Raw genomic sequence first — 71,530 nt, forward strand, 5'->3', positions numbered from 1 at the left:
AACATTCTGGAAATGAGGTGTTTGTTATTTGCACATTAGATTCCTGATGTTTATGTTGCAAAAGCTCAGACACACTGGATAAGAGATTTAATAAATAAAATGATTTAAAAATTAAGAAGCCTATTTTATAGGCCTCTTCCTAATCAGCTTGTATCAAAACATAGAACCTGTGGAACTCAGAGCAAGTGCAGCAAGCCAGAGGTGTGTTCTCAGCAGCACTAACATGCCACCAAGTTCTCTGTTCACTGTGAGTCAGCAATATTTTTCAGAGACAGAGGTTGCACTTAATGCTTTTGTCAATGGAAAAGAAGACAAAGTGTGTGAAATAATTCAAGGAGGTCTATTCTGAGGCAAATTTGAGGACCATGGGCCAGAGCCACACCCAAGAAGCCTTCAGCAAGTGGACTCGCTGTGGTTGGGTTTCAGTTTGGTTTTATACATTTTGGGGAGACAGGAATTACAGGTAAAACCATAAATCAATACAGTGAAGGCATACATTGGTTTGGCCCAAAAGGCGGGCCATCTCAAAGTCGGGGATCACAAGTCATAGATGGATTTAGGGATTGTTTAGTTGACAATTGGATGAAAGAGTTAGGCTTTGTCCAAAGACCAGGAATCAGCAGAAAGGAACACTTGAGTTAAGATAAGTTTCTTCTATCTTTTATGTGATGCTATACCAGAATCCCGTTGGGAAGTAAACCATATGATAAAAACCCGTTTACTCAGACTGCATCATTTGTTGGCATGACGCACCACGCCCCCTTAGAAAGAAATTTTGGGAGCAAAGAAAAAGATCAGAGTTTGGTCCTCGCTATTGAGACATTTTTAGATGATCTCACGTGGTGAGTGTAAATGCTTTAATGCAGTGTGGAGTAGGGAGGACATGTCTGACACCTGACAAATGATGGACCTGTCCTACCCTTGACCCCAAACCAACCTTCTGAAACTCATCTTCTCCCATTTAACCCTGAGGCAAATAGCCACTGCCTTCTATAGGAAACATTTTCAACTTACTACTCTATCTACAATCAAACGTAACAGTGTTTAAAGCACAGGTGGTCTACAACTTTCTGGGCCCTTCCTATATTTATGAATAAGTTTACATTAATTATGTATTCTAAATACAATCCCTGCGCTAATGAGAAAACATAATGAGGAAAATAGTAGACTAGAGGACAAGGGCTGTCCTCTCCTGATGACTTACCTTGCATTTCAATGTTGGGTTACTTTTTAATGTCAACCAGAAACACCTTGGCATTTCCTATGGGGAATGTTTAGAAAAATCAAATTCATAGCCCAGACTAACAGATTAAACAAGCAAACAAAGACACACCAGATCTTTGTTTTCCGTTTGTCTTCAGAAATCCATCCAGAAGGGAAACACTGCATTCCCAAAACGAGATAGCGGTCAGCTGCCAGGCTCTTCAGAATTAAGTGTTTAGTTATGTGAACAGTCAAGACAATTGGTAAACGCAGAGCTGACATATTAAGTTTCCCACTAGAACAGTGTTTCCCACTACAACAAGCAGGAGAAGGAAGTGAAACACAGAGTCTGGGAATCCCCTCCTTGGACAAGTGATTCCTCATTCGGTCCTTAAAGCTGGTCCCAAGAAAATTCCTTTTGAGAAAAAGCACAGGGAAAATTCTTTATCACTAAACTCTTACAAATGAGTCTAGTGGGAAACAAATTATCCTGCTGAAGCTGGGAAATGGCTAGAAGTTTTTGTAGATATTTCAAGTTTAGATATAGAGTGTAATTTATTTGACTAATCCCAGTGAGATGCTGAAGTTGGGATCCCAACAGGATATGTCTCATAATTGCCAAGAGATTTAAATTTTATGACTGCTCAAAGTGGATTTCTTGTTGTTGTTGTTAATGTCACCATGCAGCCAAATAATTCTGTGCGTGACTGTTTGGAACAGGAATCTGCAGCTAACCCAAAGGCAGCCCCCCTTGGCTGGGCAATGGCAGAGAAGGTCAGGAAGGAGATCTTTCCCTAAAATGGTGCTGTGTACAGCACAGTGACAACTCAATCGCACCATTTTTCTTAGAGAGTCTGAACATGAGATACATGCAAAGACACACTGACAAAAAAGTGTCAAAAACAGAAAGCAGAATAAGAAGCCACAAGACAGTTTGGGAAATGAGACAGTGAAAGCCCTGAATGAGAGAAGACAGGAGGATTGCACTATCCCTAACAGGAAAAGACAAATGTGACATAAAGCAGGAATCAAGAAAAGCGGGACCATGGACATGGCAAAATTGCTAGAGGAGCATCACAGTTCATTCTCTGCTGCTATAGCAGAACCCCTGAGACCGGGACATTTACAAAGAACAGAGGTTTGTTTTTTACAGCTCTGGAAGCTGAGAAGTCCAAGGTCATGGGGCCTGCATCTAGTGAGGGCTTTCTTGCTGCATCACCCATGGCTGAGTGCAGGAGGGTGAGAGAGCATGTGAGAGACAGAGGGAGGAAGGGGCCAAACTCATTCTGTCATCAGAGTCCCACTCCCTAGATAACTATCCTCCTGATATCCCACTCCTGTGATAATGGCATAATAGCATCAAGCCACTCATGAGGGTGCAGCTTTATGACGGAGTTACCTTGTAAAGGTTCCACCTCTCAACACCATTGCTTTGGAGATTAAGCTTCTAGCACATGAACTTTGGGGCCACATTCAAGCCATAGCAAGTAGGTAAGAAGGGATTTTAATTTCCAAAGACACAACTACCAGTGTTGTTGCTGTGATTTGAGAACCACTGTTGCACTATATCACCCAATTGTGTTTTACGTGTTTGCTGCAGTAGAAACAGGCTCTAATGCAAGTGAAAGGGACCTTCTTAGAGGGACACTGGGTGACTCAAGGGATAAACAAAGGTGGAACAACCAGGGTGTAGGATGCTCCAAGAGTAGGGCTGTTCAGGACATCTCAGCCCCAGCAACCTATGACTCCTCCTTCTCTCTAGATCCTTCTCTGACTCCCCCTTTCTGCAATCTTCTTTTTGGACCTCAAATTCCCATGAGAGAAACTCTGATGGAGAATCAGGTGTCCACTATGAAAGAATTCTTCATGACATTTGTTAAAGCTTTGTGAACTAAAATAAAATCCTAAGCCCCCCAGCTGACTGAACCCCTCTTTGGCCAATGGAACCCCAGAAAAACCTTAAAATGAGTTGTCATCCATGAGGAGAAGGGAGGGCAGACACGCTGCCTCATTATGCCCCCTCCTCTGTGGAGTTGCTCTTTGTGACAATGAGATACTAAATCAGGAAAGGGACCTATGCCCAGGTGACACAGCAGTTAAACCTCACCTTCAGGTCATCAATTTCCTTAATAGATTACTTGAGTTCAGTATACATACCTTGGTTTATCTCTGATTAACTGACTTCCTTCAACACTCTAAGGTTTTAGACAAGTCTTCATGTCTTTAACCAATTACAAATCAAAGAATCTTTGAACCCACCTATAACCTGTAGGGCCCTGCTTCGAGATGTCCTGCTTTTCGGGCCAAGCCAATGTACACCTTCTAGGTATTGACCTAGGATCTCTTACCTGCAATTCCTTTGTCCATGAATTTATGAAACCAAACTGTAACCTGGACACCTCAGCACATTTTCTCAGGATCTCTTGAGGCCATATGCTCTGGGCTATAGTCATACATATTTGGCTCAGAATAAACCTCTTTAAATTATTTTACAGAGTTTTGGCTTTTTCTGTTAAAAGCCTGGTGAGAAAGACTCTACTCAGTGGGGATCATGGCATTAGCTACAGGGACAACCAGAGTGGGGTCTCCCAGTAGGGGAGAGACATTGAGCTCAAATCTGACTCCACTTAGTACCAGTGGGGGTTTATAATCAAGAAGCATGGGAGAGGGCTGGGTGAGTGGATGGAAAATTACTAAGAGGATGTGTCAGAGGTAAGGGAGGCATTTTTGATGGAAATGAGGCAGAAATTCTGGAACACTAAAGCACCATGATGGCAAAGTGTTCACTTTGCTCACATCTCCCAGTACTAACAAAGCATGTCCATGCTCTGCTCAGGGCCCTCCATGGGGCGCTAGGGCTTTTCTGGTCTCCAGGTGGTTCTGGGACCAGGACTGAAGTTGCTCCCTCTGTGACAGAGGGCGGGAAGGAAAGATGGGGGTCCACGTGCTCAGTTCAGGGGGTGTAACTGGACTGCCCCAAAGAGGAGTCTGCACAGGGGAGGGTAATTCTGTGTCCTTTTTGATGAAACAAAAGGTAAAAATTATGGAACCATGAAGCCATCCAATCACAGCTATCTTTTACTGTATTTGGGAAACTGACAGTCAAGTTCCTCCTCCTTTATATTGTGGGAAATAGTCAAAAATGAATTCTCCTGTCAACCCAGAAAACTCATTCACACAAATGTAGAAAAGGCAGAAAATGGTTTTCTTAGTGAAAAAGCATTCAATCAGGCTGCAATGAGCATCACAAGTAATCTGCTAATGACAGGAGGAGATCTCACCCTTAACAGAGCAAAGCAGAGACAATCCTTCCAGGTTCTCAAGACAAATAATAACTGGTCCTCTTGTAATGACTTAACACTACCGTTTTCTATATAGTCCTGCAGGGCTGAGTCCTAAATTCAGCGGGTAATTGGGGTGGCCATCTGTGCCAATCACCTTCAACCCAAGCAGGAAAAAAAAACTTACCTGTGGCAGGAGGCAGTTAGAGCTTGGAGTAGGGCACCCACGGAGATGGACTGTCTGCCTTGGTGTTTATATTTCAAAGAGTCAACTCATTCCCTTAAGAAAACAAACCTGGGTCCTAATTCTGGCAAGAGGCTAGGTCAGCTTTTGAAAATATTTAGATGCATATGAAAGGTACTGAGGAGAATTTACAAATACAAGTTTTTCTCAAGGAAATGCTCTAAGAAAGGGTGGGGGAGAAAAGGTCTCTATCCCCTTTGGCAACAGAGAAAACTCAACTACTTAAACTTTCTCTTACCTTTGTCTAGAAAGGGGAAGATCAAGTAAGCATGATTGCAAAACAGAAAGGCTTTAACGAGCAGAATTGCAGTTAAAGTTCTCCTCCCTGAAGCAAACACTTGGCTGATATTTTATTTTCTTTTTCTTTATTTTTTACTTTTTAATTTTTCCCCCACAGGGAACATGGAGAACTGATGTTTTAATTATCAAGTTTAAGTGTTTATTTTGACTTACCAGAGAGTTTGGTAAGTGATTTAATCACATTTTTAAGCCCCAAAAGATTAGCTTGCCACTCAGTAGCACTACAACCCGGAGGTAAGCGTGGTGTTGCTCTGCTGCTTCTCAGCAGCCTGGAGCCATGAACTCATGACAGCCAGAATCAAGTTCTGGGATTGCTGGAGTCAGAGGTGCACAAATCAGGAAGCTAGTTAATACAGTGAGAACAGGCATTATCAGTAAGATACTATATCAGTAGGTTCAGTATGAGCTCAACTGAACTGAGCCAGGATCTGCACACAGTGACTCAGCCTTTCAAAGGGAGAATGAGGGACAGGGCCAGTGAGCAGAGACTTGGTGGAGCCAGGGAAGGGAAAAATTACAAAACGCCTCAAGGGGGTGGCTGTTCCCTGTGATTAGTCCACTGGGTTTGCTCCTGGGAGATTATGGAAGTTGGGCTCCTGGCCTCCCACAGAGGCTATGACACAGGGGCCCTGTCTTCAGGGGTTGAATTTTTATCACTGTTCTTAGGGTAGTTTTTGCCTTATTCAGTGAGACTTGGGAAAAATTTGTCAAAGGTGTCTCCACCACTGCCTGATGTGCTTCTAGAATATCTTTGTCACAATTGATTTGGGCCTCACACTCTTTGACCTTTACTATCATTATCTAGAGAGGGAATGCACAGAGGCTGTGAGAGAGGGCCTGGTCTCTGCCTACTGCCCTCTCTTCTTTCTTCCCCTCTCACTCCTGCTCCCTTGCCCTCCCACCTTCTGCCCTGGGATGACAATGCACAAAGGCCGTCACCAGATGTAGATGCCATGGTCTTGGACTTCCCAGCCTCCAGAACTGTGAGTGAAATACACTTCTGTTGCGCATGACTCTCCCTGTCTCACATAGGCTTTCATAGCAACAGAGAAAGGACTCAGACTCACCCACATAATCCTCCCTGGAATCCACTGTGAAGCAACAAAGAGAAACCCTGGCACACCAGCTGGAATGACCCATTTCATTCCTACTTCACCATGTCACACAAGCAGAGCAGGCAAAAAGATCATCTTTCAGGGTTCTTAAGATGCCCCCTTGAAAAGTCTGGTTAAGTCCTTGCCTCCTTTTCACTAGGAGTCTTAGTCCATTCACTCTGCCATAACAAATTACCATAGGCTGGGTGTCTTGCAAACAATAGACATTGATTTCTCAAAGTTTAGGAGGCTGGGAAGTCCAAGATCAAGGCACCAATAGATTTCTGTCTGGAGAGGGCCCACTTCCTGGATCATGGACAGCTGTATTCTCACTGTGTCCTCACAGGGCAGAAGGACTGAGTGATCTCTCTAGAGCCTCTTTTATCAGGGCACTAATCCCATTCATGAGACTCCATCCTCATGACCTGGCCACCTCCAAAAGCCTACATTTTAATATTATTACCTTGGGGGCCAGGATTTCAATATATGAACTTGGGAGGGGGACATAAACATTCCATCCATTGCACTTGAAAGAGGCAGGCCATGGGAGCAGGGCCATCCTAAACAACCAGTCAGTGTTCTGGGGCTGCTCGCTGCCCCTCACTCTTGGGCCTTGCCTGCACCCCAACCAGGACCCTCATGCTACTCCAGGCTACTTCTCCCAAATCTTGCATCCTGAGCAGAGGCTCTGGCTCCAAATGGGATCTCCTGAGATACACTCCTTTCTCCTATAAGATATGACTATGCTCTTGTTAGGTCCTGAAAACATTACTGTAAACTATGATAGCAACATTGCACACTATACTTAGTGATGAGAACAAATAATACTCATTTTGGCATGGTCTGACTGGCTGTGAAAATTCTGCCTATAAAATTGGAGGTTTTGGTTGGTTTTATTCATTATTTGGGTTCCTGTGTATCTGAGAGAGTGGTTAAAAGGAGGTGGGGTGAAAGCTACTTTCTACTTGTTCCCCGAAACCTAAGTCTGTTGTCTTCTAAAAGCTGACATATGTGCACAGCAGTAAGGGTTTCTCAGTCAAGTATGAATGGATCTGTCTTTGGAGAAAATTTCACCCTAATGTTTGTAATTGATTGACTAGGATCATTGTACCATGAGAGTAAAATTTTGCAATTTTCCATGATTTCATTATTTTCCCTAATGGAAAGTTCAGGGATCTTTATCAAGGTCTGACAGCCTCATTCCTTCTTAACCTGGAAGCCACACATTCACCTCTCTATGTGAACTATATTTTAAATTTCTGTAAATTGATGCTGAAGCAACTACAAAGTGGCCAAGTAAACCCTGTTCCCAAGTAAACTCTGGTTTACCTAAAACATCTGGAGACTTTATATTGCCCCCCATCATACCCAGTAGGCATCAGAGTGAACATGAATTTTGCAGGGGTGCCCCCTTCAAGCATGGCTAGCCAATCCTCAACCCGCTTAGCCTGCCTCCCATTCCTTCCTGAGGAGGATGAAGGCATCCGCAGTCCACTTTCTCCCTCTGCCTCATTTGTTCAGATCTTATTTTAAGCCTTCAAGAATCTTTTATAGTTCTTCGCTGTGGAAACTGTCATGCTTAAGTTTGTTCCTTGTATTTTGAAGTTGTTATCATGGGAAGGAATGCAATATTTTCCCCATTTTCATTTCTAGGTGCTTTTGCTCAAGTTTTGTGTATTTGTTTTGTATCCACCTACAAAAATCTCTAGTTTATTCAAATAATTGTTTTTCACTAAAACCTCTTGGGTTTTCTAGTTGTGCAATCATATTCAATAACTCAGCAGTTATTTTCCTTGTTATTCTCTGTTGCAGCTTCTGAGACAGTTTTACTATAGTCAGTTCTAAAGTATGTATTTTTTCATAGTTTAACATCGCTAATTGATAGCATCTTTATAATTAGCATCATTTTTTTCTTTCATATACAAAAGAATGCTCTAATTTTCAATTAATAGTGTCTTGGGCTTGAAGAAAAACTCATAGAAATTTTAAAATGGAGAAGAGATCTCTTTATTATCAGATTTTAACTAAACATTTTGTAATGGGAAAAATTACTGTTTTTGGTAAATTATCTTTCTTTCCATTTAAATTTTTTTAAAATTTATATTTCACTTAGTTTTATTTGTATAAAATATCATTGAATACCTATATATGATTTTTTGTTTTCATTCTTTTTTAAATGTATTGGTATAATGGATTGTGTTGCTATTTAATAGATATCCTGATATTAAATGATGATTATGTCATTAACAAAAAAACTTACATTATTAGCATACTATATTATTTGATATAGTTCTGGATTCTATTAGGTAATGTTTTTATTTGGAATTATACATCTGGGTTTATCAATGTAATTGAGCTATTGTTTTCTTCTCTCTTTTTCTGGTCTCATTTATCAGGTCTTCTTATCAGTTATGCTGGCTTCATAAAATGAATTGAGAGCTTTCCCTGTTTCCTCACAGCCTGGAGTACCTTAAATAAGTTTAAAACCATCTTTTCATTAAAATAAAATGCTCTCAAAATTTTTGGCTTTAGGATCCATTGATACTCTTAAAGATTACCAACAGTCCCCCCTAAAAGCTTGTGTTTATATGTTCTATATCTATTGATATATACCACATTAAAAATTTAAGCTGAGAAAATTTAAAATATTTATGTATCAATTCATTTAAAAATAATAAACCTATTACATTTTGACATAAAATGTTTTATAAAAATCACAATCTTTTCCAAAACAAAAATCATTTAGGGAGAAAAATCATATTGTTTTATATTTTTAAAAGTCTAGTAAGTAGCTTAATAGAAGCCCGCTAGAATCTCAGATCTACTTCTGTATTCAATCTGTTGTGATGCAGTTTCTTAGTATTATCATACAAGTCCTCTTTATCTCATGGCCCCCAAATGATCTCAGGGACCTTTCAAGTCCCTGGACTGCACTTTGAGAACACTGCTTTACAGTTTAAATAAGATGAACTCCCTATGGTACTTGGTCACTAGGGAACCCGGCTCTTTAATATTTGAAGTTAGACAGATGTGCTGTAGTGAATATAAGTGCTCCAAGAAAAGAAAAGTGGTAGGCAAAAGCAGCACAAAACCTGCTTTCAATTCCTGTGAGGAAAAGAAAGTCCCCCCCCCCCCCCCCCCCCCCCCCCCCGAGTGATACAGGTAAGAGTTCATGAAGGAAGCCTGGTTTTGACACAGTATGGGGCTGAGATCGAACCAGTCACCCTGGCAAGATGCTCTGCCTTAAGAGTCTGTGATTAAGAATTCAAGTGTGAATTAAGATACTTGTACCCTTGGATATGTGCGGAATATGCAGGGACTAAGCGGAAACATACCAAGGAATACTGGCCCAACTTTGTAAAACCCCTATTCTTGAATCAATTATTTTAACCATTAGGTAAAGTATATAACTCGTTTTTACTGAGTCAGTTGTGCAATTCTTTACCCACAGTGGTGTCTACAAAGGTAGCTCTTTAAGATGGCAGGCACATTTGGAGCCCCTGATGACAGAAGAGGTAATATTTCTCTTACAGAGTCTGTACATACAGGAATTATCTTACTTTCTGAACATGTTTTCTTGCTATAGGAAAACTAGAAGGACGTGCTAAAAGGAATGAGAAACAGAATGTAAGCAAGCGGAACCTCAGGCCTGGGGAGGAGTGTGCAAGTGCCAATGGTGGTGAAATGGGCTGGGCCATCCCTTGCCCCCGAACTGAGTGGGGAGGGGCGAAGCCAAGCCCAGAGGTCCCTGATGGTGTGCACAAGGGCTGGCCCAGGAGCGCAGGGGCGGGGCGATCCCCAGGAGGCCAGTGGAATGCTGCCTGTGGCTGGCGCTGCAGTCTGGCTGCTGGCTTCTTAAGGCAGCCTGGGCCCCTGGTGCATAGTGTCTCCTGTGGTCCCTGAGGTCACTGTCCCTAGCCCCTCTGGCAGCAGCCCCTCCTTCTCTTGGCTGCAGCCAAGTCCCCGGGGGTTCCAGGCCACTGTGTAGTCTGGGGCGGGGCTCCAGGATGACAACTTGCCTCAGCTGCTTATAGCTCAGGGAGTGCCAGGGACTCAGCTCCCTTCCCTTGGAAGTGCCATCCTGCAACCTCCTGTATCAGGTACAGAATTTCTCATGGGGATGACAAAAATGTTTTGAGTATAGAAGTGGTGATGGTTAGACAGCATTGTGAATGTATTTAATGCCACTGGATTATATGCTTATGAATCGTTAAAATGAGAAATATGATATGACATATATTTTACCACAATTTAAAAAATAGTAATTTATAGAAAGATAATTATAGCCCTAATAAAAATGTCTACTAATTATATAGAGTTATGGCCCCCAAGCCTAGAACACTACCTATGTTTCTGTATAGCCCATGAGCTAAATATGGTTTATATGTTTTTGTTTTTATGTCAGACAGGTAATGTGCCCACATCGTAACAAGGACTGAGGGAGGCACATCTCATGCATGTGCGTGAAAACCCAATCATCGTGCTTATGAACTACAAAATGATCTATATGCATTTTTTAATGGTTGAAAAAACGTAACCTCAACATTTGTGGTTTTAATTTGCATTTCCCTGGTGATTAGTGATGTTGAGTATTTTTTCATCTGTTTATTGGCTATTTGTCTATCTTCTTTTGAAAAGCTTCTGTTCATGTCCTTTGCCTATTTTTTAATGGGGTTGTTTGTTTTCTTTTCTTACTGATTTGCTTGAGTTCTTTATATAATAGATTCTGGTTATTAGCCCTTTATCAGATGTATAGTTTATGAATATTTTCTCCTATTCCATGGATTGCCTGTTTGCTCTGTTGATTATTTCCTTAGCTGTGCAGAAGCTTTTTAATTTAATCAAGTCCCATATTTATTTATTTGTATTGCTGCTGTGATTGCCATTGGGATTTTCTTCATAAATTCTTTGCCTGGACAGATATCTAGAAGAGTTTTTCCAATGTTTTCTTCTAGAATTCTTATGGCTTCATGGCTTACATTTAAGTCTTTTAATTAATTTTTGTGAGTGGTGAGAGACATGAATCCTGTTTCATTCTGCATGTGGCTATCTAATTTTCCCAGCATCATTTATTGAGTAGGGATTCTTTTCCCCAGTGTATATTGTTGTCTGCTTTGGCAAAGACCAGTTTTCTGTATGGACCAAAGTTTTTTAGACTATTGAAATTAACTTAGTATTAATCTAAACTAGATTGTGTTAAGACACCAGGAAGACCACTAAGAAAATACCTCAAAATTATAGTAAAACTAACTATAAGATAATTAAAATAGTATACTAGAAAATACCTATTGTTATGTAAATGACCCCAGAATAGTCTCTGTATGTTGGCATCTAGGTTGTTTATTTCTTCACTGCAGGCTGAGCCATGTTAGCTCCAAAGTCTATTGGCACCAAACTCAAATTTTGGCCCATTAACAAAATTTTAAGAGAGTCTAGACAAGCACAAAATCTCACCCCACATCTTCTGGCCATTGATAGATAGTGACTCATGGGTGTAAGACCCCAACCTGCCATGGTCTTTTGGAGCTCTCTAACTCCGAGACTTCCCACCGTGCTGCTGGGTGACATCACCTAGACACATGAGTTCCTTCTCTGATTCTCCTTTCTCTTTGGAGTCCTTTGACCTATCCCCCTTCTGAGCAGTGACTGCCCATGCTCTAGTCTCTGGACTCACTCTTGCTGTGAGGAACTTTTACCTACATGCAAACCTGTCCGAGTGTTACCCAATAAGTCTCATATATTCTTCTGCCTCCTTACACGCACTGCTTTTTCCTAGATTAGCCACAAAATCCCTCAAACCCCTGAACTTACTTAACAGAAAAGGAAGCAGTGATGGAGACAGGGGCAAAAAAGACAAAAGACATAAAAGGCAAACAGCAAAGTGGCAGATATATATCCTACATTGTCAGCCATGTAAATGTAAGTTGATGAAAAAATCAATCAAAAACCAGAGTTTCTAAAATGGATATTTAAAACAAAACAAAATATGATCCAGTTGTATGCTGTCTACTGGCAGCCCCCAACCTTTTTGGCACTAGGAACCAGTTTCATGGAAGACAATTTTTCCAACAACAGGTGTAGGGGCAATTGTTTCAGGATGATTCAAGCACATTGCATTTATTGTGTACTTTATTTCTATTATTATTTCATTGTAATATAAAATTAAATAGTTATACAACTCACCATAATGCAGAATCTAATGCTGCTGCTAATCTGACCAGGCGGTGCTCAGGTGGTGATGCAAGCGACACTGTCAACCAGCGAGACCTAACAGTCATCTGCAGAACAGTCCACCCTGCAACAGAACACACATTATTCTCGAGTGCACATGGAACCTTCTCCAGTATAGGTCACACATTAAGCAATAAAACAAGACTGAATGCATTTGAAAAGATTAAAATCATACAAAATAAGTTTTTTGACTAGAATGTAATGAAATTAGAAGTCATCAACAGAAGATAACCTGAGAAATTCACATATATGTGGAAATTAAATAGCACGTGACTTTGATCTAGAAAAAAATTAGAGAAAATGCATATTCTTAAAATCAAGAATGACAAAGGGAACATTGCAATTCCTCTTAAAGATAACTTAGTTGGAATGATAAATTCTTAGAAAAATACAAAATACTAAAACTGGCTCAAGAAATGTTAGATAATCTGAATGGACCTATAACAAGTAAAGAGATTTAAATAGTAATATATATTTTTTAAGCTCATGAAGAAAAGACCAGACCCAAGTGGCTTCATTGCTGAGTTCTATGAAACATTTAAGGAAGAATTAACACTAATCTTTCTCAAACTCTTCCAAAAATAGAAGAGGAGGGAACATTTCTTAGAGACCAATATTCTTAGATACCAAAACCAGACAAACATCCCAAGGAAAAGAAGACCAAAGAACAAAATCCTTTATGAATGTAGCTATGAAAAATAATCAACAAAATACTGGCAAACTTAATCCAGCAGCACATAAAAGGATTTTTTACCATGACAAAGAGAAACTTATCCCAGGAATGCAAGATTTGTTTAACATCAAAAAATCAATTATTATATTATACTTTAAAGTGGTGATTTTATAGTCTGTGAATTATATCTCATTGAAGCTGTTATTTAAAAATATAGCCATTGTGCTATTTTCTTCCTGCTACAGGTTTCTCTTAACAAAGAAGCAAAGCAGTGTCTGTTTCATAGGAAGAGTGAAAGAAGATGAATTATAACGTACCCCTTTCTGTAAAACTGAATGATGGACACTTCATGCCTACACTGGGGTTGGGCACCTCTGCTCCTATTAAGGTAGCCATGTGGTGTTGGGCATGGAATGGCACTGGGTAGCAGACATGGTTTCTGACCAGAACCAGTCACTGTGTGAGTTTAGGAAATTCATACGGGTCTTACTTTCCTCATTTGTAAAACACTTCTCTTCAGGTCAGGTTACTTTGTGCATTAAGTCAGTGCTTTTCAAATTTTAGTAGAGATATAAACACTTGAGGATCTTCCTAAAAATGCAGATTTGCCCAGATAGTGCACCTGGCACTCACCATGTAGTTATACCTCCATCTGAAGCTCTGACTCAGGGGGATGGGCGGGACATGAGCAATATATACAACCTGAACTTTTGTACCCCCATAATAAGCTGAAATAAAAAAAAATGGAGATTTGGAGGCCCTGACCCCAAAGTTTCTGACTGAGTAGGTCTGGGGTAAGGCTCTAAAATTCACATTTCTAATGAGCCTCCAAGTCACTCTGATGCTGCTTGCCCAGGACTGCACTTGGAGCAGCACTGTATCAGGGCCACCTTTCAGAATTCAGGCGTGAGTAAGTCTGTTTTTGCTACTCTCATTGGCTGTCTAGTTGTAACCATTTCACAGTATATTAGGGTAAATGAAACCCAGTTGCCATGATTACCATATGTCAGAAACTTCACAGCAAACTTGCTTGTGAGGAAGTTGCTCTGTGATTTTTAATGTCCACCACTAATCATAGACTATCTAGAGAAAGCTTTGTGGCCAAGAGACTTGGAGTCAGAGGGACAGGATTAGAGGGAATGTGGTGGTCTGGGGTGAAAACACTCTCCTAGAGGCCTGGTTGTTAAGACCGTGCCATGGGGAAAGCCAAGTGGCACTTGGGAATTTTCCCTCTCTGGAAGACTGAACTCCATGCACATTTCTGGATCAAACGCTGCAAACTTACAAGGGCACATCTCAGTGGTTCTTGGTGAAGAAGTTTATAATTGTTTAGAAAAGTTGTAGGATTGATTTACCAACATTAAAGGCACATGGGGTATAATATTGAGGCTGGAAGCAAGAAGGCTGGCAGGAAGTTCTGCTTTTGCCTTGACTTGGCTCTAACCTGTGGACAGTCAGTGAATCTTCATGAAACTCAGTTGACTCATCAGGAGTTGGAAATGAAAAATAAAAGATACCCAAGAGGCATTTTAATTTCTGAGTGAGGTACAGGAGGTGGTAATACAAAGAGAACAATTGTGTATGACTTCAAGAGTCCAGACTGGTGGGCCAGAGAACAGTAGGCACCTAAGAAAGATAACAAAGTTTTAAAGGAGAAAGTGTCACCTAAGAACCAACTTAGCAACCAAAAAAAGAATTATGAGATATTTTTGAGTAAAAAAAAGTGTTTATGTTCTTTACATTTTTGTCCTTCCTCAAATGTTCTTTGAGGAGTTTTTCCAAGTTTAGGTAAGTAAATCACTAATTTATTGTGTGTAATGTTACATCTTTGCATTGATAGATAATTATCATCATTGGATATCTGGTTTGAAACCAATTTAGTAATCTCTTATAGAATGAATTAATTTAAGAATGTAAATCAATAGATTGTGTAAATCCATAGATCATGTAGATATTACAAATACACAGAGTGTTAAAACCAGTGACATGCTGGGTCTAGCTCACAAAGACTCACAAGAATCTTACAAACATCTTTTCCTAATTTTGGAAGGTTAAAATTAGGAAATATGGGGAATATATACACCACAGAAATTGGAAAATACTACAGACTAGGACTTCTTTTCTTCAGATAGTCAGTTGTTGAATATTCACCACTGGTTATAACTCAACATTTAGCTTTGCCACCTCTAGTTCTTAGCCTTTAGAAAAACAATAGGTTCTGTTGAATAGCTCTGCTTATGGAATTGATCATCTGTTCCTGAGTTGAGTAAGTCTTTATCTTTTTATACTCTTCTAGGTTGCTAAAAGCAAGGTAGAGGAGGCCATCCAGATAGCAGTTGATGTGCGCTACCGCCATATTGACTCAGCTTACATGTATCTAAATGAAGAGGAGATTGGGCGGGCCATCCGGAAGAAGATCGCCAATGGCACTGTGAGGAGAGAAGACATATTCTATACATCGAAGGTGCTGCATACAGTTATATCTGTACCTGTGGGAAGCTCACTCTTAGCTGTATTGTTTCTTGGCAAATTTCTCTTCTTACTGGTTTGATCTTCATCCACTCAGACCTTGCACCTAAAAAGGCTGGTTAGCAATGTGGATTCTGTAATCAGACTTTTACAGTTAGATCCAGGCTCTGCCACCTCCTAAATGTGTGGCCTTGGATAAACTACCTAAACTCTGTCCCTCTGTTTCCCAAGCTGTAAAATGAAGGTATTATTAAATATCATTTACCTCACAAGAGTTCCATGAGTGTTAGGTTAAAAAATACACATAAAGCTTGTAGAAAAGTTTGATACATTTTAAATGCTTGAAAATGCTGGCTGTTATTATTATCATCATATTTTTTAAAACTCTGGAATGACTTGGCTTTTCCAACTCTGTTCTACTTGCGTTGCGACAATGTAACTTGATCTTTAGCCATAGTTTGAGGTATTGTGATTTGATTTAGAGAGTGTAGGCTTTGGAATCAGACGAAACTAGGATCAAATTTTAGTTCTTTAATATTCTGTTTGACTTTGTGCAATTTCTTAACCCAAGTAGTTTTTTAACCTCTCTGACCCTTAGTCTTCACATCTCAAGCTATTTTGTGGTCAATGCATATTTATTTCTTATCTTTGTGAAGTAGGAATAATAATTCCTCAGAAATGATATAAGGATGATATTAATGTTTGTGAAAGTACTTATGTAGTACTTCTTAAAAAAATTCTTGAGTCATTTTCTCCTAATATCTTTCATATTCATTCACATCACATCTAAAACAAGAAGAAGAACTTAGATATTTAAGACAGATTGAAAAAGAGGCCCCCAAGGATTTTTTCCCCCAGTGTTCATTGAACTGACTGCTGCTATGAAGGAAATAAAAAACACACTTAAATTTGAGGCGAAGGAAAGATTGAGTTGAGGCCCATGCACGTGAATCCCATGCATGCCTACAAAGGGACATTCCTTCTAGACCATGAATGTGACATATGACTGTTTTCAGATGTGGTGTAGCTACAGCACCAGCCTTCTCACACTCATCTTTTAATTCTCCTTTAATTTGTTTCCTTCATTTTAGTTATTTTGATTAATTTTCACCTAGATTATTCTTAAAATGAGGTGACTAAATTACTCTCAAAAAAGTTCCTCACGGGCCTTTCTTTGGAAAACCACTTGGGGTTCTTGTCTAGCAGGCAATTCCCAGTCTGGTTTCCAGATACTGTGTTTGGGCTAGAACCCGGGAATATGTTTTTTACAAATAAATCCGATAATTCTTTTACATTCTAAAGTTTGAGAACCTCTGCTGTAAAATCATATTTCTATTTTCTACATTTATTGCCCGAATTTAGTATGAAAATGTGCTATGATGTTAAAGAACTCAGGAGCTTCACTGGGTAACATGCCGCTTCTCCTCCACTATAAGAGGGATTTTGGTTGCTGATGTGGTTTATTTGCCATTTCATTATTCTGTCCTAAGGACTTTTGAAGAAATAATCCCACACGGCTTCTCTTTCAACTCTTTCAGGTGTGGAGCACCTTTTCTCGTCCAGAATTGGTCCAAACGTGCCTGGAAAGATCACTGAAGAAACTTCAGCTGAGCTATGTGGATCTCTACCTTATTCATTGCCCAATGTCTTTCAAGGTTAGCACCAATTGTTTTACTTTGGTGATACAGGTAAAAAGCAGTTGCTGAATGCAAGAGAACATGCAGTCTGTGAGGAGGAGGAGAAGAACAGAATACTTTAAGACTGTCTCTCTCTCTCTCTTTTTTCAAAACTGTTTCCACCTCAGTTCACTACTTCAGCTCCAGAGTGACAGGGGTCACTGGTGCCAACACCTCTGCTTCAATCTTGTGGATGTGCCACCTATATTTTCAAGTTTTAAGTTCTTGTGCTCTGGAATCTCAACCTCATGCTCACTGATGTCTGTTGAGGAAGAGAAAGTTTAATGCGGATGAGACTCTGCATGGAGATGCTGAAAAGTCACTGACAAGGCAGAGAGTTCTTGGCAAGGGCCCAGGACCAAAGGGCCCACTGGGCATAGTGCCACCCTGAGCTCTGTCCTGGGTGTCTCAAACTTTTAGCACTTTGAAGCATTTCTAAGAAATGTGTTTCCTCAATGTAATTCCTTTGCCTTTAGACTAACTTTACAAATCCTTTCAAGAATTAAGGACAAATTGTTCCGTTGGTCTCAAGGTCTCTAGGCTCCAAACGGCTTGGCTGAGGCCAGACAGAGCTCTGTACAAGCTCCCCTTCTCTCCTGTGTTCCAGCCTGGGGAGGAGATTTTTCCAAAGGACACACATGGAAAAATTATTTTTGACACCGTGGATCTCTGTAGCACATGGGAGGTGAGTGAAGCTCCAGAGAGGCCATGTCTCTGCAACTTGGGGGATTCAGATAAAGGGTAAAGGGGGATCTGGCCCAATTCTGCCCGCTGTTCAAACTCAGGAGAGCCCCTGAATGTCCTTCTGTTTCTCTTGTCGCATATCATTCACTTAATCATTGAACAAGTATTTATTGAGTGTCTAGGTCTATCACGTTCTACTCTATGCACTCAGGCTACATCAGTGAACAGAACCAAGGCCTTGGCCCATGAGGTAGGTATCATGGGAGCAGCGGGTAGAGCTGAGTGAAGGACAGAGAGTGCCAGAGTGGGTTTGGGGCACAGAGAGGCAATTAAAAACAGAGTGGCAGGGAAGGCCTCTTTGAAAGGGTGACGTTTGAGCAAAGACTTGCAGTAGACGGAGGAGCTGACTGTATGGGGAAAGAGTGATATGGGCAGGATGAGAGCCAAGGCAAAGTTTTTAAGAGGGGAGAGACACTGCCATGTTCAAGGAACAGCAAGGGGCCAGAGGAGACTGGGACAGAGTGAGTGAGGTGGATGGCAGGAGGACCTGAGGTCAGATGGAACAGGGAGCGGAGGACTGGCAGGTGGTCTTCCTGCCTTCCATGCTGTACTTGGCTGCGCCCCGCCCCATTCTTCGGGCACTTGTTCTATGGGTCCTCAATGGCATTTTCCTAGGCATTCACTGGAGAGTGTGCTGGGTCCTTGAGCTCTGTCTCTGTCTATTGAGGAAGAGAGTTTAATGTGGATGAGACTCTGCATTGAGATGCTGACAAGTCACTGACAAGGGAGAGAGTTTCTTTTCTTACTCTATCTTCTTACCGATTTTTTCCCTATTACTTCCAGTTTTTTCTTACTCAGTCAATCCCTATCTTATTGGTTGACATCTGCACCTTGAAAGACTATGCCTCTCCTACTGTCTCAGGCTCCCACCCCCCGTCCCACCCTTAGCATATTAACATTTATTTCTCTTCTCTAGTCTGTGACACAGGCTACTCCTCATAAAACCTTCCTCCCCAGGCCATGGAGAAGTGTAAGGATGCAGGATTGGCCAAGTCCATTGGGGTGTCCAACTTTAACCGCAGGCAGCTGGAAAAGATCCTGAACAAGCCAGGGCTCAAGTACAAGCCTGTCTGCAACCAGGTGAGCACCACCAATCTGCCCCACCAACTTCTTCTTGCTCTGCTATTCAGCTTTCTCTTTCCTCAATTTGACAAGGCCACTGATGACATTCCCCTCTCATGTATTTTACTGTGGAACATCAGATGCTTCACGAGAACAGAACACATTTCAAATTACTGAAGGCAGGGCCCAAGGCTATGTCACTTTATAAAAATCATCTAAGAGTTTTTTGTACTTAGAGTATAATCTACTAGGTATTGTGGTGGTTAGTCTTTGAAGTTGGAGCTAGCAAAGGACTGACAGCCACTTCCCATCACATGAAAGGTCAATAATTTTGGAACACTTGTGTGTAAAAGGGGTGATTCAAGTCTGACAACTCCTTTAAATGATGTGCCATAAGATGACCACTGAACCTCTCGATACCTCAAAAATATCTCCCGAACTTATGAAAAGCTACTGTTTTTAAAAGACTACTCTGAAAATGGGTAACGTTGATGGTTGTAGGACCATGTGAATGTGCTTAATGCCACTGAAATGTCCACTTAAAAATGGTTAAAATGGTAAAATGTATGTTGTGTGTATTTTACTAGAATAAAAAATTAAAATATTTTTAAAGTCTACTTATTAAGGTAAACCCACTTAAATGGGCAGCACATAAACTGCCCTATCTTGGAGGATTATGAGAGAAGTCCTGTGAGTATGGGAACGATGGACAGTACTTCTGAGCTGCGGGAGGCTCACACTTCCCACAGATGACCACTCCTCATTTGAACATCTTACATGCAGATGGAGTGAGGACAAGTCAATCCATGTAGTAAATATTAGTAAGGCTGATTTTTAATTTTTTGGATGAAAAATACAAGTAGGAATTCTAAAAAGTTTTCTTTTGTGTCTCCTTGGAGGTTTACCTCTTTAGGCATCATCAGTATAGAGAAAGAAAAAAAAATGGTTTTGACTGCAGTACTTGGTGAAGAACCAAAAGGCCAGCTACACCCTACCCTACCCTCTCAAGGGTGAAAAGAATTTGGCCAAATGGAGGCTGACTGGTTGTGAGGAAGATGGCATAGAAAGCTTGAACTAAAGTAGGGTTCGTTACCATCTGGGCAGCAATCTTGGCATAGTAAGAAATTAGCTCAGGTGAGGTGTTACACGGTCCAGGATTGGTTTTAATCCCGGAATCCCATAAATTACTCTATCTCCTCTTTAGTGTTCATGACTAGTAAAGACTAGCAATTTATTTCCACCTAATGATGAAAAAGCCAAAAGTGTTTCCAAATCCCTTTCCACATGGGACAAGATTGAAGCTTGGGGAAGAGTATGGGTGCAATAATTCAGGGTAGGGACATTTTGGGGGGGCTTTAAAGATCAAAGACATCACAACATGATGTGGTATGAAGGAGGAAAATATTCCAGTTCCTGGAGCTCAAGGATGACCTGAGGAAAAAGTGACTCAGATTTGAGGGATGATTTCTTTGGAGAAATGTCTATACAAGTTCTTTTCCCATTTTCCAATTGAGTAATTTGTTTATTTATTTTTGCTACTGAGTTGTAGAAGATTCTTATATATTTTGGATATTAACCCTTTGTACCTATGGTTAATGGTATGTGTACTTTAAAATATGTTGAGGATAGAGCTCATGTTAAGCATTCTTATTGTTTAAAAAGTCCCCCAAAACACAAAACAAAACCAAAACCATAAGCACAGAAGAATACAAGGGAATTTTTGGAGGTGACGGATGTGTTTAGTGCATTGATGGGGGTGATGGTATCACAGGTGTATGCACATGCCTGAACTCATCAAGATGTATACATTAAATGTGTGCATTTTTTAGTATAACAATTATACCTCAATAAAGTTAAAAAAATTTTGAGGGATAATTTCTTTGGATCCTAGGGGTAGCAGCATTGAAGAGAAGAGATAAAAATAAGGAATACTGAGATTAAAGAACTAAGAAAGGCACAAATTACTTCTCATTGTATACAGACAATAAACGAACAAGAATCAAAGACATCACCATGGTTTTCCAGTCTGAGGGACTGAAAGTATGTTTGTTTTCTCAACCTGTCCTCCAAGAACACTGAGATAATTATTTAATCCACGTTGCCATGCTCTCCCTGGGCTGTAATCCAAAATAAAGCCTTTGGGAGCTCTGTGGGTAGAGCGGGTGGATGATGATCATGAGTTGGCCAATGATGCTAGTATTCTTGAATATTTTTGATATCATGCAATACAGTACTCCATGTTCCTGGTATATTTGGCTTTGTTGGTCCTGTAATCTAATGCTCCTGCTTGGTATTCTGCAGGTGGAATGTCATCTTTACCACAACCAAAGCAAACTACTGGAGTTCTGCAAGTCCAAGGACATTGTCTTGAGTGCATATGCTGCCTTGGGCTCTGACCCAGCCAAGGAATGGTAATAATCATCATAAAGTTATTTTAAGCGTAGATACTATAACTTCTGAAGTCATCTCTCAACTGTCTGGGGAAATTAAAAGTAGATAGCAGGAATAATTTATCTTTGTAAACCTTTTATGTAACCCAGACTTACATTATTAATACACAGACTGAGTAAAACATTATTAAATAATAAAATTATTGAAAGCTTTTTTTTCTCTTATAAAATTTTAGAATATTACAGGGGTACAAACATTTTGGTTACATAAATTACCTTTGTACCATTTGAGTCAACATTTATAAGTGTTCCCATTCCCCAGGTAGTGTACATTGTACTCGTTAGGTGTGAATTTACCTATCCCCTCCTCCCCATCCCACATGCTTGATTTCCCATGAATGCTATTTCCATATGTGCATATAAGTGTTGGTCGATTAGTTCCAATTTAATGGTTAGTACATGTGGTGTTTGCTTTTCCATTCTTGTGATATTTCACTTAGAAGAATGGTCTCCAGTTCCATCCAGGTTAATGAAAGAGGTATTCGTTCACCATTTACTTTTATGGCTGAGTAGTACTCCATGGCATACATATACCACATTTTATTAATCCACTCATGTATTGATGGGCACTTGGGTTGTTTCCACATCTTTGCAATTGTAAGTTGCTCTGCTATAAATATTTGAGTGCAGGTATCTTTTTTACAGAATGTCTTTTTTTTTTTTTTTTTTTTTTGCCTTTGGGTAAATACGCAGTAGTGGGATTGCTGGATCAAATGGTAGGTCTACTTTTAGTTCTTTGAAATATCTCCATACTATTTTCCATAGAGGTTTTACTAGTTTGCAGTCCCACAAACAGTGTATGAGTGTTCCTATTTCTCTGCATAAACACCAGCATTTGTTGTTTTGGGAGTTTTAATAAAAGCCATTCTCAGGGAAGTTAAGTGGTATATCACTGTGGTTTTCATTTGCATTTCCCTGGTGATTAGAGATGTTGAGCATTTTTTTCATATGTTTGTTGGCCATTAGTCTATCTTCTTTTGAAAAGTTTCTGTTCGTCTTTTTCCCATTTTTTTTATAATGGGGTTGATTTGTTCTTGCTTATTTGTTTAAGTTCTTTATAGATCCTAGTTATTAGCCCTTTATCGGATATGTAGAAAGCAAATACTGTCTCCCATTCTGTAGGTTGCCTATTCACTCTAATGGTTGTTTCCTTGGCTGTGCAGAAGCTTTTTAGTTTCATCAGGTCCCATTTATTTATTTTTGTTGTTGCTGTGATTGCTTTTGGGGTCTTCTTCATAAATTCTTTGCCTAGGCTGATGTCTATAAGAGTTTTTCCAACATTTTCTTCTAGAATTCTTATACTTTCATGACTTAGGTTTAAGTCTGTTATCCATTTGAGTTGATTTTTGTGAGTGGTGTGGATCTTGTTTCAATCTTCTGCACATGGCTATCCAATTTTTCCAGCATCACTTATTGAGTAGAGATTCTTTAGCCCAATGTATGTTTTTGTCTGCTTTGTCAAAGATCACATGGCAATATGAGGATGGTTTTATATCTGTGTTCGCTGTTCTGGTCTATTGGTCTATGTCTCTGTTCCTGTGGCATTACCACGCTGTTTTGGTTAGGATAGCCTTGTAGTATAGCTTAAAGACCTTAAGCAAACAGAACAAACTGGGAGGCATCAATTTAGCAGACTTTAAGCTATACTGAAAGCATTTTTGAAATAGCAAATTCTTATACAGTAGTTTGTTATTTATTATGATGGGGGAAATTGGGTCTTACTTTGGACAATTGTGTTTTCTTCATTTATTCAATCTTTTACTAAACTTCTCAGAAATACTTTTAAAAAAAATCTAAAAAAAAAAAAAAAAAAAAGGACCTGAGTTTCCTTGCCACCTTACTTTCCTTTTTCCTTCTTCTTTGGATATAACAAAAGAAACAAAACAGATATTGAAACAGCCAGAGGGGAGTAAGGAAGGTTCTAGAGGATTAGCTATCCCTGGCTTGAAGAAGCAGTCTCCAAGTAAAGTGGATATTCAGCCTCAAACGTGTAGCATCTCTGCTTTTCCCCTCAGGAGGAACAAGAACAGCCCAGTTATCCTGGAGGATCCAGTACTCAATGTGGTTGCTGAAAAGCATGGGCAAACTCCTGCCCAGGTGGCCCTGCGCTATCAGCTGCAGCGGGGAGTGGTGGTCCTGGCCAAGAGCTTCAGGGAGAAGAGAATCAAAGAGAACTTCCAGGTACAGAGCAGGGCGCTGGCAGCAGCGGACTGACAGAGGCACATCCTTTGCCATAGATGTGGGTATTTGTGAGGCTGTCAAGGTATGTTTGGGCAAAGCTTGTCTCCTTAGACACTCTCTGCATATCAGCACTGTATTTAAGCATTTTAGCCTCCACCTGCTGCAAGGGAGAGTGCAATGTCTGAAAAGAACACTAAAAAAAGTCAAGACTGCGCTTCAATTCTGATTTTGCTCGTATCTTAGGGCCCTGGGTAAATCACACCTTGACTTCTACAGCTGTAAAGTAAAGGAATTAGATCACATGAGATTTGGGCTCAAAAATCTCTAGGATTCTTTTGCTACAAGGACAGCTATCCAATAAAAGTCTCTGAGGGCAGATTAGAGATGCGAGTCTCAACTGTTTGAATGGACAGATTTTCATGACTTTTGCCACTGAATGAATCCCAGGTACGTGATAATTGTCTCATAAAACCTACACAAATTCCTACATGAATTTGTGTGTTTGTGGAGAGGGGAGAAGAGGAACAGAAATTGCCTCAGGGAAACTGAATTGGTCCTCTCACATTTCGGATAGGCTTTTGACTTCCATTTGACACCAGAGGATATGAAAACTCTAGATGGCCTGAACAGGAATATGCGCTATTTTGAAGATGCTGAGTAAGTAGCTTGTTGTTCTGTAGACACTGGGGAATAGGAGAGTGGAAGAAATTGGCTTATTCCAATCTACAGAAGGCAGAGTCTGTTGCTTAGAAAAGTTGTTGGAAAACATTTTTTTCTTCAGAAATTTACTCTAAGGCTCAGGGCTCTTCCTAGACAAGACTGTGAGCAGGACTCAGTGTAAGATGGAGCCCTCTGAACTCCGCACTGCCGCCTGGGGTGTAGAGCCTCAGCCCTGGGCTTCACTCCAGTCTATATGCTAGTAATTCCCCAGTTTCTGTCTCTAATGCAGGCCTATCTCCTGGTCTCTAGCAGCCTACTGGACAATTCTACTTACTCTGACAGTTCTAACTTACTATATCTAAACTTAAAACCTTCAGCTTCTCTCTCCATATACTCATTGTGTTAATACTATAAACATCAATTTTATGGCACAAATCTCACCCCTACATTTAAGTGACCACTTGGCCCTGCTAATTCTATAGCTCAATATTTCTCATGTTTCCCTAATTTCCATCACAAAGCCCACCTTCTCTAATTCAGGTTTGGAAGCTGAGTTGGCTCCCTTGCAAAACTGGCCACGGGGGTGAATCTTTAACTCTGGTTTCAGAACATTGTTCAGAACTTTCCTCAAGTCTGTGAGTTTCTTCAAGTTTTTAACTGTAAGTTTTTTCACTAGTGAACACTAAGAGGGTTTAGAAAATCAGGAAGAAAGAAGGGGAGATGCCAGATATCAATAGAATGGAGGTGACAATGGCAAGAAAAATCCTTTCCAAAGATATACTTTTAATGACCCTTCAAACTTTAGATTCTGTGATTTTTGGAAGGCTGTACAAATGGGAGAAATCTGCAAGTTATTTTTTTCTGTTCAGTGACATTTAATACATGTATGTAAATATCACAGAAGCTGGGAAATGCAAGTCTCTCCCTCAAGGCCTTCTTCAGCAGGAATCCGGGGAACCTCACAAATCTGTCAGCCCCAGGGAAGACTCCAACCAGCTGCCACTCCTTACCTGCCTTGGGGCTATCATGGTGTTTGTCACTGTTAGTCACCACAGGAACCTAAAATCCCTGGTGCCCAAATAGCTGTGTCCATCACCTTGGCACGTTCCCAGGGTGCCATCTGAAACTCATAGTCAGCCATCAGCAAAACCGTTTTACTCTTGATGTCTATAAATGTTCTTGCTGCTCCCTCTAGCTGCAGTCCTGTTCTTCCTAGCAGCACTGTTTCCTCTCAGTCCTCTGCGGGGTGGTGCAGGGGGGCTGTTCTCTCCCCTAAGCTGTTTATAGAGCTAAGCTGGAATATTGAGTAGGAAGCCTCTTACCCCTCAGTAATCTTCCCAGACCATTCCCTCTCCCCTTTCCTAAGAACACTCCACTCTGGATCTCACGTCATCAGACTACCGCACCACTTCCCCCCCTTGTTTCAGTCATCAGGACTGCATTTCTGGGTCAGTGTGTCTCATCCATGCGAGATTTTAGTACCTGACTACTTGTCACTCTCTCCAGCAGTAGATCTGTCATCGTTTCTTATGATTTCCACAGAGATGACCTTTCAGTGTTTTGACCTCCTCTCTTCCAATGAGCCTAATCTCCAGTCTAACTCAGTCCCTCAACCCCCGGTCTCATCCTAGACCTTGTCATTATTAGTTACTATAACCACTCCACAATCTCAATTTTAAATTCTCACACTGCAATTTTAAATCATCACCTCCTACATGTCCAGCTCATTTGCTATATTGTGCAATATTCCAATAATGTTTCGATTGCCAGAGACCTGCAGCACATTGATTGTACCACGTTTACACGTCGACCCTCTACTGTGCCCACTGTCCTTCTTACCTGTTTAGATTCCAGGATCTATCAATATAAGAATGTCCTTGCACCCTTCACTCTTGCCATTTCTTTTCGTGTTCTTTGCTGGTTTCTCTTCATCAGCTTGAGCTCTCAGCTGTCGAGTGTCCTACAGCTCAACCTGAGAACTCTTCTCTTTTCTCTCTGTGCTCACATTCTTGGTGACTTCATCTAGTCTCATGCTTTAAACACCATCTCGATATAGACTCCCCATATTATATCCAGCCCTGATTGAGGTTCTAGACTAAGATTGGTGTATCTGTCTACTCAACTGCACTTGGGTGTCTACTACGCATCTCAAACATACCATGTCTCTAATTGGGCTTATGATGATATCTGCAATCCCTAGCCCCCACACGTACACAGATACACACATGCTCACACAGACACACACAGAGAGATACACATAGTGACATGCACACACAGATAGACAAACACAGTGATATGCACACAGACATAGACACACACACAAACACAGAGATATGCACAGAGATACAGAGTGACACACAGAGAAACACACAGACACACACAGAGACACATACACACACACACCCTGAATGTGCTCATGTCAAAGTCTTCCTGATCAAGTGGGTGCCCCTGATTGTTCTCCCTGCTTCTGCACTCTCCCTCCTGCACGGTAGTCAGAGTGAACGGTTTAAAAAGTAGGCGTAATCAGGTGATCATCTTCTCAATATCTGGCAGCCTGCATCTCACACAGACCTACCAGGACCAACAGGCACTCCCTCCCCCACCTCTGTGTCCATGCCCTACTACTCTCCCCTCCTGACTCCAGCTCAGCCCCACTGACCTTGCTGTTCCTCACATCTGCCAGGCCTGGCTCAGGGCCTTTGCACGGGCTATTCTCTCTGCCTTCAGAGCTCCTTCTCCAGATAGCTGGATGGGTCATTCCTTTACATCCTTCAGGTATTAACTCATGTCATGCTGGTGATGCCATCTGTTACTGAATTAAAAATGCAGCTCTTCCCAGAACATCCTTTCCCCCTAACTCTGCTTTATTTTCCTCCTTGCCACATATCCCTGTCTAACATACTACATAGTACACTGATTTATTTTAATTTTTTGTTTACCACATTAGAGTGCTGGATTCTGAGGGCAGGCTTTTTGTTTTGTTTTGGTTCTTCACCTACTATCTCCCTGGGGGCTCAATCAATACTGGTTGAATAAATAACATAATAAAATGATAAAGAGGTAAGGGAGTATGGAGATGCAGGAAGTAACTCATCACAATAAATATCAATAATATTAATCAATAATAATTATTCAATGAGTTAGCATTTTCTATCTCAAAATTATTACTTAATAGAATTTACCTTGCTAAAAGGGAAGCTCCCCATTGAAGTGACTTCATCTTACAATCACCGTGCCTAAGTCTGACATATAATTTTCCCCTAGAAAAGTCATAGATAAATTATTTCTGAGTGCTTAAAAGGAATTGAACAGTGCTGTTTTTGTTACCTTTCTCATCATCACCTTAAAATATTTATTAACTGTTAATATTAAATCAGACTGGGCATTGTTTTAAAAGAGATAGAATTTGTTTTTGCCCTCCTGGCCGTTCAAAGTATAAACACAAATAGTTTATATTCTTAATTTGTAGAATAACTTACCTGTAAAATCTGAATATATTGGTATATTTGTTTGTGTGTAGGTATATTTATTTTCCACAATATATTCATGACAGTGTGATGCAACAGTACATGGTTATTGTAAAACTAGTTGGGTTTGTACTTATCTCAAAAAGAAAACTATGTTAATTTTCATGCTTATGCCTAAATTTAACAGAAATCTCTTTTCACTTAGTCTAAAAGCAGTTAATTGACCAAGACTCTCCCTTTATGTTTTAGATTTGCTAATCACCCAGAATATCCATTTCTTGATGAATATTAACAAAGAGTCTACAGTTGCTCCAGAGTTCTTTGATTTTGGTTGACGAATAGAGAACATCTCAAGAATGAGACGTTACCTGGTTTATTCCGTATTGCTTAGCTTGCTGAGTCACAAGTTGGCCCAAGTTCCCAAATTAGGTAGTAAAAGTCTCTAAACCTACTTTTTATTTCTCTAAAGAAAATAAGGATGTACTTTAAACAACCTAACCTACTGCAGCTTTGACATTTATTTGCTTTTTTGTTTTTTTACCTGTTTCACTGAGGTTGAAGCGCTGACATCCCTGGAAGTGATCACAGGGGATGTGAATCTCTCAGAACACGTGAATCATTTGTTATAACTTCACATTTTCAAAGTCTAGCTTTTCACTTCTTTGTAGTTCTTATTTTTTTTCCATTTTCTTCTGTGAATTTTCCACACCATATAATTTTGTTAGAAGTTATAAATGGATTTAAAATTTAATCAATACATAATACCCAAAATGTCCCGATTTTAATAAAGGACACTTATCATACCAAGAACAAGGACGGTCTCAAACTGAATTAAAAAAGATAAGCATAAGATGCATACAATAAAATCTGATCAACATATTATCTGACCAAGATTTTAAAGCAACCATCATAAAAATGTTTCAACAGCAATTATAAACACAATTGCAATAAAAATAAAGTTTTAGTAAAGAAATAGTCTCAGCAAACAAGTATAAGATATAAAGAATAACCAAATGGAAACTTTAGAACTGAAAAATACAATAATCAAAATAAAAATTCAGTGAATCCAATCATAGCATAAGGTAACAATTAAATTAAATAATCAGTAAACTGGAAGATAATATAAATCACCCAGTAGGAACAACAGAGAGAAAATACACAGACGAAAAAAAGGAACAGCGCCTCAAAGACCTGTGGAACTATAACAAAAAGCCTAACATTTATGTCCTCAAAGCCCTGAGAGGAAAGGAAACAAAGGATGGATTTGGAAAAGTACGTGAAGAAGCAGTGGCTGAAAACTTTCCAAATTTAGAAATATACATAAACCTGCAGAGTCAAGAAGATAAATGATCCCCAAGCAATATAAATGAAAAGAAATACACATCAAGATACATCATAATTAAATTTATGAAAACTAAAGAAAAAGAGAAGATCTTGAAAGCAGCGAGAGAGAAATGAAACCTTACTTACAGGCGAAAAAAATCTAAACGACAGTGGATTTTTCATCTAAAACCATGAAGGCCAGAAGGAAGTGACAATAATTTCCAAGTCTGAAAGAAAATAACTGTTAATCCAGAATCTTATATCCAACAAAAATAGCTTTCAAGAATACCAGGGATATCAAGACATTCCCAGATGAAGTAAAAATAAAAGAATTTTTGCAAGAACACCTATCCTAAAAGAATGGCTAAAGTAAATTTTCTAAACATAAAGAAAACGGTAAATGATGAAACCTTGTAACATCAGGAAGGAAAAAACATATGGTAAGCAAAAATATGGGCAAATACAATAGATTTTCTTTATCCTCTTGAGTTTTCTAATGTTTGGCAGTTGAAGCAAATCCAAGTTCCAAAGCTGTGCACCATGTCACCCTGGGGCACCACAGTGAACTCACAGGAATGCCACAGGCCTTTCACCAGAGAGGATATACAAATGGCTGATAAGCACATGAAAAGATGCTCAACATTAGTCATTAAGAATAGCTATAATATTAATAACAAAGACTAATGATGTTGAGAGTGTGGAGAAATGGAAATCCTCACACATTTCTACACTACAATTTCCAGTGTGTAAGGGAATGGAAACTTGTGCAATTTGAAAAACAGTTGTCAGTTTCTCACAACAGTTAAACATAAAACTGCCACACAACCAGCAATCCCCTGTCGTCCTCCCTAAGGTCCTTCTACAGCCCACCATTATCCCCTGAACAAATGATCCCTGACTCTGTTTCCTGCTTTTTATGCTTTTGATTGCCACTTACCCTTGGATTTTCCATTCAAATGAAAAGCGCAAGTGCCCAGTGAAGACAGTATCTATTCAGATAGGATCCCCTAGTCCTAAAGTCATCAGAAATGCATACAAGCCACTTGACACAGTGCGTCCCTCAAAGAGCACACATTCATACCTTTAGTCTGTGGAGCTTGCTCTGCAGTCCCCAGTGTGCAGAAGAACTTAAACACAGAAGCCACATTCCCTATAGAAAAGCAGAGGTGCCACGGAAGAGGGAAGAGGGCTTTGTGAGCTCCACTCTTAGAATTAAAAGGCAAGATGCACAGAGCTGTCAAATACCACCTGAAAGGGAATTAGGAAATACTGATCAAGAATGCGATTGCATACGCTCTGTGAAACTTCTCCAGCTTTACAATTTCCCACCATTTGCTTCTTTTTGCTATCCACTGTTTCTTTCTTCACAGTGGTTTTACAAAGGGTAAGAAACCCTAAAATCAAATAGGCAGTGCAAATATTGCCATCTCCTGCCAGAACCACAAATGAGCTTGAACATTAAGTGTTCCCCAAGTGCCACTTGGTGGCAGCCTTAATTGACAGTTTTCATGTGGCCTTGGGAAATAGTCCATAAAATGCAATACTATAGTCAATCCTCATTATGCAGCTGTTTTGAAATACACAATATGTTATTAACTATAGCTGTCCTAGTCTGCAATGGAACACCAGAACTTATTCCCCCTCCAACTGCAGCTTTGTACCCGCTGACCAACTTCCCCTCCCTGCCCCAGCATCGAGTAACCACTGTCCTACCCTCTACTTCTGGTTTAGGTGTAAGTGACGAGTGACATATGCAAAATAGTATGGCTAGATCTGTGACTCTGGGAGATAAAGAAAATAAAAAATACATACAGGCACACACACACATGCATGTGCACACAGACTACGAGGTGCTGACTGTGTACCTGCTTTCTGTACACCACTTAATCCTGATGCCCTTAGGTAGGCAGTGATGACAAATGTAAGGCTTAAGAGACTATCTGCACAAAGTCACACAGCTAACAAGTGACAGGGAGTCAGAAACATGGAAATGTTAAGTCCATGGGGGTGAAGCTGGGAGGAGTCAGAAACTGCCTGGTGACATGGGGGTGGCAGGAAACCCTCTAAGTACCCTCCTATTTCTGGTCCTTTATCAACAGCCTTACTAAACCTCTCTCCTTGCAGACTGGCCAAACCATGGCACCTCACCCTCACATCTACCTCCACTAGAATGAGCCTCACTCAAGGTTCTCTTATGAACAATAAACATCTTTTCATTTTGTGATGGCTGCAGCAATCCTCTCTCTCTTGGAGCCTAGAGCCAGGATATTCCTACATGCTCAGGTACATCTGGAAGGTTGGGCAGGGAGGTAGACATGAGGAATTGAGGAACAAGACGATGGTGATAAAAATGGCCAGAGTAACAACCCATCTTCACTGAGACTTTTCAACAACATTGTGAGGTGCTATAATTACTCTCACTGAACAGATGAGGAAACTGAGGCCTCGGAAGATAAAGCAGTATGCTTAGCATCAGAGAGCCTACATGCCTGAGTAGCAGCCCTGCCTGTGGTGAGATGGAATTGGGAAGTGACACGGAGGGAACCGTGTTCAAACCAGGCCCCTCTGGCCCCCGGGCAACCCTTGTCTGCCTTCAGATGGGGCAGGAACTCTGAGAGGCTGGCATGGAGATGGACAGGGGTGGGGTGGAGGGGAGGGCAGGGGGCAGACACAGGAAAAGGGGAGTGTGACCATCGGGGACACTGTGGGGCAGACATCAGATTTTCTTTCTGCTGAACTCCCTCTGGATAGGAGCCAAGGAGTCAAATAGAAGTGACGTCCCTGGAGAATCAGCGTGAAACTGAGGGCACAGAACGAGGCCAGATGCGCTGAGAGGCAAGGGGCAGTGACCATGGCCTCCGGATAGCACTATGTCCATGAAACCCACCGTGCACCAAGCCAGTCTGGTGTGAGCACCCCTCTGCCACGGCCTCTTCCCGATATGCTGAGTCTCAAAAGGATAAACAAGCAGATGCAGAGAAGGGAGCCATCTGATTTCCTTCATCTCTGATTTGGGGTTTCAACAGGTATAATTTGACTTACCAGAAGACCTTGTTAAAAATAGTATTTAAAAAGTAAAATTTAGATTTTAAATCAGAAAAAAGAAGCCTCTCTTTTAAACTGAAACTGTCCCAGATTTACCCCGTTTCCCTCTCCACATATGGAGGGAAGGATTTTGCTTTAAATCACCTGAGGGGCACTGGCAGGGCACAGGAGGTCAGACAAGAGGGGCCTGGCTGACAGCCGTTGGAGCTGAGTAGTGGGACAAGGATTCATTACTCTGTTTCCTCAACTCTGTATGTGGTTTAAATATTGCCATAAAACGATATTTTCTTAAAATGTGAAGGTAAGTTTTATTCATGAGTCATCAATATCTTCTTTCAGAGAGTGGAGGCCACACAAGCTGTCACACAGAAATCCCATTTCTGTCACTGAGAACACACTCAACTCTGTGGATTTCTCAGAGAAGTCGGCTTCTGTTCCAGGTGGGAATGCACCCAAACCTACCTCTGCGGGGCCCATCTGCGTTGTGGCCCTAGAGCCCCTGCAGAGGTGGTCAACATCGCCACCAGCATCCATGTGTCTGGGCCAAGCAGAAATGATGGAGAGGGAGGCTGTCCTCAGTATTCTATGCAGAAAGGATAGTCTTTGTGATCTTCAGTTCTGAAAAACAAATCAAAAATAGAAGCAAAGAATGATTAGTTTTAAGAGGAACATTTAAATGATATAGTTATGTATTTTTAAACTCTCTACTGTGTAAACTTAGTCTTTGGCTTCACTCTGTGGCCCATCTTCAAACAGAAGGGATTATGATAAAAGGTTTAGTTAATCTAAAATGTACATAACAACTACCTATTCAGGAACCAGTCACCCAATTTGTATATTGCTTTCTCAATTTTAAGAAGGAGACATATTTACATGGGGAATGTGGTCAATCGGAGATTCCTGTCTAGGCTGACCATGGCCTTCATATCTTCTTCTGTTTATTCAAAATCAAAGACCTAGAACCAGAATAAAATGTTCATGGAAAATTTAGTTCAATTCACATTTAGTGGACCATACATGACCTACAAAACATTGTAGGTGCTTACCTGCAAGCGACACACAGAAGTAAAAGAAACACTTCCTTAGACACATGGAGTTTACCTGAATCACAGCCTAGGTTCCCAAAATGCCCTTTGATTTTGATCATTTGACTGGTGCTGCCTCAGCTGGGGCTACCCTTAGGAAACCTTGGAATATAAACTGCATTCATTTTATGGGAGTAAAGGACACCCGGGAAGATTTACAAGGTATAGATAGCAAAGAATTTTTCCCATTGACCCTTCCCCGAAAACCAAATCATTTGTTCTGCATACCCCACCAACAAGGGAGCCACATGGGCCGTGGGACTATTAATGTTATCCACATCACGGTATAATGTTTCTGAGTAACCACTTTTCTTCCCTCTAAAATGGTATTTTGACCCCTCCACCCTTTCATTGTCTCAACACGCTGAGGAACACGGCCCCTTCCACAACGCCAGCTTCCTGCACAATGCCGGCCCCAACCCAGCTGTGGGGCTGGATAAGAGGAAAGGGAAGGGTAGGTCACGGAGTGATCCCAATGTGCCAGCAGGGTGAGGGGTCAGTGGGACCCCAACCTCTACCCCCACAGGAGTAGAGGAGAGCCCGAAGCCAGGAGAAATCGGCCACACAGTGCCAGCAGGGATTCTGACTGAGGGAGAGCTGGGGCATGCAGTGGCTGGGATGAGGGGGAAGAGGGGATGAGGGAAAGAGTGAGCAGTTCTCCAGACCTCCTACCAACCAAGGGCTGCTTTATGCAGCAGGACTGAAGGGCGCTCTGGGGCCTGGCACACTGCCCTGGTGGCTCTAAGGGACCCCAGCACTCCTGCCTGGCTTGGCACCCTCCATCCCTCTCCCAGGCTGACCCTGTGGACCTGGCTCCTGACTTCTCCCAACAGGACAGGCACCTGTTCCCAGCCATCAGCTCACATCTGCTTTGCCCCTTGAGTCACACATCTGCTGCAAGCAGTCTAACTGTCTGGGAATGGCTCTGCCCCACGGTATGCACAGACCTAGTGCAAAGCAACTTGTGCACAACAACTTGGCTATGCCCTGAGGCCCTAGTGGAGCGGAGGCCCTGAGATGGAAGGAGCCTGGGTCCCTGGATCACTGGTGTAAGGTCGACTGCCAACTCCTATGGTGCAGAGGACTAGGCCTCTGCTGTGTGAAGCCACAGAGATCCTGGGGCTGTTTATACGGGAGTCAGGCTGCCTCAACTAACACACAGTCCAAAGCCCTCTAACATAAAAGAAGGAAACTACCTACCTAGATATTCTCTTTAATCCGCTCTGGGGTGACAGATTTGGGAATCACTATCACATCCCTCTGGATCTGAAATCGGATCATAATCTGCAAGGAAGGAAAAGTCTAATGTCACACAAAAGAAAATACCATGAAGTCAAACCTAAGTTAATTCCTAAGAGTGAGTTTTATTGTGCAGTAAAAGTCCTACAGTCAAACACAGCAGGAGCTGTTATTACAAATTCTTTCGTATCAAAACGTCTTCCAAGCAGTCTGTCACACAGCAGTAAGGACGGCAACCAGCCCAAGGAGGTCAGAGGACCGCCCAACCCTTCATGGGAATTCCTTAACCTGTGTCTAATCCCCCAAACAAAATGGAGCTTAGAACCAAGAAGACTATAATAAATGACTTCTCTGGTCCATTTCATGCTCGCTGTGTGTGCAGTCAGTGGGGTGGAGGAAGAAGGCCTGGGAACTCATCCTCTGTGTCTAGAACGCCAGGTGGCGAGAGCGCATGGCTGGAATGAATGGGAGAATGGCTGCAACCAATGAGCTGCCCGAGGTCTTGATAAGTCATCAACTCCTCCAGGAGTGCTAATCCCTTCCCAGGAACTGCCACACCCCAGGACTCTGGGAGGACGTGGAGTGGCGAATTTCCCTTTGGGACAGCCCTCCCGAGTACCTGAGCTGAAGACTTGTTGTGCTTCATTGCGATCCTCTGAATCACAGGGTCCTCCATCATGTCAACCCCCTCACTAGAGAGACACAGCACAGGGTGGTGAGCCAGAAGATCCAACGTGGACGTTCTTCTCTTTAAAAAAATAAAACCTTTCTCCAAAATGAAAGGTTTATTATCTTCTGATTGCAAACATGCTCACTATAGGAAATTTAAACAATGCAGAAAAGCACATCACCCCAAATTCACTGTCTGACGATGCACAGTGCCTATAGCACCATTAACCAACATCGTTGATGGCGATGATAATCTCAGGAAAGTTCACGCCAAATACTATGAAGAAGTTAACATTGTGAACATGTGGAACACTTACTGTAAGAGATTTTGAAGATTACCACAGAGTCTCTGCCCTTAACATCTGCCCAAGCAGGGACAGGCTCTAATAACAGCTCTGGGAGTCATGTTTCCAACAAACAGTTATTCCTATGGAACAGCTTTTCAAGCTTTGGGCTAGTCACAGTCCTCAAGTATCCTGAAGGAACCCAACAGGGCAGGTTTTCTTCTCCTCTCCCTCTGATGGCCGCCCACTCACTCCACCATGGGCTCCTCTGTCCCAAAGCCCAGCTGTGGAGTGTGACCAGCCTTGAAGGGACACCCCAGCTGTTACCAAGTTCACGCCCCATTTCACATGGAAAACACACAGGTGATAAAATCCAAATAATTTTAGACTTTCTGGGACTTCTAATGAGTCCCAGGCACTGAGCCAAGGGCTGGGAATAGAATGAGTAAGATACCGTCCCTGCCACAGGTAGCTTTGACTAGTGAAAGAGACTGAGAAGAAAATTATGACAAAATGGGATAATGAAGGCTGTGCACAAAACATGAATGAAAAGGGGCCAAGAAGACTCCCTGGAAGAGGTGCTGCTGGTCTGAACATTTGATCAGAAACCAAAGTTAGCCATATTTTTAAAAGATAAGATTTCTGAGTAAACAGAGAGTGTATGCAAAGGTAGAGACTAGAAAGAATATGTTCTGTCCAAGGAATCACAACTTTATATGGCTGATCCACAGAATGGTTGCAGGGAGGGGGAGAAACGAGGCCAGAGGCCAGCAGAGGCCAGGTCAGCTGCACCTCACAGGTCATTCCAAGACTGGGAGAATTTTTTAAGCAGGAAAGTGACACAGTCATACGGAGACAGCTCCCTTCAACTACGGTGTGAATAATGGGTTGGAATGGGGTAGATTGGGTGGGGTGGGTTCAGGGCTCCTCTGATAACCTTAGGGAATTGTCACTCAACCAAGGCAGTACCGGTGACAACAGAGATCAAGTGACAGAGTCCAAGTTCTCTTGCCAGAATCATCAACAGATCCTGGTGCTGGCTGGACTGGAGGCACGCAAAAGGACGGTTTCCAAGTTTCTGGCTTGGGTGGCTGAGTGGGTGGTGGCCCCTTAGCTGATCGAGGGAGCACAGCACAAATTGCAGGTCCTGGGGCATTTGTATAACCTGATGACAGCGACAGTGAGGTCAGGGGACGTCCTCACAGACGTCAGCAACTAACAGATGTGCTGGTAGGGTGCTCAGACAGGGGTCCCCTCAGACTGGCTACATCTCTGAAGAGGTCCCACCCCCACCAGGGTAGCCCCCCCAGAGCCACTCTCTGGCTGCCAGAAACAGCTCCCTGCCTGCAGCCCAGAGGCATGAGAGCTATGGACAGCCCCTGAGGCCCCTCCGTACCCTGCCCACACGTTCACTACACCTGTCTCCAAGTCGCCCAATGAAATGACAGGGACGCGTCTATTTCCCACTAGGACCCCGACTTACACAACCACTGATCATCCTTACCATGAGCCACCAAGAGGACGGTAAGCGGTCACAGACACATTTCTGGACTGGCAAAAATCAATCAGATCCTTCTGATTAAGATATGGGTGGCACTCAACCTACAAAAAGAATCACAGTTTACAAACAATGCCAACCACTAGGTATGCTAGAAAAGCTCTAAAAGGGAAGACCTATGTCTACGTCTTGGCTGTTACTGACTAGCTACGAGGCCCATCTCGAGGCCTGAGTGCTTTTGTCTGAGAGAAGGCTAGACTAAGCAATCTCCAAGACTGCAGGTGCTGTCAAGGTCTCTGCGTCTGCGGCCTTGTGGACACCTACCTTATCTGAAGGCTCCAATATCACCTGTTCAGCAAGGACGCCCCTGAGCATTGAGGCAAAATCTGCAATACTCCATAGCTCCCATGTCCTTCCTGTCCTGTATTTCCTCTACAGCACCCATCATTATCTGACATCTCATACATTTTATTTATTTGCTTATTGTCTATCTGTTGTCATCAGAACTTAAGCTTCATGAAGACAGGGATTTTTGTCTGAAATTTTTTTCTGTTCATGGATGTCTCCCCAACACTGAGAACAATCTAGACATATAGAAGGTACTAAAAAAATATGTTGAATGAATGAATGAAACAGGGAGTTGATACATGTGACAACTACATGTTACAGGTGACCCCAGTGAACATTTTAAGAAACTGGAGGGCAAGATTGCTGTCTCTTCCATATTCTTCAAATTCTCATGTACAATTCCGGATTCAGAGTAGACTTAAAATAAATAACCATTTAGCACAAATTAAAGAGAACTATGAATAGTGCCTTTGCTCTCAGGAACATGCTAAGTTCTATATTCCTCGGTGTCCACAACCATACTACAAAACAGACCCTCCACCCCACCTCATCTACCCAGACTATACAACAATCGTTCTCAGGTATTCAAAGTGCTGATCACCTGGAAATACTGACACAAAAAAGAAGCTATTATGCATATAAACATATGTATAAACTCATGTATATAAGACTTTAAAAGAAGCAAAACTAAACTATGGTAGAAGTCAGGTCAGTGACTGCTTTTTGTAGTGGTGACTGGAATAAGACATAGTTGAGCTTCTGGAAGGCTGAAGATAGTTTTTCTTTTTCTAGGTGCTGAATACTTGAATATGCTAACTAGTGAAAATTCATTGAACTATGTATGCTGTTTATGATGCACGTACTTTTGTATATCTATGTCATACTTCAATTTTTTCAAAAAGCATATTTATTGAAGAAATAGAAAATAGAATGTGATGCTCTATTCTTAACACTCCCAAACTGTAAACTACTCAAGTGCCCATCCATAGTAAAATGGATAAGTCCATTGTGGTATGTTCACACAATGGAATGCCACATGGAAATGAGAATCAATGATCTACAATCATAGGCATATATGGATGAATCCAATAAACATAATGTTGGGAGAAAGAAGCCAGACACAAAGGAATTTATAATGTATTATTATTTTATTTTTTTCATCTTACATTTGCATATTATTTTATACATACAGGCCTCTTTGGTGTACATTATCTCAGGCATCTGACCCACACAACCACACTTTGTTATTGAAAAAATTCATCTATAATGCTGTTTTAGTATTTCCTGCAGGGCAGGTCTGGTCACCGCAAATTCCCTCAGTGTTTGCTTGTCTGGAAAAGACTTGATTTCTCCATCAATTGTGAAACTTAGTTTTTTACAGGATACAAAATTCTAGGCTGGCAGTTGTTCTGTCTAAGAAGATTGAAGATGGGGCCCCATTCTCTTCTGGCTTGTAAGATTTCCACTGAGAATTCTGCAGTTGGCCTGATGGATTTTCCTTTGTAGGTTATTTGTTGCTTTCGTCTTGCTGCTTACAGAATTTTGTCCTTTATTTTGAGTTTGGCCAGGTTGATTACTGTGTGTCTTGCAGATGTCCTATTGGCTATGTATCTTCCGGGATGTCCATCTTGTATCTGGATGTCTGAATCTCTGGCCATACCAGGGAAGTTTACTTCAGTAATTCCCTCAGATAGGTTTTCCATGCTTTTAGCTTTTTCTTCTTCTCCCTCAGCGATACCTATAATTCGAAAGTTAGTTTGCTTCCCTTAGTCCCATATCTCTCTCGGTGATTGCTCAGACTTTTTTTATACTCTTCTCTACCTCTTTGCATGACTGGGTTATCTTAAGAGCCTTGTCTTCAAGTTCTCAGATGCTTTCTTTTCCTTGGTTTAGTCTGTTTTTGGAGCTTTCTGCTGTGTTTTGAAATTCCCTAAATGACTGTTTCATTTCTTTAAGTTCTATTATGTCCTTCTTTATGTTGTCTAGCTCTTTAGCAACTTTTTCTTTGATTTCCTGGAAAATTTTTTGGCTTCTTTTTTTTGGTTTTTAACTTTCTCTTCAATTCCATTCATCTTATTTGCCATTTATATTCTAAATTCCATTTTTGTCATTTTGGCAATTTCTTTGTGGGTGGAGTCCACTACTGTAGCTCCACTGGCATCGGTTGTGGAAGCCTGGGATTGGCAGCCACCATATCTCTGCTGAACCTGCTCTCCAGTACAGTGTCACTGCACACACTCTGAGCAGCTCCTCGATCAGCCCAGAGGTCTGCAGTGGAGGAGGGAGACCCCTCACAGCTCAAAGTACCTGCAACTTTCATTTCTCTCTTAAAAAGCAGTACCCCCTTGGGTTGCTTCCATTCTGCCATCTTTCCCTCTTGCCAGTAGTGTGAATTACACTGGGACCTCCAGCTTAATCTCTGAGTTGGTGGGTGGTGCTTGTAAGAATCAGCCAAACCCAGTTTGTTTGAGTCAGTATATGTGGTAATGAGCTATACAGTTGTTCTCCCTGTCAGTGGTTGATGCTTGCAGGAAAGAGCCAACTGCAGACATGTTCTTTTGTGCCTGTAATAGGCTCTAGCCCCTTAGAAGCAGCACTTCAATGCCCCAGGCAATGGGGGGGCCCTGTAGCTCCAAGGGATGGTTGTTGTCCAACATGGCAGAAGTGGGTTGAGGAGCCAGGCTGGGCAAGGTTAGGCTGGGCAAGCCTGGAAAGCTCTGCAAAGTAGGCTCTAATGTCATTTCTCTGGCTCCTTCTGCTGGGAGGGGGAGCCAAAGCAGCCTCTTCAAAGTGGAAAGACTGCTTGTGGGGGAGGGGCCATCTGTAATTCACCAACTGGCTATTCAGATTAGGCTCTGTCCCTCTCTCCCTACTCCTGCCCTCAATAGTCTCCTGCAAGTGTCTGTTTGCAAACAGGTGCCAAAATGCATCACTCTTGGGAGCAATGGCTCTGTTGGCTGGGAACTTCACTTCTGGGGACCCATCCTAGTATGACAATGCGACTTTCCTGTGGGAGGATGGGTACTCCATCAGATTGCTGAGGCTGGGACCCACACTGTATTCTACCTGTCAGTTCTGCCCACATGGGGCCCCTCGCCTACCAAGTCAAGCTCTTAAATCTTTCCCTTGTGCCCCCTAGCAAGGCCTGGGGACACAGGACCTGGCCTGTGTGTCTGACCTGCTGGCCTGCATCTCTGGGGAGTGCTGACAGGCAGGGAACTCCCAGACTGGGCACCCCAGTGTCCACTGTAAGTCCTCAAGGGGAAAAGTGTGAGCACCGCTGTCTGTGGAAATCTCAGACTGGAGGATGTACCAGCTGGGGAGACGTGCCTGGTCCCGAAAGTCTTGGCTCAATCTGCTCTCCTGGCTGCAGTGGGCAGGGGAGGAAAGGAGTCTGAATGGAAGACAGCCACGACCCCAGCTCCTCTGGTCCCTCTCCCAGGAAGGAAGCCTGCACAGAGTGTCCACTCTAGTTCTCCACACAATTCAGTGATTGCAGCTGCACTTGGGCTTGTAAGGGTGGAAAAGCTTCCAAACAACTAGGTAACCCACTGATTGCCAATGGTATGTGGGAAGGAGAAATGCAATTCCCCCTTACCCCTTCACTGGAATCCGAGCCTCTCTGGGGTTTATCCTGGCCAATATCTTTCCTTCTTTTTCCTTTTCCTGTTCTGCTTTGCAGTTTCCATCTGTGAAGAACCCAGCAGGCTCCAGCTCTTATTCCTCTAAACTACATCTGAGCTGTGCTCACTCCTCCCTCTCCTTTATCTGAAACCCCTCCTTCCCTCTGGGACACTCCAGCAGGCGATGTCTCTAGTCAGCCATCATGCCCTCTCTCCATATTATTATTTTGGCTGTATTAAGTTCAAAATCTATTCCAAGCTGCTAGAAATCAGAACAGTGCTATGCTCTGCAGGGGTAAGGTATTGGTTGTGCTCTGTTTTTCAAACTGGATGCTGGTCACAGAGCTACACCCAGTTTATGAGAATTTATCAAGCTTCAATCTCACATATGCACTTTTACACTTTACTACCGCAGTCCTTTCCTCACAAGTCATCTCTCTGCACTGAAAAATGAATCGCCCACACCCGTTTCTGCAATCTGTGAGCCCAGTGTGAAGCCATCTGGTCATCTACGCCTTCCTGCTGCAGTCTGCATGGTCTGGAGGAGGTAGAGGGAGGTCTATGTTCCTCTTATGAGGGTGAGGTGCCTGCCAGGACACTTTGGTAAACCTGCCTGTAGTCACTCATGGAGGACCAAAAGCCAGCTTACGCCCTACCTGCCAACAGTACCTCCTAACTAGACCCATGTTAAAGAAGCCACTACCCTACTCACCCCGTCACTTGCCTAACTGCTACCGTGGGTCATCCTCTGGACAGCCACTAGAGGAGAAGAATGCCTGTTTTCATGCCTTGCCATCCTCCCATTTCCAGAAGAGCCATATGGTGGGAAGCCAGCTACACCAGTTAAGCCCTCTGCCGCTTCCAGTAGCTCACCTGGTTGGTTATTGGCTTGAACCTCAACCCAGGCTTATTCAGAAGCCTCTCAAGCTGTTCCTGGTTGAAGTTTGACACCCCAATGTCCTTCACCAGCCCTGCGATCACCAGATCTTCCATGGCCTATGAGAGAACAAAGAACTCTGTTGGGTGTGTAGGTGCTGTCTACTCCACGGATAATCTACGCTGCTCAGCAACTTTGTACAGTATTCTTTTTTTTTTTTTTTTTTTATTTCAGCTCTTCATGGGGGTACAAAAGCTCAGGTTATATACATTGTCCGTGTCCCGCCCATCCCCCTGAGTCAGAGCCTCAAGTATGTCCATTCTCCAGACAGTGCGCCTGGCATTCACCTTGTAGTCATACCTCCATCCCCTCCCCCCCTACCTCCCCGAGTCAGCACCTTCAAGCATGACCATTCCCCAGATGGTGCGCAACGCACTCATCATGTAGGCATACGTCCATCCCCTCACCCCACCCCCCATCTCAGTCTGATATCCAATTGGTATCCTTCCCCGATGTGCATTTAGGTGATGATCAGGGAAACCAATTTTCTGGTGAGTATATGTGATGCTTGTTTTCCCATTCTTTGGATACTTCACTTAATATAATGGGTTCCAACTCTCTCCAGGAGAACCAAAGAGATGTCGTATCATGGTTATTTCTTATAGCTGAGTAATACTCCATGGTATACATATACCACAGTTTACTAATCCATTCGTGGATTGATGGGCACTTGGGTTGTTTCCACATCTTTGCGATTGTGAATTGTGCTGCTATAAACATTTGGGTACAGATGTCTTTGTTATAGAATGACTTTCGTTCTTCTGGGTATATGCCCAATAATGGGATTGCTGGATCGAATGGTAGGTCTACTTGAATCTGTTTAAGGTATCTCCATAATGCTTTCCACAGGGGTTGCACTAGTTTGCATTCCCACCAGCAGTGCATGAGTGTTCCTGTCTCTCCGCATCCATGCCAACATGTGTTGTTTTGGGATTTTTTGATAAAGGCCATTTTCACCGGAGTTAAGTGGTATCTCATTGTGGTTTTGATTTGCATTTCCCTGATGATTAGGGATGTTGAGCATTTTTTCATATGTTTGTTAGCCATTCTTATATCTTCTTTTGAAAAATTTCTATTCATGTCATTTGCCCACTTTTTGATAGGATTGTTTGATTTTATCTTGTTGATTTTCCTGAGTTCTAAATAGATTCTTGTTATCAGTCTTTTATCTGATGTGTAGTATGCGAAAATTTTTTCCCATTCTGTAGTCTGTCTGTTTATTTTCGTGACTGTTTCTTTGGCTGTGCAGAAGCTTTTTAATTTAATCAGGTCCCATTTGTTGATTTTTGTTGTTGCTGTGATTGCCTTAGGGGTTTTCTTCATAAATTCTTTGCCTAGACCAATGTCTGTAAGAGTCTTTCCTACATTTTCTTCTAGAATTCTAATCGTTTCCCATTTAAGGTTTAAATCTGTTATCCACCGTGATTTGATTTTTGTGAGAGGTGAAATCTGTGGGTCCTGTTTCAGTCTTCTACATATGGCTATCCAGTTTTCCCAGCACCATTTATTGAATAGGGATTCTTGTCCCCAGAGTATGTTTTTGTCTATTTTGTCAAAGATTAGATGGCTATATGAGGATGGTTTTATACTTGGATTTTCTGTTCTGTTCCACTGGTCTGTGTCCCTGTCCTTGTGCCAATACCAGGCAGTTTTAAGAACCATAGCCTTTTAGTATAGTTTGAAGTCTGGCAAATTAATACCTTCCATTTTGTTTTTATTGCTTAGAATTGCTTTTGCTATACAGGGTCTTCTCTGATTCCATACAAAGTATATAATTATTTTTTCTAAATCTGTGAAAAATGATGTTGGTAATTTAATAGGAATTGCTTTGAATCTGTAGATTACTTTGGGTAGTATAGACATTTTAACAACGTTGATTCTTCCAATCCACGAGCATGGTATGGTTTTCCACCTATTTACGTGTTCTGCAATTTCCTTCCTTAGTGTTTCATAGTTCTCTCTATAGAGGTCTTTTACCTCTTTAGTTAAATATATTCCTAGATATTTTATTTTCTTTGTTGCTATTTTGAAGGGTATTGAGTCATTAATTTGGTTCTCCGATTGAATGTTATTGGCATATATGAATGCCTCTGATTTGTGTGTATTGATTTTGTAACCTGAGACTTTACTGAATTCATTAATTAATTCCAGGAGTCTCTTGGTTGAGTCCTTGGGGTTTTCCAGATACAACATCATATCATCAGCGAAGAGTGAGAGTTTGATCTCTTCTGTCCCTATTTGGACACCCTTGATTCTGCTCTCTTGCCTGATAGCTCTCGCAAGGACTTCCAATACTATGTTGAAAAGTAATGGGGACAGTGGGCAGCCTTGTCTGGTTCCAGTTCTGAGTGGGAATGCTTTCAATTTTTCCCGGTTCAGTATGATGTTGGCTGTGGGTTTGTCATATATGGCTTGTATCATTTTTAGGTAGGTCCCATTTATGCCTATTTTGTTAAGCATTCTTATCATAAAAGGGTGTTGAATTTGGTCAAATGCTTTTTCTGCATCTATTGAGAGGATCATATGGTCTTTATTTTTGCTTCTATTTATGTGGTGAATTATATTTATAGATTTTCGTATGTTGAACCACCCCTGCATCTCTGGGATGAAGCCTACTTGGTCGTGATGAATTACTTTTTAATAAGCACTTTGATACGATTTGCTAGGATTTTATTGAGTATTTTTGCATCTATGTTCATGAGAGAAATTGGTCTGTAGTTTTCTTTTTTTGTTGCGTCCTTTCCTGGTTTTGGTATCAATGTTATATTGGCTTGGTAAAATGTGTTGGGGAGAATTCCATCCTTCTCGATATTGGAGAATAGTTTATGTAGGATGGGCACCAGTTCATCTTTGTATGTGTGGTAAAATTCGGGTGTGAACCCATCTGGACCAGGGCTTCTCTTTTTGGGAAGGGTACAGTATTCTAAAACTAGCTCTATCTCATATTTTAAAAATACTTTACCTGAAGCTTGAAAAGATTTTTTGAACTCAGGATCTAATCTCAGTTCCATTTCTTACTAACTGGGAGAGGCTGGGCAAGTTACGTGACCTCGCTAAGTCTCAATACCCACATCCTCAAGAGGAGGACTGCATTGTCCCTGTCACAGAGTTACTTTAAGCGTTATGTGAAATCATGCACAGAAAGCATTTAGCCAAGGCTGGCATCTAGCAAATACTCAACACATTTTAGCTATTCATCTTCCTGTTACTCTGAATATCTGTTGATATGGTGTCTGGCAAGTATGTCCACTGCTGATTTTACGTGCTCACCTTTCTTTCCACCTAGATACTCATCTTCTTAAGCACACTGATGGATCGTCATTCTACCTACCCTCATCATCTAACATTTTAAGGCACTCAAAGGCAGAGCAACCTAAATCTTTGAGCTATTCACTGATCAGCAAACCAGGCTGGCCCTCAGCTCCAGGAAGAGTGTGGCCTCATGTCAGTGCCAGTGGTCAGCATTAAGTTCCAAGCGGTCATGAGGCCAGTGGCCAGTGAGTCAATGTGCACCCATTACTCCTCAATTCTGCAACCAGGGCCTTGCTTGTGCTGCATGAACACGCTAGAGTTTTACCCAATTCTTTCAGGAGAGGCAACACAGTGTGACAGAAAGAGCTGGGACCCATGGGCATTGGTCCCCAGGGTCAGTCTCTGTCTCACTCATGGTGGTCCTAGCCTTGGACTCCTCCTATCTATGGCTCCCTCCTGCCCATCTCCAAGGAGGACCACAGGTGCTCCCACGGCTTTGTCCATCAAGCTCTGCCCTAAACTCAGCAAGTTTAAGTTTGAACTCACTTTCCTCATAAGCCTCAAATGTTCCATCCTCTGTCCCTCATGGCAGTTAGCAAGATATATGCACTTGGTCAGCCAGTCTATGATCTACTTCCCTGAGACTCTCAAATCCACTGCCTCCTTGATTCCCCCACTGATGACTTTACTTCAAGCCCTTGCTGGGTTTCCTCTGGACCCTGGAAACAGGCTTGACATTTGGTAATACTCCCCCATACTGCTCCCACCTCCCCAACCCCAGCTTCCCCATGCTCCAACATCAACCCTCCAAAATGCTTACAAGAGAACTAAATGGAACTACAAAACATTAATAGTGGTTACCACTGAGTAATGGGGAAATGGATTTTTTAAATTTCTTTTCTCTACTCTTCTGTATTTTCTAAAATAAACATGATTTTTTGAAATAAAAAAATGAATATTTGAGAAAAAAGGGGAGTTCTGTATTGGCTATCTCTAAAATAATGTTTCAGACAGAGGCACCAAACTAAACAAAAACAGGTGTTTATTCCTAGTTCATGCTGCAAACTCCACACCTCAAGTAGACAACCTTGATGTCTTTGAATATGAGAATTGCAGGTCTCACCACTCCTGGTTTGGAGACTCACCACAGGGGTGAACCTGCCTGGTGGTATGGCTCAGCTTACCTCCCATGTGTCCAGGAAGTCCGTGTTACTGGGTATGACCATGCCGTTGCGGTCCAGAGGCAAGTCTTTTACTCCAGGCTGTGAGAACCAGAAGAAAAGGAACTTATTGGGGCTCATGAGGAGACTGGGTAGAGGGAAGATGAAGATGTATGAAAAAAACTCCATGTGTCAGGAGATCTGCATCCAACCCCTGGCCCTGTCACTAAACAACACCAGCCTGGTCATTTGACTTCCCTTCTCCAGGCTTTAGGCTTCAACTGTATAAGACCAAGGGTTGAGTGGACTGAATGGCTGGCAAAGTCCTGACTAGCCTTGAAGTTCACTGTCCATTTCCCACAAGGTGGGGAAGGAAGACCTTGTGTCCTCACTAATGGCCAGAAAATAATTTAGTAATTTCAGGTGAAGAATAGGGAAAGGAGACTTCCTCCATGTCTTAAGAGCACAGTCAATCTGTGCTCCCAAGTCCACTGTTAGGATCCTCTTTTCCTTTCCTAAAATTCCCATCATAATGAGAGATAAAGATTTGAGAATACAAAGGTGCATTGGATGTGGGAGACAGAGCAAGACACCTGGAAAGGGTAAGAATCTAAAGGCACCCTTCAGAGAAGCTGCAGGTATTAATTTGCTATCCACCTGTCTTGCTCATGCAGAACCCTACATAGCATATTACAGGATGAATGGCATAGACACCTAATTGTTTTCCTGAGCAATGGTGGGAAAATGTCAAAAGTTCCAGCCTAATCCATATCTTAGAGGCATTTTCCATTATAAACTGAAGCAACAGCTTCAAAGCCACATCCCATGCTGATATTTATCTATGTCTCCGCAAAAATGCTGTCCTGGCCTCATCCTTGGATTCTGATCTTCTGATCATCCAACATCATGCCTAGCCTAGAAGTTCCCACTATCCAGAAGACATGCTGCTGCTGCACTGTTCTCCTCTGGAGTTGCTGAGTGATCTGAGACCTTCTCCTTTTCTACCACCTAGATATCCAAAGACCGGAACCTGCTAAAGGATGAGGGCAGGCAGGAAGTAACATGTCTGACCTGAACATATGCTTCTAGGCCCAAATAATCTTAACATTTGTGTCTCAGTTTCGTCATCTGTACAATGGAGATATTAATGGTGCCTACCTCATAGAACTGATAAGGATTAAACGAGTTAATATATGTAAAGCAGCTAATTAACAGTTTCTGGGATATAATTAAAATAATGCTGGCTAGCAATAAGTATAATATAGCTATTATCATTGTTTTAATTACAATTCTCTGAATGCCCTGAACTTCAAATATAGACATCATTCTGAATCATCCCTCTTGTTCTGCTCTCTGTCAGTATGACTGATGGACAGCTGTCTACATCCTTTATTGAAACTAGATACAAAGGCTTGGAGTAAAGCTGAACTAGAAATGAAGTGGTTTTTGCTATTTTAGTCTAAAACAATAACCAACAGCTTGGCACATACCATGGGACCCTCACACAAGGTGGATCTACAGGAGACTCCTGAGGAGCAAAGGTCACTCCTTCCAATGTAGGAACAACATTCCCTCAAGAACTTCACAGGTGCCACCTGTGTGACTGGGCAATTGCTCAGGTAGGCTGTCATGTCCTCTCAGCCCGGGGCAGATGTGAAAGGACATCTGGCCAGGAGGGAAAGCTGCTGAGGAAGGGTTGAAGGTAGAAAGGGGGTGTGAGTGAAGAGAATAAAACCAAGTGAAAAAAGAATCTACTTCCATAACCAACTAGACCCTGCTGTAGGTGAACAAGCAAATATCTCCTATGCCGCAAAACAGAAGTCACTTCCCAAAGAGAACAGAACCTGCAAGCAGAGATAAGGCCCAGGACTTCACTGGGACTTGGGAATGACTTAAGCAGCAGCTTTGAGCATCAGTATTTCCTCATCTGATCCTGCTTCCACCTACAGACTTAGGGGGGAAAAAACCTACTGCTCTCTTGGCTCAGAGAAAGTGACTGGCTTGAAAGACAGAACTGTGGGGGCCTCAGAGGTCTTCCAATCCAAGTCTTTCCTGGGCTGAGGCCCAGAGATATCAAGAGGCCTGCACAAACCATGCAGCCAGCCTGTGGCAGATGCAGCACTGGAACCCTGGCCCCAACTGCTGGTCCATGCTCTTTCCACCACAGGATGGGCTGTGCCCACAGGGAAGAGGGTCCTGCAAAGTGCGTATCTAACCACCTGCTGAATGGTACCTTGAAACCCATGGGCCAGTGTATGAGGTAGAGGTCCAGATAATCCAACTTCAAGGCATTCAGACTCTTCTTGCATGCCATTTTCACCATGGACTTCGTGTGGTAGGTGCACCACAGCTACAAAGGAGAGGGGAGACTATTGTCACATAGGGCCAGCACCCAGAGCTAACACAGCACCCACTCCTTGGCCCCACAAAGCTACTGTCTTGGACCAAAAACATTCACGATGAGACAACAAAAAATAGAACACAACAGGTTCCGAGGGAAGAATGGTGACATTATCCTCAGAAAAGTTCCAGGACTCCTGCAGGGACAGGCATCTAAAGCTGGGCTCCTTCTGCCTGACTGCTGCTCAGGGGAAGTTTGGCATATCAAGAGATACCTGATGGTTATTTGAATCTACTGGGACCCAAAACCAAAATGAAAACAAAACAAAAACAAAATAAAATTCCTGCAGGCAGAAAGAATATGAAGAAAAACCAGAATCTCTGTATTGTTTCCCACTTACACAGATTCCACGTCAAAGGCGCTCTATTACCAAGGCATCATTACCATGCAGGTTAAACCAGGTTAGTTAACATACACTGCCTTATATTTATCTAGCTATTTCCTTCCACATCTCCCATTAAGTAGAAAAACTTGTAGCTGTTTTCCCCCATTTTGCTTTTATTGAATGTGACAGAAGGTAACCTGAAGGTTCCATTGCGGCAGGTGAAAAGCAAAAATGCTAAGTTGAATGAAAGCAGAAGAATGGAGATTAAAAGAAATGAAAATAAATGACAAGCACAATGTATTAACAAAGTAAAAAATCAGACAAAAACCAGAAGTAAATACATGACACTGTTAACTGTAGTTGTCCCTAGGTGGTGAGTATACAAGTAATTTATTTATTTTACTTACATTTCTATAACTTCTCCAAATTTCCAAAATAATGAGCATACTTCCACTGCTAGCTATGACTCACTTAGAAGCAACTTGTCCCCAAATCATGGGGTGAATCTTAGGATCCTAGTTGTCTGTATCCTAACCTTAAGAACTCAGAAGAAAGGCTTGCCCCTCAGTCAGGCATATGCCAAGGCCTCTCCCTTGCATCCCTCTGCTCTACTGCAGACAGCAATGATGGATGACAAAAATTAACTGTCTTAAAGTACAATAGAAGGGAAATTGGTCATAGAAACAACATTGAATCTTGGAATTATGAAATTTTAGAACTGAAAATTACCCAAGAGATTATCAAATCCAAAGTCTCGCTTTACAAACAATGACGCCATGACCCTGAGATGTCCAATCACTAATACAGCTCTGAATGACAGCTGAACCCACGTCTCCTGATCTCACAGTATTTCATTCTACTTCAAAGTCAAAAGCAAAGGAATTCTCTAATCCTCCACGATCTCAGTCTACCCTCTGCCTTTTCTACAGGTTTGTCTCCTGACTGTCATTCCCCATCCCTCTTCCATGGTACAGTCCAGGCTTGCATCATCTCCCATCCACACTGCTATTAATGTCTCCTAACTGGTCTCCTGCCTCTGCTTCAAATGCATGCTCCTTTCAGCTGCTGCAATGTCCCATACACAACACAAGTCTCCCTTACCTACAACATAAATTGCTGTACTTAAAAACTTAATGGTTCTCCTTTGTTCCTGGGAAAAAGCACAGCTGGTTACACAGTGCACCTGGACTTCCACAGCCTGGCTCTGTCCACCACCCAGCCTCACTTCTCCTAGTTCCCTGTGGCCTCCCACTGTGTGATCCAGGAACAAACAGCTTCTCACAAATCATGCCTTCAAATCCCTGCACCTGCCCTGCTGGTTCATGCCTCTGTGCTCAAGCTGCTCCCTGTTCAAAATGCCATCCCTGACACTCTCACCTGCACCACTCCCAGAGTTTCTTATTCAGCAGATCTGGGGTCAAATTTGGAATCTACATTTTAACAATCACCCCAAATCTAAGTTTGGGAATCACTGTGTAGACAGAGTTCATGAGGGTGAGGGCTTTGTCCTACTCACCCCTGCAGCCAATGTGCTTATCATGTAATCAATTTTGGTTTCAAGGATCTGTTATTAACTGGGGTATTTGTGTGCAGTCTACCAAATAAATAATATGAAGCAAATAAATGTACACACAATCTAACTGAGTGTGTTTGTGAAACCATGAAAGTTCTTGTCCCATAAAGAAACTGAAAAGCCTTCCAGCTGTGCTATCTCAGCTCTCTGTTACCCAAGGCCTGAGTGCCCGAGATCCTGAGACATTTGCCACTAAGAAGTCCTACCTTACTGACAATGAACAGATCCTCCCGTGTCACGGTGCCGTCCTGGATCTTGGAATGGATCCCTTCTCCAACTTCATTCTCGTTATGGTAAAAATAAGCACAGTCGAAGTGCAGGTATCCTGAATCAATGGCCACCTTTACTGCCTCAGTCACTTCTCCCTGACAGGCCTGCAAAAGCAACAAAACTGTATTCCTCCCAGTCAGAGGAATCCAACCCAAATTTCTCCCTTTTCACTCAATAACATGGAGTCAAATGATACATAAAAATTAAGTCACTGAATTGGTACTAGTATCAATCAGTCTTAAAAATAGAAGAATGTCAGAGTCAGAAAGAAATTTACAGATAATCTAAGTTCCAACTACACATATTTCAGGAAAAACTATAGGTATTTTTAGTGCCTACAGAGAACTGAGCTAGATGTTGTGTAAATTAAGAGAACAAAAGGAGAATTCTTCAATCTGATAAAGAATATCCATATATATTTTTTAAAAAACCTAGGGCACACATCATCTTAGATGTGGAAATGTCAGAAGCATTTTCTTTAAAATGAGGTACAAAACAAGAATGGCCACTGTGCCGGAGGTGCTAGCCAGAGAAAGCAACTAAGAAAAAGCAATTTGAGGCTTAAAGATTGGAAAAAAAGGAAATGATACTACCATTATTTGTAGGTGATACAGTCATTTATGTAGAAAATCCAAAAGAATCTACAGGCAAATTAACAGAAATAATATTATAGTTTAGCAAAGTGGCTGGAAATATGAATATAGCAAAGGTGAAACAAGTAGAAAATATAATTTCAGAGAAATATTATTTCCAGCAGTATTACAGACTATCAAGTACTCAGGAATAATTCCAACAAAAGAAATGTATGCTCTTTACAGGAAAAACTAAACAACCATGTGAAAAGAGATGTTAGCGAGGAATTGCATCTAGGACAATTTAACAGAGAAGTATACTATGCTTGTTGACAATTAGATTTAATAACATAAAGGTGTCAATTCTCTCTAAACTAATCTAGAAATTTAATGTAGTTCTAATCAAAATCTTAAAGAAGTTTTTTACGGAACTTTATAAACTACAGGTAAGCAGCAAAAAAAAAAAAAAAAAAAAAAAAAAAGCCAGGCCCCTAGGTACATGCATCTATCTATCTGTCAAAACTCATCAAACTACACTGTAAATTTGCGTAGCCTATTGTACAACTGTACTTCAATAAAGCTGTAAGGAAAAAACAAAAAAGAACAATAAAGACACCTTTGAAAATGAGCAGGGAGGGGCCGCTTGTCTATTAGGTGTGGGGACTTATCATGAAGCTGTAGTCATCAAGGCAGCCATGAAGGGCACACAGATGGAAGAGCTGGCCACTGGCATAAGGGAGAGTCCAGGCCTCCCCTTGCTTTCTCATGCTGTGCTTCAGCCGTCTCCATGAGAACACTCCCAGACCAGCTGCACCAGGATGAGATGCGCGGAGCCAAGCACACTAGCCTCAGCCATCCCAAGAGAGACCAGCCAATCCCCAGACACACAAGGGAGCCCAGCAAGCTCCACCGAGCTGCTCAGCTGCCCATCCACGAGGAGCATGCCACGTGCTGGAGCAGGCCACCGAGGTCTTTCTTGGCTGTGATGCAACATCCTGGGGCAATAGAAAACTGATGGGAGGTTTGTGGTGTTCATTCACTGTTAAAAATAACCAAATAAAAACAAGTCTTTGCTTGGAACAGTGACGAATCCAGTTCTATGCTCCTGAGGCCCAACAACAAGAACAAAAAACAAAAAACCAAAAAACAAGTATTTGGGACTCTAAGCATAGTTTTCACATATTTTCTTTATCTTATATACAATAAAGTCTGGACTTCTACACCAAACTACGTGCACAATTAAACAGAACAAGAGACTCAAAAGTTTAATCCACCCAGTGCTTATGGAATGGCTGCCAAATGCATGTCCTTGGCTAGATGCTGGGTGCCAATATGAGCAAAACCACGTTCTTGGCCTCTAAGAGTTGGTAAGCAGATAGGAGAAAAAAATTGAAATAATATTTTGATAAGCAGGGGTTGCGCACTCTAATTCTGACTCATCCAATAAATTCCCACCTGACTCCTTATGCCAACATCTTTTTATCTAGAACTAAGTTTAATAAGACATTTTTTTAAAATGGGAAATTTGAAAGGCTTTTTTAGTTAATGCCAAATCGCTGGCAGGAGTTAGAAAAGTTCAGCTTATAGAAAGTTATCCATGGTTACGGGAGCTTGGGGAACGGGAAGGGAGATGCTGATCAAAGGGCACAAAGCTTCAGACAGAGGAGTAGATTTCAAGATCCACTGCACACCAGGGCGGCCATAGGGAATAATACTGTATTATATATTTCAAAATAACTAAGAGCGTAAACTTCAAATGTGTCACCATAAAAAATGTTAGGTAAGGGAGGTGATATGTTAACCAGGTGGATGTGTTTACACGTCACAATGTATACACATGTCGAAACATCACACTGTAAACCATCAATGTACAGAACTACGATAACGTCAGTAATAATACTAAAAGTAGAGAAAGATCCAAAGCGCAACAGTCAGGCTGTTTCTAGACAGGGAAGAAGATGAAGTCTCAAAGTTTCCTTTCAAAGCCCTGTGAGCAAATTTCAAGGTCTCCTTATCTCCTGACGCAGATAAGGCGCCCCATTTTGCTGCAGAGACCCCCGCTCGCGGCAGTCCCGGCCAGTCTCGGCCCCCCCCTGTTTCGGAGAGATTGGCCCTGCGTGGCCTCCGCAGCGGGCGCCGCCGCAGGATGCCAGAAAACCCCGACGGCAACGCCCCATCCGTCCCACGGCGCGGCGCTTCGGCCTCAGACACCAGCATCCCGTCGGGTGGGCGGCAGGCGAAGGTCTGCTCCCGCCTCGGCCCCACGCCCTCCGGGCCCCGCCCCGCGCCCCGGCCCCCGGCTCTCCTCAGCCCCCGCCCCGCGCCCCCGGCTCTCCTCAGCCCCCGCCCCGCGCCCCCGGCTCTCCTCAGCCCCCGGCCCCGCGCCCCCGCCTCTCCTCAGCCCTCGGCCCGCGCCCCCGGCTCTCCTCAGCCCCCGGCCCCGGACCCCGGCTCTCCTCAGCCCCCGGCCCCGCGCCCTCCGGGCCCCGCCCCGCGCCCCGGCCCCCGGCTCTCCTCAGCCCCCGGCCCCGCGTCCCCGGCTCTCCTCAGCCCCCGGCCCCGCGTCCCCGGCTCTCCTCAGCCCCCGGCCCGCGCCCCCGGCTCTCCTCAGCCCCCGGCCCCGCGCCCCCGGCTCTCCTCAGCCCCCGCCCCGGCCCCCGGCTCTCCTCAGCCCCCGCCCCGCGCCCCCGGCTCTCCTCAGTCCCCGGCCCCGCGCCCCCGGCTCTCCTCAGCCCCCGGCCCCGCGCCCCCGGCTCTCCTCAGCCCCCGGCCCCGCGCCCCCGGCTCTCCTCAGCCCCCGGCTCTCCTCAGCCCCCGGCCCGCGCCCCCGGCTCTCCTCAGCCCCCGGCCCGCGCCCCCGGCTCTCCTCAGCCCCCGGCCCGCGCCCCCGGCTCTCCTCAGCCCCCGCCCCGGCCCCCGGCTCTCCTCAGCCCCCGCCCCGCGCCCGCGGCTCTCCTCAGCCCCCGGCCCCGCGCCCCCGGCTCTCCTCAGCCCCCGGCCCCGCGCCCCCGGCTCTCCTCAGCCCCCGCCCCGCGCCCCCGCCTCTCCTCAGCCCCCGCCCCGCGCCCCCGCCTCTCCTCAGCCCTCCGCCCTCCGCCCCGGGGCAGCCCTTCCGCGCCCGCACCACCTTCCAGGTGCCCAGGCCCAGGACAGGGATCTTCCGGGAGGCTGTGGGGGGCTCCGGATCCATGCCGCGCCGCCTTCCAGGTGTCGGCGCTCACGGTTGCTATCTGCACGCGACTCGGGGCGACTTTGGACAGACGCCGCGCTAGCTGTGGTGGCGGCGATAGGCGCCCGGATTGGCTGGGAGTGCCGCGCGGCGGACACTTGGATTGGCTGGAAGCGCAGTCCCGGCAGGCGCCCCGATTGGCTGGGAGTGCCGTGCGGCGGACACTTGGATTGGCTGGAGGCGCAGCCGGCGGGCGCCCCGATAGGCTGGCGGCACGAGAGCGGCTCCCGCGCGCCAGGTGGGATCCCCAGGTGGGCGGCGGCGCGTGCTCTCCCCAGGTGTGTCTTCCCGCGCGCAGGGCGCGGGGGCTGAGGAGAGACGCCGGGCTGCCGGGCAGGGGCCCCCTCCGCACAGTGGAGACGAGAGCCCCTCGTCTCCCTCAGAGCAAGGTCGGCGAGGCCACCTGGTCTGAGGCCGTGGGGGAGGACACGTCAGCGACAGGTTCTCGCCTGCGCGGACACGGAGCCCTGCGGGCCGGAACAGGCTCTTCACAGGGAGGAGTCGCCGGGCTCTCGCCGGAGAAGCCCCGGGCCGCACGGGAGCAGGTGAGAGCGGGGAGCCCAGAGAAATGGGGGGCAGTGTCCGCGAATGGCTGGGGACACAAGCCTGAGGCCGGCACGGCCCGGGGACTCCGGGAAGGCGTTACCCTTTCAGCCTCGCTTTCCTCACGTGGGAAGCGTGGTGTGCAGACTGGCCACGTGAGGTGGCCCTTGGGGGCCCCTGCGCAGGTGACGAGCGTCCGGCAGAGGAGCCCGCGCTTGGGGCTGGGGTCCGCGTTCTCGGGGCGTGGGTCGCGTGCGCCGTTGTCGCCCAGAGTCCGGAGTCCGTGAGGGCTCGCTCCTGGTGGGGGTCATTTTTGGGGGTTTTGACAGATACGCAACGACGGGCGTCAGCCGCTGTAGTACCGTACAGAGTGGTGTCGCCGCTCCACGACACCTGCGGGTCCTCTAACTGTCTCCGTGTTTGCTCGTTCTAGAATGTCAGAGTTGGACTCAGATGATACGTAGCCTTTCAGATCGGCTTCTTTCACTCCGTAATATGCGCTTAAGATTCCTCCGCGTCTTCCCACGGCTTGACAGCGCGTTTCTTTTTAGCGCCGAAAAAGATCTCATTGTCTGGGTGGACCAGTTTACTTATCTACTGCAAGGCATCTTGGGTTGTTTCTAAGTTTTGGCAACTATGAGTCAATCTAGTATAAACAGCTGTGTGAAGGCTTTTGCGTGGACTTCATTTGGTTAAATACCAAGGAATGCGATTGCTGGCTCGTATAGTGGAATATAATTAGTTTTGTAAGAAACTGCCAAACTGAACGTCCAACGTGGTGTATTATTTTGCATTCTCACAAGCAATAAATGAGAGTTCCTTTTGCTCCACATCCTCACTAGCATTTGGTGTTGTCAGTGTTTTGGGTTTTGGCCTTTCTATAATAATAGATGTGTGATGGTATTTCGCTGTTTTAATTTGCAATTCCCTAGTGATAAGTGAGGCCAAGCATCTGTTTATATGCTCGTTTGCCATATCTTTCTTTGGTGAGGCGTGATTTCAGATCTTTTTCCCATTTTTTAATTAGGTTGTTCATTTTCTTATTGTTGATAACTTAAGTTTTTTTGTGTATTGATTGTGTTTTGTGTATTGATTAGCAGTCTTTTATTGGATGTGTCTTCTCCAAGAAGAGAATGTAAGATTTATGACCTTTGAGAAATAGCATTTGGCTGAACCAATGAAGGGGGGGATTCCAGTCTAGTAGGTGATGGAGCAGAACTCATTCCTGGCAACAGAGTGAGACCCTGTCTCTACAAATAAAAAATAATATAAAAATTATAAAAAAATTCTTGGACATTTTATGCTTGGAATGCATACAGCTTTTTGGAGTAAATGAGAAACATAACAGTGATTACCTGTGGAACAGAGCAATGAGACATAAGGCAATTTTTAAAACGTTGGGTATTGCCAGGTTATTTTTACAATATACATGTCTTATTTAATTTATAATTTCTTAAAATAGTTCATAAATTGAAGCAATGTGAGAAAAGACATTTTTATATTTCCTTGCCAGGACAAAAATGTAGGGTTAACACATATTTTTATAAGCATCATTTTATAAATAATTATTTTATTGTTGATTATTTATAGATTGAGAGAAAATGCACACATTGTAAATCAAATTGATTACTATTTAGAGTGGCCTTCCCTTGAGCTTTGGAAATATTTTGTGACTCTGTAGATATAAATTTATTTATTTAGAAAATGAAATCGAGGAAAAATAATTGTATGACAAACATAGTTACTTAAATATTAGCGGACAACATTCCTTTTAACACAGAACTTCAAACTTGGTGGAACGCTTGTGGACTTTATAAGTTGGTTCTTCCTGCCCTCTGGTGGCCATTTCTCAAAATGCAGACAAAGCTATATGAAGGGGGAAATAATTAACTGTCGATATACCCAGGCAGGTCAACCACATTCCGAATTTTAGAGATTTGAGGAGCCAGAGACATTATCTCACTCAATTTCCTCATTTAAATTTTGCAACATAATCATGACACCTCAATTACATAGTATCGCTTGATATTACTGACATAAAATTGAATTGTAGCATCTCAACTTAGATATTAAATTATCCAAAACTACAGTAATTTTCTATAAAACTTTTACATTTGTGGTATAATCATAGACCTTATCCCTACCATATAAGGGATGTTTTGCAAATAAATAAGTAAATATAAACACTTTAAAGTGTGCTTACTCCTTCTCCTATTATTAAGTAAGTCCTTTAAAAGTTCAGTTTTTTATTCCTCAGCACCACCCTACACGCTGTGTGAAGTATATACCCTATTATTCAGATTTCACAAGGAAACAGAGTGGTACTGAAAGAGGCTGAGAGAACTTAGTAAGTGGCAGGCCTAGGGGTTGAAAAACAATCTCACTCCTGAGTTTGTGCCTTAACTTTCCTTCTTTTAAAAATCCATATAATTAATTAATTGTGAATTGGTTTTAAGTATTTAGTCAGAATAACAGTTGGTCATGTGCAGCTTGCAAAATATTATAAGATATGACTTTTGTTTAAGGCACCATTTGTTTACCTTATTTTTTCACACATTAATGTCTGTTAACCTCAAAGACCTAGGTTCTTCTATAAAGTTTAAAAACGAAGCTCCATGATTTTTTAGAATTTTTTAGAAAGTGAGTTTTTAGAATATCTAAAGGAAGGTTTTTTTACTTTTCAACTGAAGAATTTAGAAACAGAACCAAGTGTTAGTGTCATTTCCATGGTAGGGCCAAATGGATGCTTGTGGGACAATAAAAGGTAAACCCTGGGAAAGAGTTACAGAATTGAAGAGTATGATTTCAGTTAAAAATGATTATTAACTTCAAAAAGATTTTTCATCATTATGAACTCCAGACTAAACTTTCTTAGAGTTCATTATCTGAAAAAACCTCCTTAAAAAAAAAAAAATTCTTGATCAGGCACAGTGGCTCAAGCCTGTAAGTCCAGCATTTTGGGAGGCCGAGGCAGGAGGATCTCTTGAGGCCAGGTGTTTGAGACCAGTCTGGGCAACATAGTGAGACCCTGTCTCAAAAAAAAAAAAAAAATTAGCCAGGTGTAGTGGTGCACATCTCTAGTCCCAGCTACTCAGGTGGCGGAGGATTGCTTGAGGCTGGAGTTCGAGGTTGCAGTGAGCTGTGATTGTGCCACTGCACTCCAGCCTGGAGTGTTCTTGTTAACCACACTTCTGGGTCTTCTTGTAAACCATACTTTTGTGATTGATAAACCAAGGCACAGAGAAGTTTAGTAACTTCCCCAGGACTCCAGTCTAGTAGGTGATGGAGCAGGACTCACTCCGGGGCACCAGGGTCAGCCCACAAAAGCACAATGTGCTGGCTTGTGTACGATGGTCCACCCTCCTGCATGGGGAAATGCACATCATCATCCACTGTGTGTCTGGCTCCTGTTACACTTCAGTTTTCCCAAGTAAGTGTGTCTGTTGGAGAGGAGGAGTGTTCAGAGAATAGTAATTTACCATTACTCTTTTAACAAAGCACTATCCTGGAAAGAAAGGGACAGACTTTGGAGAGGAGGACACATTCTTTCATTTGTTCTTATTTATTATGGTTGTGATATGATATATATTAGCAATGCACAATTCAAAATAGAAATTTAAAAATAGTACCATTTCAGCCAGCCATGGTGGCTCACGCCTGTAATCCTAGTACTCTGGGAGGCAGAGGCGGGAGGACTGTTTGAGCTCAGGAGTTTGAGACCAGCCTGAGCAAGAGTGAAACCCCATCTCTACTAAAAATAGAAAAATTAGCTGGGCGTGGTGGTACACACTTATAGTCCCAGCTACTTGGGAGGCTGAGGCAGGAGGATTGCTTGAGCCCAGAAGTATGAGGTTGCAGTGAGCTATCATGACACCACTGCATGCTACCCAGGGCAACAGAGTGAGACTGTCTCAAAAAAAAAAAAAAAAAAAAAGTACCATTTCAATAGCACCAAAAGAACGTGAAGTAATTATGGTGTGTAAATCTAACCAGTTATGTGCATGTCATAACTCTAATCAAAACTGCAAAAATAGGCCGGGCGCGGTGGCTCACGCCTGTAATTCTAGCACTCTGGGAGGCCGAGGCGGGTGGATTGCTCGAGGTCAGGAGTTCGAGACCAGCCTCAGCAAGAGTGAGACCCCTGTCTCTACTAAAAATAGAAAGAAATTATCTGGCCAACTAAAAAATATATATAGAAAAAATTAGCCGGGCATGGTGGCGCATGCCTGTGGTCCCAGCTACTTGGGAGGCTGAGGCAGGAGGATCCCTTGAGCCCAGGAGTCTGAGGTTGCTGTGAGCTAGGCTGATGCCACGGCACTCACTCTAGCCTGGGCAACACAGCGAGACTCTGTCTCAAAAAAACAAAACAAAACAAAACAAAAACTGCAAAATACTTATGAAAGAAGCACTAATTATATAAGACCTAAAAATATACAAAAGTGTGCTCCAGTCATGAACTGGAAGTCTTATAAGGTAATAACATCAATTCTCCCAAAATTAATTTATAGAATTAATGCAATTGAAACCAAAATCACACATGATTTAAAATTGATAAGACATTTCTAAAATTTAATGACAACTCAGAGGAAGAGAATAGCCCAAGCCACATTGAAAAGGGGAGAGCAAAGTTGGAGAGCTCATGCTACCTGGCTCGAGGATTGTTGAAACATGAAAGCTTACAGTAGTCAAGTCAGCAGCGTGGTATTAACAAAAAGACAGACACATAAATCAGTGGAACTGAAAAGAGAGTCCAGAAATAGTCCAGCTAAATATTGTCAATTGGTTTCCTACAAAGTTTTGCAAAGGCAATTCAATTGAGGAAGAATGGTCTTTTCAACAAATGGTGCCAGGAACATTCATATGCACAGAACCACACCTTACAATGTACACAAAAGTTAACTCAAAATGAATTATGGATATAAGTATTAACACATAAAATCTCTAGAAGTAAACGTAGGAGAAAGATCTTGTGACCACAAGTTCAGCAAATATTTCTTAAATATAACACAAAATTACTGCCCTTAAAAGAAAAGATAAAACGTAATTAATTGAAATAAAGAACTCCTGCATTTTAAAAAATCCTATTAAGAAAATAAAAGGACAAGCCACATACTCAGAGAAAATATTAGCAAAACATATATTTAATAAATAATTAGCATTCAGAATATATAACAAACTTTCAGAATTCCATAGTAAAAAAAGGAAGCAATGATAACCATAAAAAAATTGGGCAAAAGATTTGAACAGACACTTCACCAAGTAAGATAGGTGAATAGCAAATATGGAAACATGCTCAACATCTTTAATTGTTTGAGGAATTCAAAATTAAACCATATTGAGATACTACTACACATCTATTAGAATAGCCAAGAAAAAAAGGACTGACTATGTAAGTGTGGGCAAAAATGCTGAGCAAACAGAAATCTCATCTATTGTTAGTAGGAATGCAAATGGTACAGCCACTTTGGGAAAAAAAATGTTTATAGTGGCTTTATTTGTATTCCCCTCTGCAAACTGGAAAAAAATAGAAAGACATTTCTATCACTGTCATACATTTTCCCACTCCCAATCTTTATTTTACTAGGAATCTTTACATGATAAACACATTACGAATAGGAACCAATAAGGATTTTCAATATAAAAGATTGAGGTTTTCCAATTCTGAGGATTAGTGATAATGTACATGTTGGCACATATGTATTTTTTTTTTACTTTTATGCACATTCTCATTCTTTTACAAATCAAAGTCTACATTAACCCTGGGACCCCAGTTCCTCCATTTCATCCTCACATGATAAACTCTGGGAAAACTTAAAAACACATTTACAAAGAACATGATTGCAACTCTTGCATGCTCTTTCAGCAGAACTAAATTCGGGATATAATTATTTTCCTTAAAAATTCAGTTGACTCAACATATTTTCTAAAGAGGAAATTCCAAGGCATTGAAAAACACATCTGTGTTACAGAGAAAACATTTTTCTAAGCAGGAAAAGTCTTTCTGACTATGCAAAATGTCATCAAATTTTCAATCACATGTTTTGGGGTTATCTCTATCCAAAGACTCTTTTTCTTGAATCAGTATGATTTAGAAATATGGGCCAGCAAGTCGTGCTAATGTCAGAAGCTTAGCCAAACAACTGTGAAAACTAAATACTATATTAAAGGATTTTCTTAGGGTAAAATAGTGGCTTTTTAAGTAAGCTCCGCATTTCCAGCGTGCTGGGTTAGGCCTGCCGTAGGAGCATAATGGTATGAGTCTCAAAGGCATGAGATGAGTGGCATCTTCAGCTGCTCCTTGTAGATAGATGTACCAACCATTGCTAGTTATGTCTTTATTCTTTTGAAGTTGAATGCTGTTGATTCTTTTAAGTTTGTATTTATCACCGTATCTCACTAAAAATCTACAATAAAGTAACAAGGATAAAAATAATAGATGAAAAATTGGCACAGATGATTGAATCTAGAAATGAAACATCAGAGCATGATGTGTTATCCAGCTGGCTGCTGGTTTTCATCATATTTCTTCTGCCTCTTATGGAAGGAGATGTGACCCACATTCAGGCCCTATGGAGCCCCTGGCACGTTCAAATCAGAGGAGCTCTGAGATATTACAGTTCCCTAGACTGTGTGTTGTGATGTTACATGTTCACTCCACAGAAGGAACTTGAACCCAGAGGTCTAGTATAACAGCTGAGCCTAAGCTGAACTCTGTAACAGTCAGTTTTGAAAAGATGCTGATATCGTTTTTATAAAGAAAACAAATCTGGTTAAAATTGTTCATGTTGCACAAGTTAGAGATAATCTCTCTTTATTTAGAGAAAGAGAATGCGGAACAATGAGAAGATGGACAAAGTTGGTCCTCGCTTCTGACCAGAAAGGAAAGAGAGTCTAGATTTTGGCTAATGTCGGCCTGGACACACAGAAGGAGAGGGTTCAGTACTTCACCGAGCATGCAAATCTGTCTGTTTCCAGGCCAAAGGGAAAACTAGTCAGAGAAGGTGGTCTCTATATCCTCCCACCTCCCTGTGCACCCCCAAAATCCTGAGACAAAGGCATATTCTTAAACTAGGCATTTGCTAAGCAGTCATTGTATTCTGACACCAAAGAGGGATGTGATTTGCATCTTGTATATGTTTGGTGTACTGGTTTTTTTTTGTTGTTTATTGTTAACCTTCCAAGTTATCCTAGATAACATTTGAGAAACTGTACTAAGGTTTTAAATACCACTCTTAATTACAGGTAAAGCACCATTTCAACAAATTATTTAACAGTGAGTCCTTAACAAAGCAATGTCCTCATTCTGTTGGGTTTTAAACTTGCTTAATACCAGTGGGCTCCCTTATTCCTATCATTTTCTTCCTTTTGGAATGGGAGAAAAGGTGATGACAAATATCTGCCCAGTTTTAAGGGAAGGAGACATAACCTGCCATTGTTTCTTGGAAGCAGATAACTTGTTTTCTAAATTCACAGGTGCAGAGAAAGAGAGGACTTTTACCACAGGATGAGTCATAGCCAGAGTCTCACCCATACCTGATTTAGATGATTTAGATGACAAGATTTGGTATCTTTGACCTGAAAATATTTATATGAGACTTTAGACTAATTGTTAATACTCTAACGGGGTTAAGACTTTTGAGGATATTGGGATGGAGTGAATGTGGTTTTCATGTGGGGTATACATGGATTTGGGGTGAATGGGGGGCAGAGTGTAGAGGGTTGAATTTGTGTCCCTCCAAAAGATACATGATTTTATTTGGAATAATGATTTTTGAAGATGTTATTAAGGGAAGGATTTCAAGATGATGTCATCCTGGATTAAGATTGGCCCTAAATCTAATAGCTGGTGTTCTTATAAGAGAAAGGAGATGCAGGTTTGAGACACAGATACACAGACGGGAAGATTTTGTGAAAGTGGAGGCAGAGGTTGGAGTGATGCTGCCACAAATCAAGGAATGCCACAGTCACTAGTAACTAGGAGAAGGGTGTGGAACAGAGTCTCCCTCACAGCCCTCAGAAGGAACCAGCCATGCCAACACCTTAATTTTGGAGTTCATTACTCCAGAACTGTGACATAACAAATTTCTGTTGTTTTTATCCTCCCAAGTTTATGCTTCTTTGTTACAGAAGTCCTAGGAAACTAATAGAGTAGCTAATTAGAAAATTAGAAACACATTTTTTCTAGATCATTTCCTATTGTCATTAATTATAGTTATAAAAGAGATTTTTTAAAAAATATGCAAATATATCAATTTCTTATCCTTGCATCCTGCTTTTGCATTTTAAAATTTATGTTCTGAATTTTAAAAATTTGTATTATATTTCAAAAATAACTAGGTAATCTGGAGTTTATAGCTTCTCATCATTCAAATTATGAATTGGAAAAAGGAGCCAGTAAGAGGTCTTTGAACAGTGAAGAAGGATCTCTTAAATGCATGTGTCTTAGACTTCTTGGTCAATACAGTGTAAGGTCATTGCATTCCTTTTGAGAACTTAGGATGTATTTTAGATGATCCCAAAATGGTGTTCTAAAAAGTAGGACTTATGGCATACAGGATGGGAAGAAGCCATTAAAAATGAAATAATTTATTGTTATATTCAGCTTTATCACCATTCTTAAAAAACATTCCTGAATGTAGTGTATGCAGATCTTTGAGGTACGTTCTACAGATTCAAATATAAGGAAGATGGACACATCTTAGGCGAATAGGGATAAATAAAATTTTACTTGTTTGTGCCTTTCCTGCGACTTGTTTTTAGCTTTCCAGGTGGAAGACAGGATCGATAGAACTTAATCATTACATGCATGTGGACTAAGAATAAGTTGGGGAAATCAAAGTCAATTCCACGTTCCCAAATCTGAGTTACTGAGAGAGCAGTGGTTGTTCTGATGGAATATTCCTGTAGGCAAGTGTTTACAGGAAAAGCATTTAATGTGCTTTTTTGGAGATAGGTTGAGTTGAGGGAATGACAGGATAGCTAAGTGAAAAATATAAGATTCAGTTAAAGATTTATGTGTGAATTTGCAGAGACATGTAAGAAATCAAGATGTAGTTTTGAGAGTCATTAATCCTGTTATTAGTCTCCTATTATTAAACGAATAGTTTTCAAGGCTTACCCACTATGAGAATTCTGTTGTTGGGGCCTGCTTGCTCTCTACTTCCCCCCTTTTCAATAAAAGCACCAAGATGTTTGCTGGAGTATTTTCCATCCCTCAAAAAATAGATTTGTTCCAGGAGCAACCAGACACCCCCCCCTCCCATCCCCACAGGTCTGTGCTCGGGTGGAGGCTCCTCAGTGCAATGCCGGCCTGACCGTGGTCAAGTTGATTGTTCTAGGATTGGGCAGTTGCTCTTATTTGGCCCAACCAGAATGAGGTCCAGACTTTATTTAATGACTGAGGAAAAGACTGGGTGGCAGACTTGAATGACAGCGAGCAGTCTGCTACCAGAAGGGAAGAAATCAGCCTGACTTTGAAGCACACACACAAGAGGGCAGAAGTGGGAAAATTAGAGAAGCAGAACTGGAGCACGGATAACATTGCTTTTGAAGCTTGAAATACTCTGACCTTTCAGTTATGTGTCAATAACTTTCCTTTATAGTTTTAGCCAATTCCAGTTGCAACTTGCAGGTTAACTTTTCATTATATGGCCACATTTGGTAATACAATTGATTCATGAGATTCAATTTACAGAATGCATAAGATATTCAAAGCGTGAATTAGCATCCTGTATTTCTGACTATATGCTATGAAAGCCTGGGTAGTTTTATCTGAGAATTGCACGCTATTCGGAACCTCTAAGATCATACAGTTCAATCCCTCATTTTATAAGTGAGAAACTGAGGCTATCAAAAATAATTGAAATTGTCCAACTTAATAGACTTAGATAATGACATAGTTAGGGTTAAAAATTAGTTCATTTTGGCACAGAAATCACTTTTCTCAGTCCAGAACGTGTTCCATTATGTTCCATGAACTGTGAAATTCTATTGCAAGTAGCCAGGCGAAGCCAGCTAAGGAGCTTTGCAAATTTGAGGATGTAAGAAGTCCTCTCTCACAGCTCAGCAGAAGCCAAGAACAAAGCATAAGAGGGAGCAGAGTACATTTCAAGCCATGGACCCCTACCTCTCAGAACAACAACTACTAACAAAACAAATGAAAGGACAGGAAGAAGAAGAAGTAGTAAAATACCTGTTGTACCACTTTCATTGATTTATTTAATTAACAAGTGCTACATATTTCTTTATTCCAGGCCCTACGCTAGTTCTTGCTGGTGAAATGATGAACAGAACTCAGGCTCTGCCCTTACAGAATCCAATAGGAGGGAGAGTCTAGCAAGGAGACAGTGATAACACAGATGGAGGGGGCAGTTCAAGGGAAATTAGGGTTGGACACGTCATCCTCAGACTGCAGGATAAGGAGGATTTAGCAGGTGGAAGTGGGAGGACAGCATTTCTGGCTGAGAAGAGCATCAGCAAAGGTTTGTGGCTGAGAGAGAAAGGATAGGAGACTCAGAGACATTTGTGTCATTCATGTGGCTGGAGGATGGAATGCTGAGGTACCTGGGTAGGACCCCAGGTCACCCACAGAAGTGGAAGCACACAAAAATCCTCACAGGATGTAAACATCCCCCTTGTCCCATGAAATAACAGTAGTGAGCTCTTCCTTGCAGGAAAGGACAGGGTTTCCAACTATAATTTTGATAGAGACTTTGCTATTTAGAAAATCATTTTCAAAGCAAATGACCTTTATAATTTTTAAAAGCCCTATGCCTCAGTATTAGAAATCATATGCTTTTGGTTTCTGCTTATAGAAGCATGGCAGGTGGCTTTCCTTTCACACATTATAAGGCATTTTCAGGTTTAGAAAACTGGAATGAATAGTTAAACAAAATTCCTGTAAATAAACATTTATTTGTGTCTTTGCAGAAATGAAAAATTTCTCCCTTTAAAATTCAATAGAAGACAATTTATCTCTTCTACAAAGAGACACATAGGTCATTTGAATGTTCAAACATTTCATTCCTGATATAGCCAAGTCTCATTTGTTTTAGTAACATCATTTCTTTTCCTTACTGTTTACATATGTTTGTCAAATTACATTTGGTACTCTTAGAGTACTTTGAGCAAAAAGAACAGACGTCTATGTTTTCCAGCTTTATGTAAATTCTTTTGACATAGGTACCCACTCAATTGTAATTTTCTTCCTAATTAAAAATATTTGTTGTATGCATCTTTTCTATGTTAAGTATGTATATCTTGTATATAGGCTGTGGACTTTTTTTGTTTTGACAGAGTCTCGCTCTGTTGTCTGGGCTAGAGTGCAATGGCATCAGCCTAGCTCACAGCAACCTCAAACTCCTGGGCTCAAGCGATCCTACTGCCTCAGCCTCCCGAGTAGCTGGGACTACAGGCATGCACCACCAAGCCAGCTAATTCTTTCTATTTTCAGTTGTCTGGCTAATTTCTTTCTCTTTTTAGTAGTGACGAGGTCTCGTTCTTGCTGAGGCCAATCTCAAACTCCTGAGCTCAAGCGATCCTCCCGCCTTGGCCTCCCAGGGTGCTACCATTACAAGCCTGAGCCACTGCGCCCGGTCAGGCCCTGGACTTTTAAAAATAATATGTCTATAGTATTTGTGGTTAACCAACCACTTGCCAAACTTTTGACATACTAATAAATGGTCAGTCTGCTCTCAAACCTACCAAATTCTCTCAAATTTCTTAATGGGATTCGGATAGAACATTTCATTTCTGGAGACCTTTTATTTGTGCCCATTTTAGCCAGATTCAAGAGTTCCCAGCTTCTCAAAAGTAGCTGTGAGGCAGGAAGCTTGAGTTTAACCACACCTATGAATTTCACTCAATTTTTAATTAGGGAGAATGATTCAAATTCTGTATATGCCTTTAATTATTCCTTACAGTTGCACATCTGAAATTTAGTGAAGAATAGGATGAACTCATTGCTCATGAAGTATTTAAAAAATTGGTTGTCCATGGGCAATATCTAGAGTCTCAGTATATTAGCATATTGATGTCACCCACACTAATCCCACCTGCTCGTCTCCATTTGACTGTAGCATGGCTGCTCTGTGTGCAAGGGCTGTCATCTTTAGTATGAAGATCAGAACGCAGTGGCCTTTGTTGCTGTTTGGCATGTTAAATGTTGACAAGAAAATGACATAAAGCAACTTGCAGGGTATAGCATTACATTTGGTCTCATGTTTACTTGGAGTTAGCCAATGGCATTTCAGCTGAGAAGTAATTTATAGAATTCTTTCAATTATAATTGACGTTACTACTTTTATTTTTTGTTCCTCTTGCCACATTATAGATATGGCTGATGATGTATTTCCACTTGTGGTAGAGAAAGAAAAAGCACCCCAAAAATCATTTCCAGCCTGTAGTCTCACAGTGGCTGTGGAGTGAGCATCTAAACAAGGTGCTGTGGATAATAAGAATGATGTTTTATTTTAAAGAAAATCTGCCTTTTAAAATGCATTTTAGAAAATATATCTCAAGCTTATGTCAAATTTATGTAAGTACTCTTGATGGAAGCATTAAATATTTCCCCCTTTTAAATTAAAATTTTGATACATGAAAACATGATATTTATGTTATAAAATGAAATGTCTCTCCAACTCTATCCAAACTTATATTTCTCAGATTTTATATATTTATGTAAAAAATAAAACATCATCTTTCTCTTAACATTTTGCTCATTCTATCTCTTGTCATTAATCATAAAAAAGAGCTAATTTAATATCTGCCAATGTTTCATTTTCAATATGTTTTATTGAAGAAGTAAATGGTTTAAATTTTTTTATGATTTTCTTTAGCCCAAATGGTTTTAGACCACCACTTACCCAAACAGGTTTGTGTTTTTTAACTCAAAATGACAAAAAAAAATTTTAAAATATCAATATTTTGGATATTTGAAGAATGTTACTATTATGCTGACATTGGCATAAATTGCAAAGTTCCCAACAGTCATTTTTAAAATTATAATTTATTCAAATAAGTAACAAATTTATTTGTGATTATTATTTAGGACATAAAAAGATCCCTATTTGTTAAAACCTGAGGTACCAATTCTTATGAAGATGCTATTTATTAACTCGGAAACAGCCAAGGAATATTTGTAGGGGGTCTATCTGCAAGTGTTATGACATGTAATGTTAATTTTGGTTACATATTAAAATAATAATAGCGATGATAGCAAACATTTAATGAGTGCTTACTACCTGTAAGACACTGTAATTTAAGCCTTATACATCTCATGTAATCTTCACAGTCAACTTGTGAGGTAAATAATTATTTAATTATGAGATAATTAAAATAATTATTTTAAAAGTGAAAAAACTGAAGCTTAATAATAACTATATTGCCCACTGTCATTCCACTAGGAAGTATCAGAAGGAAATCCCTAACCCTATAACTTGTGATCTTAGACACTGTTCTACACAGTTAATGGTATTAACAGGGTGGTTAGATTATAATACTATAGAACCTACATGGATCCCAGAGGCTCTAAACAAACATATCTGCTTGGAAAAAAGGAAAAACAACCTATAGTAATGACTGTTATATTTTTTCAGCTCCAAATCAGAACATGAGGTCTGACAGATATGAACAGCTAAGAAAGTAAACTGAACAGAATCTTTGATTATGGGTCTCTTTTACACATTTTGGGAATAATGATTGTTATAACTATATGTTAAACATGCTGACTTACAATGAACCAGTTACAACATACCTTTCCCAAGTCGTTCATGAAAGATGTGCTATTCGGTTAGAGCACGCATTTTACTTCAGTTCGTTCCTTAAATGTCATCCTTATGAAATTCTGATGTTGTGTTTAAGAATACATTAAAGAACAAGAGAGAGGTGCCAGAAAACTGATGAAGGAGAATGCATTTTGCTACTGGTGTGTGGACTTTAAGCTAAACAAGATGAAGGCAATTTTATTTTAAAGTCGTAACCATTAAACATACATTTTTTCAAATCTAAGCAAAGCCTACATAAATGTGATTACTTTCCCCAAGCTATGTCTTATTTCTGACTGTAGTAAGCAGTTTCCTCTACAACTAATATTTATACCATCCGTTTCAATGAGAAATGAGGAAAAAAGTAGATTAATTTTTTTCAGCCATATTTAACTTCTTAGTCACATTTTAAAATGTATTCACTGCTTTAAAATGTAGCACATATATACACTTGGAAATAGAAATTGAATTTTGGTTCCGTGGATATGGCTTGGATATTTAAAATAAAATAAAAAAGGCATTTAGTGATATATATCATTAACCTCTTGTGAGGTATGGGTGTACTAATGGCTTCTAATATGCCCAAACAGGCCTACTTGTGTAAGAGAGGGATTTCTGCTTGGGTCTAAAAAGGATGATCAGTGTTAGAATGTTGGGTTTTCATACAGGACGGCCTGGTGGGGTGGCTTCCCAGGGGCCCATTTACCTGTGGTTGGAATGAGCAGTCTAAGAAAGAATGTTTCTCCAGGGAAGAGAGAACAAAGATACATAAGTTTGATTCAAGAATTGTGCCTCAAAATAAGAGCTGAAAGCCAGTTTTTGGTAGTGTATTATTTATTGGTTGTCTTCCGGATCCATTTCCATGAGGCTTTGCATGAATGTGTGAATGAGGCCAGACAGGATGCTCAGAATTTTGGACCAAAAAACCTGCTGATCAGTCACACAGGTCCAGTGATCCCTGGACTCTCTGGATAATTCCTATTGTTCATTCTTCCCTTCTCTACCTGGCCACGTCAGCAACCGACCAACTCAAAGATGAAGAAAATGTCCGTTCCCACAATACAGTTGTTACTTCTCTAGGAAGCTGATCCTAAATATCTTTACCTGAGGAGAATTAGATCATGTGATCACCTTAGTCATCTTTAAGGCCAAACACTCCCTGAAAGAAACTACCTGGGGACAATGCTGTCTGGCCACTTCAGAAGAGGAGAGATGAGACATGTTAGCAGCTCGGTTTCACGTCAAATGAGTGAGCGGCTTTCCTCCAGCGCTTGGCTTTGCCCTTCTCCACGTGCCAGCGTGCCTGTGCGGGAGTCTCATCTTTGAAGCTAAGCCATCCCATTGTACCTGGGGACATCTCGGGTGTGACTGGACTCCAATACTAGGGCCATGAGCCCTGCAGTGGGGCTGGGTAAAGAAAATAGTGTTTGCTGTGGAGTCAGCGCACGAGCATCAGCTTTCCAATATCCTCAGTCGCAGGAGCTTGCTTCCGCACGACTTTCTAGAGTGTGTTTTTGTTACAGACATAAGTACACATTACCTAAACATCACCTTTGAGAAGTTAATGTGTTTGAGGAAGACTTTTATTTTCTCCACGGCCCCCAGATATGTTGTTAGATAGGTGATCCCTAGTAAGTCTGCTTTGGAAGAATATCAGAACATATTTTATGGATACCTAATGACAGTGAAGCACCCATGATATTGTGTGACATGTTCTTCATGGACAGGGAAGGGGATAAGGAGAGAACAAAAGAGAAAGTACAGTAGCTCTGAATGGAGGCTGAACTTTCAACTACCCAGGTTTAAATCCTGAAATTGTCATTTACTTAAGAACAACTGAGAGTTAAGTAAGAAATTATCAAGCAAGATTCTTTACTGCTATCAATAAATATAGACACATGGAAGAAAATTGAAATTAAAGAGAAATAAGGTCACATTTTTTATATGTCTGAGTTGGGGCTCTAAGTTTTGCTTCACACTAAATATTCCTTGACTATTTTTGTCCACATATAGGTGAAATATTATATACTTTTGTATATGTATTTATATTTACTTGTTCTTTTTCAACTTCTAAAAATATTTTGTCATGGCTTTTCAAACAATCCCCCAGTATTTACTCAAAGCCTATTATGAATAGTAAGATAAAATCAGTAAAATTAAGAAGCTTACAGTTTAGTTGAGGAGTCAGAATTTATGTATGCATAATAATGATACAGCAATGAACATAAATTCTAAATTTATGGCACAGAGTAATAATGCTATACTTTTTCAGTTGAGAGAGTTAACTAAGAGTGGCTGAGACTAGAGTAAAAAATTCTTGGATCTCATAGGGGGTTGGCATATGATAAATTCTCAATAATAATAATAATTATATTTAATGGTAAAAAACTTGTGTTTGAATGTGTGTAATTTGAATCCATAGACTTGCATTGAAAGGAGAAGGAAATCAGAATGGCTAGAAACCTCAGAATGAAGAGACACTAGTGTTATCAATGCAGCATTTAAGATAAGAGATTATGAGGAATTTCCCTTGCTATAGTAGAGAGAACGATGAAGAACAAGGGATTTTTGCTTCCCAGCTTGGTGGATTATGCACATACAGCAAAAAAGAATAAAGGAAAGAGGAACTACTGCTGATGGGAGACCCAGGCGTTGT

General features: G+C 41.8%; 2 protein-coding genes and 1 non-coding gene across 13 annotated transcripts; 1 reads left to right on the forward strand and 2 right to left on the reverse strand.

The window, feature by feature from the left end:
- The first annotated feature begins 9,976 nt into the window (after nt 1–9,976).
- LOC123623047 (aldo-keto reductase family 1 member C3-like) lies at nt 9,977–31,280 on the forward strand. Of its 8 annotated transcripts, XM_045529716.1 has the most exons (11): nt 9,981–10,222; nt 10,528–10,581; nt 13,272–13,414; nt 15,323–15,490; nt 17,034–17,150; nt 17,704–17,856; nt 18,873–18,995; nt 21,279–21,388; nt 23,443–23,608; nt 24,183–24,265; nt 27,985–31,280. In XM_045529716.1, exons 3-11 carry the CDS (start codon nt 13,328–13,330, stop codon nt 28,025–28,027), a joined length of 1,050 nt encoding a protein of 349 aa, XP_045385672.1. In that variant the 5' UTR covers nt 9,981–10,222; nt 10,528–10,581; nt 13,272–13,327; the 3' UTR covers nt 28,028–31,280. The 8 variants fall into 8 exon arrangements, 6 of the variants coding, with proteins under 6 accessions (XP_045385674.1, XP_045385672.1, XP_045385670.1 ...); XR_006729764.1 differs by lacking the exon at nt 10,528–10,581 and having other exon boundaries at nt 9,978–10,222; nt 13,268–13,414; nt 23,852–24,265; nt 27,985–28,001; XM_045529714.1 differs by lacking the exon at nt 10,528–10,581 and having other exon boundaries at nt 13,268–13,414.
- LOC123623705 lies at nt 10,522–10,625 on the reverse strand. The gene has a single exon (XR_006729992.1). It is a non-coding gene; the product is annotated as a small nucleolar RNA U13 (small nucleolar RNA).
- A 1,129-nt stretch (nt 31,281–32,409) lies between the features above and the next one.
- Nucleotides 32,410–54,551, reverse strand: AKR1E2 (aldo-keto reductase family 1 member E2). Of its 4 annotated transcripts, XR_006729765.1 has the most exons (10): nt 54,467–54,551; nt 50,704–50,871; nt 48,432–48,548; nt 46,223–46,300; nt 41,723–41,845; nt 36,885–36,982; nt 35,047–35,119; nt 34,389–34,472; nt 32,977–33,059; nt 32,410–32,721 (listed from the first exon to the last, which is right to left on the reverse strand). XR_006729765.1 is itself a non-coding variant. In XM_045529720.1 (9 exons), exons 1-8 carry the CDS (start codon nt 54,527–54,529, stop codon nt 34,389–34,391), a joined length of 804 nt encoding a protein of 267 aa, XP_045385676.1. In that variant the 5' UTR covers nt 54,530–54,551; the 3' UTR covers nt 32,410–32,721. The 4 variants fall into 4 exon arrangements, 2 of the variants coding, with proteins under 2 accessions (XP_045385676.1, XP_045385678.1); XM_045529720.1 differs by lacking the exon at nt 32,977–33,059; XR_006729766.1 differs by lacking the exons at nt 32,410–32,721; nt 32,977–33,059; nt 34,389–34,472 and adding an exon at nt 36,350–36,545 and having other exon boundaries at nt 35,069–35,119.
- Between the last annotated feature and the right edge of the window lie 16,979 nt (nt 54,552–71,530).

This window comes from Lemur catta, chromosome 18 (genome assembly GCF_020740605.2).
Source record: "Lemur catta isolate mLemCat1 chromosome 18, mLemCat1.pri, whole genome shotgun sequence".
Taxonomy (NCBI): Eukaryota; Metazoa; Chordata; class Mammalia; order Primates; family Lemuridae; genus Lemur; species Lemur catta.

Coding starts and splice junctions, on each gene's coding strand:
- LOC123623047 (XM_045529716.1), top strand. CDS start 13,328: ATGAATTATAACGTACCCCTTTCTGTAAAACTGAATGATGGACACTTC. Junction 18,996..21,278: donor ACAAGCCTGTCTGCAACCAG/GTGAGCACCACC, acceptor GGTATTCTGCAG/GTGGAATGTCATCTTTACCA. Junction 23,609..24,182: donor GAATCAAAGAGAACTTCCAG/GTACAGAGCAGG, acceptor CATTTCGGATAG/GCTTTTGACTTCCATTTGAC.
- AKR1E2 (XM_045529720.1), bottom strand. CDS start 54,529: ATGGATCCGGAGCCCCCCACAGCCTCCCGGAAGATCCCTGTCCTGGGC. Junction 48,549..50,703: donor ATCTGTTCATTGTCAGTAAG/GTAGGACTTCTT, acceptor TCTCCTTTGTAG/CTGTGGTGCACCTACCACAC. Junction 34,473..35,046: donor ACAACAAGTCTTCAGCTCAG/GTACTCGGGAGG, acceptor CCTTCCTTGCAG/ATTATGATCCGATTTCAGAT.